The sequence below is a fragment of the Taurulus bubalis genome (genome assembly GCF_910589615.1).
Source record: "Taurulus bubalis genome assembly, chromosome: 21".
Classification (NCBI taxonomy): Eukaryota; Metazoa; Chordata; class Actinopteri; order Perciformes; family Cottidae; genus Taurulus; species Taurulus bubalis.
The window spans coordinates 4,824,740-4,896,828 of record NC_136609.1 but is presented as its reverse complement, the minus strand read 5'-3'; the positions used below and the strand labels follow the sequence as shown (position 1 = coordinate 4,896,828).

At 40.9% G+C, this 72,089-nt stretch overlaps 1 protein-coding gene across 1 annotated transcript; it reads left to right on the top strand.

Annotated features, from left to right (window-relative positions):
• Nucleotides 1-26,381: 26,381 nt before the first annotated feature.
• On the top strand, nt 26,382-71,385 carry pudp (pseudouridine 5'-phosphatase; the record flags this gene model as incomplete). Its single annotated transcript, XM_079236821.1, has 4 exons — nt 26,382-26,439; nt 28,713-28,931; nt 31,861-32,090; nt 69,874-71,385. The coding sequence occupies 4 exons, from the start codon at nt 26,382-26,384 to the stop codon at nt 70,048-70,050; spliced, it is 684 nt and encodes a 227-aa protein (XP_079092947.1). The 3' UTR covers nt 70,051-71,385.
• Between the last annotated feature and the right edge of the window lie 704 nt (nt 71,386-72,089).

Genomic DNA, 72,089 nt, shown 5'->3' with positions numbered 1-72,089 from the left:
ACTCTTATATCTCAGCCTAGTACAACCTAAAAATGCTGAGACTAAACAGTTCAGTTAGCTAGCTAGCTAAATATGTAGCTAGTTCATGAGTAAACAGCCACTCACCTTAGACAGGAGTCAAAGATGCTGGAAGGTGATGCTGTAATGCACTTAACCGAAAGCCAAATAAAAAAGAGCCAATCAGACTTCTTCTATGGGAGGAGCCTAATCGGATTCGTTGTGTTGTCCATTTTTCCCCAGCAACAACAGACTCATTGGGTGAAAGGTCGATCCAAGTTGTATCTCCTCACTCACCAACTTTCTGGGGTCAAAAAACGTGCGCGCACACACACGCGGGCGCACATAGACACACACAGTCAATCGTTTTGTGATAATTCTGTGTGTGTCTAAGTCTAATGTATGATATATAAGAATGTGTGTGAAACGTTTTTTGTAGAGTTTAAAATAGATTTCAGAAATTTCTAAATTTCGGTTAGGGTGTTGTCTGAGATGTGTGTGTTTGTGTGTTAATGGGAGGTTATTAAGGGGTTAAACCCGTATATTCAGGCTTAACGAGAATTATACCGAAGAAAGATAAGGGGTAAAGTACCTGTAGTGGATTTCTATGTTCCTGAACTTGAATAAAAGCCAAGGGGATTGAATAAGTTCAAGGATTTAGAGATTAGTTTATATTTAACATTAATTAGAATAGGAGGAGGGGAGAGGAGCTCTTTGCAGGTGTCTGGGTGAAAGTCTCTGTGGGTGCAGCTCATTTGCATAAGGCGGGAAAACCGTGGGTGTGGCTCATGAGCGTCTGACAGAGGACGTTATTAATGGTCTAAAATGTCTATTTGTGTGCCTTATTGGTAATATTAGGATGTTTAAACCGTGTCTATGAGTCTTAAGCTTGTTTAAGTGTTTAATAAGAGGAAGCATATGGAAGAAAAGAAGTTAAGAGGCGTTTATTTGTGTCTTGAGACCGGTGTAAGTGTAGGTAATGAAGATGGGCCATTATTCGAGGTAGGGCGCAGAATTGAGTAGGGAGGTGTGGTTACACCAAGAAATAATACTATTGTATTTGACAGACAACCATGAATCCCATCCCATCACGAAAATAATGAAATCATGAGAAGCACAAACAGTCAGGATGTCAGCTGACCAACTGACAGTTCCTCCTGCGCGTGTGTGCGTGTGTGTCACCGTTGCCATGGTGTTCACTGAGAGAGAGACAGGAGAGTTGATTTAATGAAAAAACTAACTTTCAAACTAGTGTATTTGACAGACAACCATGGATCCCATCACGAAAATAATGACATCATGAGAAGCACAAGACTTCTGAGAACGTTTCCGTCTACTTAAATATTTGTAAGGATTTATAAATGAGGGCGTAAATTCAGTTTGTAAAGTGCTCACGTTTCCGTCATGAGAGAAAATTGTGGTCCGATTTAACATGGAGGTTAATGGAGCAGTTGGCCGGTCTTCATGTCGCTTTCAGGCTTGCTGACAAAACAGTATACATTTGTTGGATTCCACGACGCATGTGTACCACCGGCACAATATTTCCAACGTTTTCATATATAAATTATGCCTCAAAAGTCAATATTGTGGAGTGAATGGCAAAATACAAATACAAAAAGGTTGTTTAGGACACAGCTCCTCGTGCTCTAGCGATGACATCACAGCTCTAACCTTCCCCACACACACCCATTGTAAACTCTGAAATGGTTCCCACATTTTCCTAAACTTGAACAATAATTACATGAAAACTGTGCTAGCTATCAAAAAATGCCCAATTGGGCAAATAAACTCCAGACTTTTGTCAACGTTTTAAACTTTAAATCATTTCTCTACGATACATTATGGCGAGTCACTGTGGGCACAAAGATGTATGTTTTTTTGCTCTCTTCAGTCCGAAACCCCAGTCAAGTGAATGGGACAATTTCTCGCCGTTTTTCGCACTTTTCGGGAAAATGGCTGGTCGAATCTCTTAGAAAAGTCATAGCTCACGATTCCCGATCGGGCCGCACGTTTTGATGTATTTTTTATGCATGTGCGGGCAACGCTGTGGGAGAAGATACGGTCCAAAGTTTGGCGGAATAAGAAGAATAATAATAAGTAATAATAATAAGCCCGAGCAATAATATGAAGTGCGCTTTGCTATAGGGGTCTATGACCCCTCTAGCTGAAGCCACACTTAACTAGAAAATTTCACAAGAAATTTTGAAAGTGTGGCTACTATTGCCGTAAGTGAGCGGTAGTGAGATGTGTTATTGAGGTAACACATCTCTCAATAACACAATAACCTCAATAACCTCTGCCACCTTCAGAATTATCAGATCAAATGACTTTCTTTGAGAGGGTGAAAAACGTAGTTTTTTACACAATGAAAAAAAAAATCCTTAACCGAAAGCCAAATAAAAAAGAGCCAATCAGACTTCTTCTATGGGAGGAGCCTAATCAGATTCGTTGTGTTGTCCATTTTTCCCCAGCAACAACAGACTCATTGGGTGAAAGGTCGATCCAAGTTGTATCTCCTCACTCACCAACTTTCTGGGGTCAAAAAACGTGCGCGCACACACACGCGGGCGCACATAGACACACACAGTCAATCGTTTTGTGATAATTCTGTGTGTGTGTGTGTCTAAGTCTAATGTATGATATATAAGAATGTGTGTGAAACGTTTTTTGTAGAGTTTAAAATAGAGTGTCTTGGATGTCAGCTGACCAACGTCAGTTGGCTCCTCCTGCGTTTGTATCACCGGTTGTCGTGGTGACAGCCCTGATTGGCTAACTTAAAACAGGTGTGACACTGTCACAGAGCGGGAGACTGAACTGTGGATTTAATGAGAAAACAACCTTTTAAACTATTGTATTTGACAGACAACCGTGAATCCCATTACGAAAATAATGACATCATGAGAAGCATAAGACTTCTGAGAACGTTTCCGTCTACTTAAATATTTGTAAGGATTTATAAATGAGAGCGTAAATTCAGTTTGTAAAGTGCTCACGTTTCCGTCATGAGAGAAAATTGTGGTCCGATTTAACATGGAGGTTAATGGAGCAGTTGGCCGGTCTTCATGTCGCTTTCAGGCTTGCTGACAAAACAGTCAGCAAGCATGTGTACACGACGCATGTGTACCACTGGCACAATATTTCCAACGTTTTCATATATAAATTATGCCTCAAAAGTCAATATTGTGGAGTGAATGGCAAAATACAAATACAAAAAGGTTGTTTAGGACACAGCTCTGTAGTGGATTTCTATGTTCCTGAACTTGAATAAAAGCCAAGGGGATTGAATAAGTTCAAGGATTTAGAGATTAGTTTATATTTAACATTAATTAGAATAGGAGGAGGGGAGAGGAGCTCTTTGCAGGGGTCTGGGTGAAAGTCTCTGTGGGTGCAGCTCATTTGCATAAGGCGGGAAAACCGTGGGTGTGGCTCATGAGCGTCTGACAGAGGACGTTATTAATGGTCTAAAATGTCTATTTGTGTGCCTTATTGGTAATATTAGGATGTTTAAACCGTGTCTATGAGTCTTAAGCTTGTTTAAGTGTTTAATAAGAGGCAGCATATGGAAGAAAAGAAGTTAAGAGGCGTTTATTTGTGTCTTGAGACCGGTGTAAGTGTAGGTAATGAAGATGGGCCATTATTCGAGGTAGGGCGCAGAATTGAGTAGGGAGGTGTGGTTACACCAAGAAATAATACTATTGTATTTGACAGACAACCATGAATCCCATCCCATCACGAAAATAATGAAATCATGAGAAGCACAAACAGTCAGGATGTCAGCTGACCAACTGACAGTTCCTCCTGCGCGTGTGTGCGTGTGTGTCACCGTTGCCATGGTGTTCACTGAGAGAGAGAGACAGGAGAGTTGATTTAATGAAAAAACTAACTTTCAAACTACTGTATTTGACAGACAACCATGGATCCCATCACGAAAATAATGACATCATGAGAAGCACAAGACTTCTGAGAACGTTTCCGTCTACTTAAATATTTGTAAGGATTTATAAATGAGGGCGTAAATTCAGTTTGTAAAGTGCTCACGTTTCCGTCATGAGAGAAAATTGTGGTCCGATTTAACATGGAGGTTAATGGAGCAGTTGGCCGGTCTTCATGTCGCTTTCAGGCTTGCTGACAAAACAGTATACATTTGTTGGATTCCACGACGCATGTGTACCACCGGCACAATATTTCCAACGTTTTCATATATAAATTATGCCTCAAAAGTCAATATTGTGGAGTGAATGGCAAAATACAAATACAAAAAGGTTGTTTAGGACACAGCTCCTCGTGCTCTAGCGATGACATCACAGCTCTAACCTTCCCCACACACACCCATTGTAAACTCTGAAATGGTTCCCACATTTTCCTAAACTTGAACAATAATTACATGAAAACTGTGCTAGCTATCAAAAAATGCCCAATTGGGCAAATAAACTCCAGACTTTTGTCAACGTTTTAAACTTTAAATCATTTCTCTACGATACTTTATGGCGAGTCACTGTGGGCACAAAGATGTATGTTTTTTTGCTCTCTTCAGTCCGAAACCCCAGTCAAGTCAATGGGACAATTTCTCGCCGTTTTTCGCACTTTTCGTGAAAATGGCTGGTCGAATCTCTTAGAAAAGTCATAGCTCACGATTCCCGATCGGGCCGCACGTTTTGATGTATTTTTTACGCATGTGCGGGCAACGCTGTGGGAGAAGATACGGTCCAAAGTTTGGCGGAATAAGAAGAATAATAATAACTAGAAAATTTCACAAGAAATTTTGAAAGTGTGGCTACTACTGCCGTAAGACGTCGCAATATGTATACATTACCGGTAGTGAGATGTGTTATTGAGGTAACACATCTCTCAATAACACAATAACCTCAATAACCTCTGCCACCTTCAGAATTATCAGATCAAATGACTTTCTTTGAGAGGGTAAAAAACGTAGTTTTTTACACAATGAAAAAAAAAAATCCTTAACCGAAAGCCAAATAAAAAAGAGCCAATCAGACTTCTTCTATGGGAGGAGCCTAATCGGATTCGTTGTGTTGTCCATTTTTCCCCAGCAACAACAGACTCATTGGGTGAAAGGTCGATCCAAGTTGTATCTCCTCACTCACCAACTTTCTGGGGTCAAAAAACGTGCGCGCACACACACACGGGCGCACATAGACACACACACAGTCAATCGTTTTGTGATAATTCTGTGTGTGTGTGTGTCTAAGTCTAATGTATGATATATAAGAATGTGTGTGAAACGTTTTTTGTAGAGTTTAAAATAGAGTGTCTTGGATGTCAGCTGACCAACGTCAGTTGGCTCCTCCTGCGTTTGTATCACCGGTTGTCGTGGTGACAGCCCTGATTGGCTAACTTAAAACAGGTGTGACACTGTCACAGAGCAGGAGACTGAACTGTGGATTTAATGAGAAAACAACCTTTCAAACTATTGTATTTGACAGACAACCGTGAATCCCATCACGAAAATAATGACATCATGAGAAGCACAAGACTTCTGAGAACGTTTCCGTCTACTTAAATATTTGTAAGGATTTATAAATGAGAGCGTAAATTCAGTTTGTAAAGTGCTCACGTTTCCGTCATGAGAGAAAATTGTGGTCCGATTTAACATGGAGGTTGATGTAGCAGTTGGCCGGACTTCATGTCGCTTTCAGGCTTGCTGACAAAACAGTATACATTTGTTGGATTCCACGACGCATGTGTACCACCGGCACAATATTTCCAACGTTTTCATATATAAATTATGCCTCAAAAGTCAATATTGTGGAGTGAATGGCAAAATACAAATACAAAAAGGTTGTTTAGGACACAGCTCTGTAGTGGATTTCTATGTTCCTGAACTTGAATAAAAGCCAAGGGGATTGAATAAGTTCAAGGATTTAGAGATTAGTTTATATTTAACATTAATTAGAATAGGAGGAGGGGAGAGGAGCTCTTTGCAGGGGTCTGGGTGAAAGTCTCTGTGGGTGCAGCTCATTTGCATAAGGCGGGAAAATCGTGGGTGTGGCTCATGAGCGTCTGACAGAGGACGTTATTAATGGTCTAAAATGTCTATTTGTGTGCCTTATTGGTAATATTAGGATGTTTAAACCGTGTCTATGAGTCTTACGCTTGTTTAAGTGTTTAATAAGAGGAAGCATATGGAAGAAAAGAAGTTAAGAGGCGTTTATTTGTGTCTTGAGACCGGTGTAAGTGTAGGTAATGAAGATGGGCCATTATTCGAGGTAGGGCGCAGAATTGAGTAGGGAGGTGTGGTTACACCAAGAAATAATACTATTGTATTTGACAGACAACCATGAATCCCATCCCATCACGAAAATAATGAAATCATGAGAAGCACAAACAGTCAGGATGTCAGCTGACCAACTGACAGTTCCTCCTGCGCGTGTGTGCGTGTGTGTCACCGTTGCCATGGTGTTCACTGAGAGAGAGACAGGAGAGTTGATTTAATGAAAAAACTAACTTTCAAACTACTGTATTTGACAGACAACCATGGATCCCATCACGAAAATAATGACATCATGAGAAGCACAAGACTTCTGAGAACGTTTCCGTCTACTTAAATATTTGTAAGGATTTATAAATGAGGGCGTAAATTCAGTTTGTAAAGTGCTCACGTTTCCGTCATGAGAGAAAATTGTGGTCCGATTTAACATGGAGGTTAATGGAGCAGTTGGCCGGTCTTCATGTCGCTTTCAGGCTTGCTGACAAAACAGTATACATTTGTTGGATTCCACGACGCATGTGTACCACCGGCACAATATTTCCAACGTTTTCATATATAAATTATGCCTCAAAAGTCAATATTGTGGAGTGAATGGCAAAATACAAATACAAAAAGGTTGTTTAGGACACAGCTCCTCGTGCTCTAGCGATGACATCACAGCTCTAACCTTCCCCACACACACCCATTGTAAACTCTGAAATGGTTCCCACATTTTCCTAAACTTGAACAATAATTACATGAAAACTGTGCTAGCTATCAAAAAATGCCCAATTGGGCAAATAAACTCCAGACTTTTGTCAACGTTTTAAACTTTAAATCATTTCTCTACGATACATTATGGCGAGTCACTGTGGGCACAAAGATGTATGTTTTTTTGCTCTCTTCAGTCCGAAACCCCAGTCAAGTGAATGGGACAATTTCTCGCCGTTTTTCGCACTTTTCGGGAAAATGGCTGGTCGAATCTCTTAGAAAAGTCATAGCTCACGATTCCCGATCGGGCCGCACGTTTTGATGTATTTTTTACGCATGTGCGGGCAACGCTGTGGGAGAAGATACGGTCCAAAGTTTGGCGGAATAAGAAGAATAATAATAATAATAAGCCCGAGCAATAATATGAAGTGCGCTTTGCTATAGGGGTCTATGACCCCTCTAGCTGAAGCCACACTTAATAATAAGCCCGAGCAATAATATGAAGTGCGCTTTGCTATAGGGGTCTATGACCCCTCTAGCTGAAGCCACACTTAATAATAATAAGCCCGAGCAATAATATGAAGTGCGCTTTGCTATAGGGGTCTATGACCCCTCTAGCTGAAGCCACACTTAATAATAAGCCCGAGCAATAATATGAAGTGCGCTTTGCTATAGGGGTCTATGACCCCTCTAGCTGAAGCCACACTTAATAAGCCCGAGCAATAATATGAAGTGCGCTTTGCTATAGGGGTCTATGACCCCTCTAGCTGAAGCCACACTTAATTAATGGTACTTAATAAAAAAAAAAAAAATTCATATAATGAGTAGTATGCATGGTCCATGATCCAGATAGCCACGATCCATTAAGCAGGAGGAGGTAGAGAGGAGGGGCATCCCAGGAGCAGTGGGAGGAGAAAGCAGGACCATGGCAGCTGGCAGGACCGGCTCCAGGCCAGTTGCATCAGCAGGGCCATGGCAGTAGGCAGGACCGGTTCCAGGCCAGTTATGTGATGTGAGGAGCCAAAAAATGTACCTCTGGTTGAACTGAACATTAACATATCAATGTCTGAGGGGCTGTGGCACATCACATACACACTTATAAGAGCACAAGCAGACAGCTATGAATTAACATGGCATAATTGCTCTTTTCTAATGTATAAAACTTTCACACTGAATGATATTGTCAAACACATGACCATAACTGACAACTGGCTTCTGGATTTACTGTAACATTACCAGATATAACATTGCCAGCAAACTCAACAGCCTTTGAGCCACACAGTATGTTTACATTGCTCAGATATGAATTTGCTGATATGTGATATAACCACAAGTTTGTTTTTAACTTGCAGTATTTTTTTTCTGCGTCAGGCACATTACTTACTGCAATATCTTCACATCAAAATGTGTTTTAACAATTTGAATTGCATGGCAAACAAAAAATATTCTCTTGAGGTTACCTCATGGCTTCTTATGCACAGTTAATTAACACAAAACATTTCTGAAAATCTTCTTCTGCCTGAGATATAAAATATTGAAGAGTGCAGTTTGGTTACATTCAGAATAATAATATGGACCCTGTCTGGTTATTTCTCACTACACAATATCCATAGTGTAATAGTTACTCATCAGTACATTCTCCATCTCCACACGCAACTATGGGTAGGAGTTATATGTACAGGGTAACTCCAATACTGATCCACAGGTGTGTGCAACTGGTCGACGTTGCAGTCCCTCCAAAGCTGTAAACATGACTTCTATTTTTGTGACAAAGATGATAACAGAGCCGGTCACAAATCTCAGCAACCTTCTGAGACCTACTTCATTCAGTCCTCGTACATACTGCTGTAAAAATCCAAGGGCTTGCCTCTCAGCTGGAGTCTCTGGACTTGCTTCAATTAGCTTCAGGACTTTCCTGCAAGTTGTTTTTTGTCTGTATACATGATCTGTATTTTTGCTGTTGTGGTGGTCTTCAGGAGTTGTGCTGCAACTGTTGACATGTTATCAAGAGCATACTTTGGCTGCTGTATTATTTGTGTGTGTGCTACTTGGAGGACTGCTTTTAGGTTGGCTTGTGATGGAACAGATTTCACTCCCAGACGATCCAATGCTAAATGCTGGGGCAAGGCGCAATGGAAAGTATCCCTGATCCAGAAATCCCTTGGCCAATATTCATCCCACAGCTTTCCACTCTTCCTCCTGCCATTTTGGTGACAGGGATGGCACCCTCATTTCCGCCCCCTCTGCTGCAGAATCCAAAAATTCGGTCCAAAAAGGTCTCTGGACACACCATCTGTATCCCTTTCATTAATAGAAGCAAACTTTAAAGGGTACTTCAAAATCGACTCATCTTTGAACTGACAAATCATTTCCTCCAAGAGATTTACTCTGTGAAGTTAAGACTCACATAATGTTGGTCAAAGCCTGCATCAAAATTTGAGTTGTTGTGAGCATGTTGGTCACCATCATGGTCCCCTGACAAAGGGGTGGATGTGGAGGGGGCACCGTTGATGACTTCAACTGGAGTGAAAACTGGGACAGCATCATCCAGCTGAATCTCTGAGGGTGGGTCATTATGTTCATTACCACCGGAATGGACAGCATAGTCAACACAACCTCCTAAAACAGGAGAGGATGTGGACAGGGCAATACTGAAGACTTCATTTGTTGGTGTGAAGACTGGAACAGCGGCATTCAGTTGGACCTCTGAGAGTTGGTCACAGTGTGCACTTGAATGGACAGCATGGTGAATATCATCTGCTAAAACAGGGGAGCTTGTAGTAAAGACAACACTGATAATATCCTCAGTGGAAAAGAAAAGTGGAACAGTGTCATCCTGGCTTGCAGAGGATACACCTACAAGGCCACCAATGATCACCTCTGAATTATCAGACTCAGGTGAGATCAACAACATTTGAGTCTTCAACTGTACCAGATTGTTCTCTTTGTGGTTCATTCAGTCTGGCTGGCTTTTCTTGGTGCTCATCACAATTGGTCCATCTCTGCTGCTTTACTATAGTGACACCACACTTGTCCCTTTTCCTGTCCACTTCTGTGTCAGATGAGTCTACGAAGCATGTTTTGCTTACGTAGAACCGTAAAATCCCAAATTTTGAAAATGTGTACAAACTCACCAACTGTACTGTTCTCATCAAGTTGTGATTCCTTAAAGTCATAAATATCGTGTAGGACGTCTTCCCATTTGCCTTTTGTCGATTCACCACCTGGAAAAAACAGTTATTTGGCATGTGACAAAATGTCTGCTTTGGATACTTTAAGTGTTCTGGTGCCACCACCAGAACGCTTCCTCATTTGTTTTCCCTCATGGATCCACCCCACCCTAACTCAATTTTTCTTGAACTATTAACAGCATTTTTAGAACGACCACAGCTTGTTTTTTTGCTTTCTTTGCAGGCCAGGATTCCTGTTCAGACTCCTCATCTTGACTTGCTGTTGCTGTCCTTAGTTTCTTTCGAAGTTTTTCAAGAAGGGACATCCTTGAACTATTGTCTTTTTGTTTTTCTTTGTCCAGACAGTATCGCCTCAGAGCAAACCTGTCCCCATAAATTGCTATATAGCGTGCAAGGTAGGCATCTTCTATTTCTCTGATAAGCGAGGAGTCAATCTGTGAAGAAACATTAAAAAATATAAGCTAACTTTAAATTAACTGCCAGATAATTTGTACCCGAGTATCAGTATACTGTTATATACTAGCGCTGAACAATTCATTGACATTTAATTGAAATCGCAATATGAACCTCTGCAATTCTCTTAGCATCGTAGAGTAAACATTGTGATTCTGCAGTGATGCCTCCGCCCTCCTCAGAGATGGCTCTGTTTGGTACAGATTCCTGTAAACTCGCATCAGAACCATACATATTTCAATTTAAATGATATTTTTTACACTATCTTCCTCTCTAATTTTACAAATATTACATTTGGAATATATCAGTCAAAATATTTACAATTAGATATATTTTTGTTTAAATTGTGCAGACCTATTCTATTACATACCAAATAACTGCAATCATGACTTTTCCACACTTTTCAAAATTGTCAGTACACAACTTTTACCAGCAATACATATTTAGCCACAGTAAGACACAATGCAATTGTAAAACTACACAGTCCTGGATTAAGTTTTTCATTGTGTCAATGTTTGTAGGCTATAGAAGCCTTTGTAATCATACAGGAGAATTTCGAATGTTCAGTAAAGCCATTTTTTCTAAAACTCCAAATCTTCTCTTCATATTTCAACAACTTCACTTCTAAAGGCTACTAAGAGTAATACACTGACTTTTAGTCCACAGACTGTCAGCTCATAATTCAAAGTTGTCCTAGGAACTTGTTAATGGCTAATAACGCTAATATCTGGGTTCTTGCCATGAAAAGTGGAATTAACCTTAGCTTGTCTTGTTGCATTCGGTCAATGTTTTCCTCTGCAACACCTCACTTTCGAAGAAAATCCCATAAACATTGTCATGCAACATTTGCTCGGCCATTTCCTCGGTTTCCTGGAAATACATATGTTTTGTTGCGTCATCAACAATCGTCAGTCTCCTTGTTAGCTACGCTACCTGTATGCTAGCATAACAACAATAACAACTCAATCATGCATGTCAGCCATGTCAGCTTTTCTGTTGCCACGGTAACGACGTCACATGGCAAAACGTAACAAAGCCACAGTCGTAAATAAACGTTGTAAATAAAGTTTTTAATTTACTCAGACATACCTCTTCGTGGATGTGCAGTTAGTGGTTCTGAGTGAAGCAGTGGCCAGTATGGCACCTTTCGTGATTATGAGATCAGGATGTCGTAATTACGAGAAAAGGGGTCTATTTTTTTTATCCAGTGAATGCAATGCGCTTCCGTAAAGATGCATATTTACGGCTAACTAACCATCAGTTTATTGCAGTATTTCTCAAACTATATGGTGGTATTATAGGTGAGGGGAAATACCTTTTTTTTTTCCAGTAGCGATTCCAGTAGCGATTATTTATAACATATACACAGCGCTGAGACACACCAATACATTTCCTGTAGATTGGTTTCACAATGCCCAGTTTGTTTGATGGTTGCGATTGGATTAGCGGCCGTAAACTGTGGTCAGGTGGACAGGTGGGTAGTGATGTAATTCGGATGGCTGGACATTGTTACTCTATAGTATTTTACAACTATTTCAATTAATTAAGTAATTGTTTTAAACAAATATCTAGATAATGGCTGTTCCAAAATGCATTTTAAGCAGTTAATATATTGTACAATTATTAGCTTATTGTTTCATCTGTAGATATTTATTTCTGCCTGATGCCCCCAAGAGTCTTAACCTCCATTGAGGGGTATCTTAATTGAAAGATTTCACATATAACTTTGTTTCTATTCTCATGCCAAATCTAAAAGCCATGTAAATGCAATGTTTGGATGGGCATTGAATGGGAAAAAAAGTGATAAAAATACCTCACTAGTTGGAACAATGGATAAACAAAAACCTCCTGATTTATAAACAATTATAAATTTCTAGCTATGTTAAAAGTTCTGGGAAAGCATAAAGGTCTTCAACAGAAAACTAAAATGGCATGCAATATACAAAACAAAATGCTGGCATATTTGGCTGCAATGGTTAAAGAAGAAATCATTAAAAAAAAAGGTTTAAAAATAATGCACAGTTTACAGTGATTGAAGATGAAGCTAAAAGGTTCATGAGAGCTTTTTGGAATTTGCAGAGGCAGAAACCCTGAATGCTGCTGGGTTCAAATTATATGTAGTTATTATAAATAAGGTTAAGGAACAAGGCCACACTTCTATCTCCAAAGTAATTGAATTACCCACACCTTGTTAAAGTATGCCACTTGTGCCTCACTAATTCAACCACCTGCGCTGACCTATACATGTGTCTAACCCTTTTCCCTCACGTTTGTCTCAGTTCAATCAGGAGCGACAAGTCAAATGAAGAAAATATAATTGTTTATTATAAACCGATGATGTGTGATGATAAGGTCTTGTCAAGGCCTCTACAGGGAGATTTGCAATCGAGAGGCTTCTGCAGCAGCAAGATGAATGCACTGGTGGTGGTAGCTAATAGAATGATGAGTTGATGAACCTGCTGAACCTGCTGGGCGGTGATGGAAAGATGGAGGGGCACATGTAACAGCAACGTGACCATGCAGAAGGTAGAGAGACAATCATATGAAAAATCATCAAAAATGGGGGCTCTGGGGTTTTGTACCTCCTTGTTCCCTGTGTTTCAAGTAGTTGTATGAACCCCAAATGAGTTCTAATACTTGTGTTATTTTATATGATTTCTTTCAGAATTATTTTGCGGGAAAAATGTTTTTTTTAAAAACACTTTTCCCCCAAAAATGCCTCCTTGAGCGGTCTCCACGTTTTTCGAACTGTATGGTTCAGGGCCTTAACGACAACGACAAGGCACCTTTTTGGAAAGCTTAGGACCTAAGGAATCGGAATCAAAAATCACAATCCAACAAAGCATTGCCATGTTAGGAAGGAGTTTCAGTCAAAAATCGTGTCGTTCGGTTCAAAAATGGAAAAATTACTTATTTTATTGCATAACCAATCTTATAAAATAAGTACATGTTTTAGAAATGTGGGCGGACCAGGAAGGCTTCAGGACTCGGAAGAGTCCGCCGAAAAAAACAACCAGTTTTGTTGTCACTGTCAGGTTGTCTGTTGTGACTCACCTTGTCTCTCGTTTCTCCTGTGATTGCAAGCCCCGCCCTGATTGTGTCCACCTGTGCCTTGTTGCCTGCCTTCCCCCTGTGTATTTAGTCTGTGTCAAATCTGTGTTCTGTGCCAGTTCATCTCAGACTGTACCAGTGAGCCGACCAGCAAGTCCGCAGTGGGTCCCCCCCCCCCCCCCGTGCGTCGACCAGTTCTGTATACCAACAAGTTTTTGCCTACTGATTTTGATACCGCTGCCTGTTACTGATCCTCAGTAAGCACCCTACTACCGCATTTCAAGTCTCCATTTGAGTCCTTCTCCCTGTGATCCCAAGTCCGTAACATAGGCTAACAATATAATTGTGTCGGTGTGCTATTGGATAGAGACCAGCTGATGGGATCAGCTGATGTCATGATTGACAGCCACAAACAATGAAAACTGATGAATTATGAGTGAGCATGTGTAAGAAGAATGACAGATCACACCTGACAGGTTGCTACCGCTACCAGATTTATTAATGAGCCATGTAGACTAGGTCTCACAAACATAACTCATATGTAAAACAAATAATTTATACAATAAACACAGAAACTCTCCACCTGTTATAGGTTCAGTTTATTTTGTATAGCACAAATTTGCCTTTCACTCGGGAAGGAGGGCGGGGGGGGAAGAAGAAACCTTCAGGATCCTTCTCCTTGGTTGGACAGAAGCAATATATGTCATGTGTACAGATTGAGCGTAACGATTAGATAAATCCAGTGCGAGCAGCAGTTGGTGAGGACAGCAGGGGCAGAGATGGCTAACATATGGTTTCTATTTAAACAAAAGTTATTTTGACCTACAGAAGGGAACAACTTTATTTCATACACTTGTATGGGTGAAAACGCACTTTCAGATAGTGCTCATGGCTAACTGGTATGTTTATGTAACTGTCTATTTATTGTCACATCTCTTAAAAGCACTGAAGTTTTGTCAACCAAGCAGGAGGGCATGGAGGAAAGTGAAACAACTTGGGTGCCATTGAGGATAATAACAACTTATTTATTTATCACCTTTTCAAAACAGAGTTTACAAAGTGCTCTACAGAGAAGCAAAGCATGGCTAAAACACCAAATGCAAGTAGCCGAACTTCAATACAAACGAACATAAAGAGACCATAAAGGCAATGAACACAACAAAACCAATAGAAAAACAAACAAAATGGGAGTAACATAAGCATCATTGCGAGCCACATCTCATCAAGCAGGTCTGTGGTTCCACAGTCTTATGGGGCCAGGCCCAGGCAGGCGTTAAAAGTGATCAGTAAAATATTTTAATTAATTCTAAAACGAACAGGGAGCCAGTGGATAGGCCAGGACTGGAGTAATGTGATGTGGTCTGTTAAACCAGTAAGAAGCCTAGCTGCTGTATTCTGAACTAGTTGGAGGTGGACTTTTGGTTTGTCAAAGGAGGGAGTTGCAGTCGAGAGAAAATTGGACAGTATGGTCTGGATATGGTTCTTCTTTGAAGAAAGCAGGACTGGTATATGTTTTGAATCTGATCCAAAGCTTAACTGTGAATCAAACATTACTCCCAAGTTTCCGGCAACAGTCTTTACATTTCACTGACAAACGGCACAAAGCAGGGGCGCAGGGCTGTCAAGAGCAACGAAGCCCGGTGGTTGGGCAGCGCCAATATAATACCAGAAGAGCATGACCGACAAAACAACACTGCAGCATCTTGCATACCTGCAACCGTGGCGGAAGTTGAGCAGACCGGAAGCGGGACACGTGTTTGACGTCAAGGGGGCGCAACGGGAATCCCCACTGCATGTATATGATGCCGCCTACCGTGATTGGCTAGTGATGGCCTTGCAATGAAAGGATGACACCAAGGCCCAGAGAGTGATCAAAGGTCCCTTATTTTACATATGATTAGCAGCAGTTGGTGTGATACTGGGCGGCTGTAGTGGGTCTGTTAGGAAATGATTGTGGTAATAAAAGGTGTACCCGTCCTGTTTTGGAGAGTGGAGTCAGCAGGAGGAGGAGGAGTAGTGGGTGGTGGGGGTGATGTAACATTTCCCACAGTGTCATTTCCTCAGGGCAGAGTCCATGTTCTCAGACAGCATCTGGGTTCCCCTCCTGTTCAGGTGAAGGCCATTGCAATTCAGGTGGAGGGGCCTTGCCCAGAGCAGGTCGTCGTTGTTGTTGTTGTTGTTGTAGGGAAGCCCAGTGGTGGCACAATAGTCCTTCAGCCATGTGTGTAGTGAAAACAGTCTGGACCACCTCTTGATTCCCCTTTTGTCGGTGGGGATGGGGCCTGAGACAATGATCTTGTTACCAGTGTCCAGCTAGGAATTGAGGAGGGCCTGAAAATTTTAATGTGGATGATTATGGTGCTGATGTTGCAATATTTAGTTAGGATGGTCGGGAGTCTGCGCTGACTATAGAGGATGCAGGAAGCATAGGGTCTTCGAGGGGCCGGATGAGGGGTGACTGTCGCGAACCATGGAGCTGCCCGTAACCAGGGTGGAGGTGGTAGAGTCCACGTAAGAAAGCCTAGAGTGAGATGGGGGAGGGTCAGAGAGCTCCGGCCCTCATCTGAAGTCAGTGCTTCAAACTGGTTTGAGAGCTGGAGAGGAGGGTGATGTGATGGATGTTGTCCTTGTGATCTTCTTCAGTGGCGCCAAGGTACCATCTTCCAATAGGGGAGCCATCTAGCATTCCAAACATCATCTTTATTCATGGTTAAAAAGGAGGTTAAACCTAAAAAATTTTTAAAAAAAACCCTGCCGGATAAAAATATTAGCTAAAAACACATCTAAAACGAGCAGCCGGCAGGACACACTCAGCCCCTGCGCACTTAAGCTCCTGGAGCTACACAGCCAGGGCGAGATGGCGGTTAAATTGTCTCCTGCAGTCTGCACCCAGTCTTCAGTTTAGCCCAACTGCAACTAGTGAATTAGTTAGAGCGCCATTTGGATCACTTGCACGTGAAACTGATGGAAAACTCCTACCGCTCTTGATGAGCTCCTCAGGCTGTTGAATCCTGGTCCTTCAGTACTCATGACTGTGTGGCTTGGCAGACTGTATTCCAAATAAGGCATAAGCCTCTGCAAATCTTCCTGATTCACAACAGAAAAGAGCAAAAGAACTGTACAGGGCATGATGCGCTGACACACATCCACGGAGGAACCTCTTCATACAGTGAAATATGTCCAGGTTGATGCTCATGTTTTCACTGAAATGGGATCTTGATGCACAGGTGTTCAGCAGGTTACCAGAAGTGGCCTTGGCAACGATGGAATCAGTCGTTCGCCAAGAATCCAAGTTCAGATGCTCTCCTACACACAAATCTGCCACTTTAAGTGCTGCACAGCAATCCCTAAAAGAAAATATAGTATAGCCATGAATGTAAAAGCAGCCATATCAACTACCACATTTAGTCCGGTGTATAATGGTCATGACAATAAGATGATTCTTAATCATTCGGCTAAATGAATGCTATGGGATTTTCTTTAATCAAACTTGAAATATGAAAAGCAATATCATTTGTGACTATGACTCATTCGGGTCCCCGATGATGGTATAATTTACCTGTCTACCCACAGGTATTGTGCCTGCAATCCTGCAGCTAGTCCTCCGTACATGGGCTTCTGTCTCACACTGAACCATCACCCATGAAAGAATGACTGTTTTGTCAGCATATCACTTCTTCCTACACAGCCTGGATCACAACAGGTAGTAATGTCCAGTGACACCAACAATCACACAAGGTCTACCAACAACTGCAGAGGCAACTCGAGGCCGGGCACAACCTTCAATACATGGCAGAGTGTCGTTGTTCCTCATTCTGGCCATTTAGGTTATCATTATCTGGCTTCCATATGAAAAAGGGATGGAGCTGAAATTACTTTGGGAGAAGGAAGATCAGAGATGCTGTTGGGAAACGGCACAATTACACCATCTTCATGGACACTCTGATGCTGTGAACAGTTCCAGTGGCTGACATCATGGTCGTAGCCAGGAAGCGACAGCGAATGGCCTTGGTAGTGGCTCACCTAGTCGGACAAGAATAAAGACATCGCAAATTCGTATTTGGGTGGGACTTGATTTAATATTTTTGACACACACACACACACACACACACACACACACACATAACCAACTCCAACATTAAAATACTAACTTTGATCTTTCTGTGCAGTTGGCAGTGGACCAGGCTCTGTAGACCTTGTAGGATCAGGACCCTATAGAGCAGTGCAAAGCATTTTTGGTTGGAAAAAAAGCAGTAATGCACAGCGCTGAGCCATCAGTGTCTGTTGGCACAGGAAGAACGGGGTAAGGGAACAAACACTTGGATAACGCAGAACAGGAATCATGTACTGTTGAGTGAGTTGATGGAAGGTTGCTGGGTTGACTGGTGAGGTGAATTGTCAGGAGAGAGCCGGGAGGAGACGAGGTCTCTGCCACAGCTATTCCACACATGGCAAACGGGGACGAACAGGAGGCATGGCCTGGCAGTGATAAAACAGTTTAACATTATTACATAAAGAATATACTTAACTCATACACAGTTTGTTTGAATAGGTTAATATCCAGTTGCCGGTCATTACGATTTAACCTAGACAGGGAAAGCAACATGGCACACAAGGTTCAAGGTTTTTTTTTTTTTTATTTGCCATTTGTGCATAGACCAACAGTCCAGACACATTGGACTTCTTGTGCAGGGCTATGTGAGAGTCAACCGTTTAGGAAAGGGAAAAACTTAATATAATAAGAAAGAATAAAATATAAAAACTCTATACATAAGTGGTAATATGTACACTTTTAGATACACTTTAAAAAAACAAGTTCTCAACAAAGGAGAGGGCAAATGTTAAATAACAGTAATAAATAGGCTAGTCCTTCACTTCAAATGCATGCATTCAGGTGTTACTAACACAGCAGTTTCACATGCATTTTCTTTTCATCCACATAAGAAAACCAAGACCGATACATACCCTGATCATGACTGGGCTCAATTCCTAGTCACAAGGACAATAAGTAGAACACCAACATGAGACGGAATGCTTTAAGTCATGCTTTTCATGTGGGATAAGAATTCATGGTCCCAGTGTCGGTCAACGGCAGGACATTTTTGGTTAAAAAGAATTTTGTTCCCAAAGCCATGTTGTCTGGCCGATGATGCAAAAACGTCTGTAAACAAATATCATATGCTGAATAGAATACACGATTAATAGCAAATCGGCTGAACTGTAAATTATTTTGAATCTTCAGTGGTAGAAACAAATAAATAAGACACCAAACGTTTACTCACAGCTCTGCACATGTTGCTTGGAAGGAAAGGTACTCGGCATCACTCACTCCAGCTCTTTGTCTTCATTCATCACTGGTGCAAACGGACAATAATTATACTTTCATTAAATGCATATCTTCTTGTATTTGGGCTAGTGTGACTTAAATCACCACTCAAATGATGGAAGTGTATTCCCTTCTGTGTGTATGACGGTGTGTAAATCTTTCTGACAAAACAAATAAGACACAAGACTCACCCGTGGCTTCAGCAGGAGCATGTGAGGTTTGCATCATCATAGAGAAGCCAGTGGGTGAATGCAGGTTCTTCTGGAACTGTACTTGGAGCGTGTGCATCTTTGTCCCTGGAGCACAGCTTTTCTTTAGAATAAAGGATACATAGCCATCATCCCTGCTGTCCAAATCTCACCAGCTGTTTGCACAAGAGCCAAAACCAGTGTTTTTTTTGTTTTTTACAGTCCTTTGTGTTTTTGCAAGACAGTACTCCATAGTATGGTCTGCTTCTCCAAATTCACAGGTGGTTGGGCTAGTCTTATGACTTTATTTATTTGATGTGGACATCAGTGACATGATATTCATAACATACATCTATGCACAAAAGAGATGCACTGTGTTGAGTCTCTATAGCAAAACGCTCATTTACAACACTTGTCCACGGGAGGCTTTTTTTATATAATAGACTTAAAAAATGCATACAAAGTAAACGTGTGTGTGTGTGTGTGTGTGTGTGTACTTTTTTTTTTTTTTTCTCAACCATAATTTAAGACCTTGTAAATAACCCCATGGAAGGTTTATTGTTTTTGGTTGATTGCCTGCTTTGTATTTACCTTATTGGTTCTTGACGCTTGCCTAGATGATATTGTATTGTTTGAAGAATGTATAGAGGCTTTATGCTACTTTCTCTCTAATAGATAAACCAGACTTTTATTTTGAAGAGGTAAAAAGGAAGCGCAGATTTGTTTTATGCTTGAATGTGAGCTTGACGGTACAGCTACGGATCTTGTTACGGACGGATGCGCTTTTATACATTTAAAAAGTGTAATGGACCTGTATGAGGCTAAAGCTCTTACGGTGGTGATAATTTACAATTTTAATGGATGTAATTTGACCCAAAGAAAGAAATAAAGGAGTAATTTCACGCCACTTGTTACCACCTGGCTCAGGGCTGGCAACAAAAGGGGAGTCCACACATTGATCTCCAACAGAAAACCCCTGTTTATTGTCAGGTCGAAACAATTCATGCAATCAAAGCAGGGCAAGGCTGAGGCAGAGAGAAAGACACTTAGAGGAAATGGTTACGGGCAGCGGTAAATTGAAGACTGTGACGTGGTAAAAGTAGCAAGAAGACATAGGAAGGCGAACGAAAATGGAGGGAAACGATGCTACTCTGCGCAGCAATGATAAAGCGTAAGGGTAATTCATGAATACAAGGAAATGCTAGAAACGGAACAAAGTGCTGTTAGACAAGAACTAAAAGTCTTTGCAAAACAAACAGAAGATTCTTGCTGAACTTTTAAGTGATGAAGATGATGTTGTTAGATGTCCTGATCGGGCACGAGTTCCCACTGAAAAGATGCTAGCATACCGTAAAGAGCAGAGCAAACGGGCAAGGAGACTTATTAGCCTTTATGAACAGTGGAAAGCCCAAGCTCGTCAAACATGTCAAGAATTCAAATCTGAACTAACAAAGTCGCTTGGCATCCTTCGCAGACAATTTGGAATTGAGGATAGTGTATGAAAAACTCAGAGGGTGCGGTCCGCCCGATACTGAGCTAAGGCGTAAAGTTGATGCTTGTACAGCAGTAACGAGTGACATTATCAAAATCTTGAACGAGAGACTGATTAGCGGAAATGGAGAATATGATGCAGACCATGAAGGACGGTGCTTGCGTGTGCTACTTGAGCGAGACTATGCCCGGTCCATGTATGGCTCCTCTGCTTCAGCACTGACTGGCAGTCATTGCTCCATGCACTCGGGTGTTCCAGCGGCGGAGTTAGCTGCTAAGGATGGTGAATATAAGATGCTAACGGAGGAAAAGAGACGAAAGGGGAAGAACACAGGAGGGAATTAGAAAAACACAAGGCCGAATTGGAACGATTACAAGCTGAAAAAGACTTAAAGGCTGCCCAAGCCAGACTTTAATCATATGACAGAAGTCTGATGCCCAGTCATTTCAGGACCCGATACGCTCCCTTCCTCCTGCAACAACGTATCCTGCCTAGCACAAGCTGTCCAGGACAGCATTGCTATTAACAGACTTCCAATGCCAGAGCCCACAGTGTTTAATGGCAATCCAATTGACTTTGTTGAGTGGAAAGCTTAATTTATGTCCCTTTCTGGATAGGAAGAACATTCCCACTACCGATAAGCTCAAGAGATATGTAGCTCAGCTCACAAATGTCTAGAAGGGGCATTCTATCGTAGTGACAGAGACGCTTACAGTGACGCGTGGAACAAGCTCAGAGGTATGGTCAGCCGTTTATCATTCAATAGGCCTTTAGAGAAAAGTTATCCAACTGGTCAAAAATAGTCTAAAGATGCTGAAGATTTCTCAAATGCCTGTCTGCAGGCCATGCCCCATGTAAAAGGCTTAAACGATTGTGAGCAAAATCAGAAGTTGATGCGGAAACTGCCAGAGTGGCTAGCCTTACGATGGAACCGGCACGTGACACTACGTCTCACGGGGGGAAAGGATTTCCCTAGCTTCAAGGACTTTGCCAAGTTCATGTCTGTGGAGGCCGAAACCACCTGCAATCCGATCACCTCTTTCCTCGCTCTCCATTCAGCTGAATCCTGTCAAGACAAGTGGAGCACAAGGGAAAGCAAAAGAAACAAAGCCAGCGCCTTCAACACACAAACGGTGGTGGAAAATAATAAGCAGACAACAACAAAGGAATTGCATGCTATGCCAGTATATCGGTCACCAGCTTTGCAAATGTCAGTTCATGAAAAAACTGGAATACAAGAGGACGTACGTCAAAGATAACAAATGTCTAAAACCCGGTCACAGCGCAAAGGAGTGCCGGCATTGCCACACGTGTGACTAATGCAAAGGACGACATCCCACATGTCTTCACGATGTCTGCTACGGAAAAGGTAAAAACAAAGAATGGGCAAAAAGGGAAAATTCAGCGCAACGCAGTGAAACGGAACCAACATCTGCTCTGTCCCTCAATGTCACCAGCCAATCACACACTTTTTTTGTTTGCTGGTTTCAGTGGGTAATGTGGTGTCAAGTGAAAACCTGTGTTTTTTTGCAGCATAAATGGGTGGATAGGTCTTTAGGGATTTCCTGAGTGTTCATTGGTAGTTTTCACACATGTCGACGGACACCTGAATCGACAAATCATGGTGAAGGCGGAGCTTGACACAGACTCCAACATCTGTGAACTCTCGTTACAGGCACACAGAGGGGGGCGGAAACTGCAGAGTTTAGCTGATCTAACAGCGGATTCTTTTTTTTCTGTTAGGCAAAATATATGAACCGTGCCTTTTTCAAACTTTGCAAAATACAATTATAGTCCTGTACTCTTACTTCCTTGTAAAGATCAAAATACTAAACTGCTTCAGAAACTCCCTCCTCCTGTAATCAACCTTCTAATTGAAAATGGAGATGCTTCCAAATTACCATTATCATTAGTGAGGGAGAGCCACTTCATAAACACTTCAGTCTCAAGTGCGTACACCCTCCCTCTGAGTAATTTGGTCCAAGACAGAAAAATAACATCACATCCTCAGCTTCAAAATGTGTTTTAGCAGTTTATAAATAGGTTGTTCATGAGGCGAAAAGTGTGTGCAACATACAGACCATGTTGACAGCATGCAACAGCACTGATCAAATCACTGTGAAAAATACAGAGACAAAACCAAAGTTTAGATGACATTCATAGCATGTTGTCCACCAATCAGAGGAAAAGGCTCCCGACGGCTGTGCCTACGGTGTGCGAATGTTGGTGTGAATGCTTAGATAGGTTCTGATGGGCAGGTGGCATCTTGCATGGTAGACATGCCATCGGTGTTTAAATGGGTGTGAATGAGTGAATGATGAAAAGTAGTGTAAAAGCGCTTTGAGTGGTCAGAAGACTAAAAAAGCTCTACAAGTCAATTTTTTTTTCACATTTTAGAAGAAAGAAAAAACTGCCATGTTCAATACCTGGGTGCTAAAACTGGAACACCTAAATGGAATAGAGCCAGTGTTTATGTCACATACTTTTCCGCCTTCTCTCCAACATAAAGCACTCTGTTTGTGGTGCTCAAAGCGCAGAAAACCCAACTGCAATGTCTCTTTTCAGAAATCATGACCCGGTTACTCAAGATAATCCACATACCTTGTTAAATGGCACTAAAGATAAGAGGGAAAACATCTATTTTTCATTTGGGGGTGAACTGTCGCTTCAAGGTCTCTGGGATACAGTTTTAATGGAACCTGCAAGGCAATCAAAAAAACTCTGTTCAGCCAGATGTAATGGCATTCTCTCTGTTTTGTAGTGAAATGTCATGTCTTTCGCTGGGGGCTCAAGGACAGCAGGCTGTACTACTCTGCTTGACTTCAGTCCTCAGGGTGAACAGTATTGATCCTAGTTGCTGAATTAGCATTTCATATCACCTTCCCTCATTTAAAATGGTGATTGCTGATATCTCACCCAGGACAAATGGTTAGCTTGGGAATTACAGCTGAGGGTGATGGCAATCAGCCACATAGAGTTAACGAGCTTATCATCACAATGTAAATAGCAGTGTATGTGTGTGTTGATTGCTTTAGAGCCCATCCCTCCTGTGGCAGTGTCACGGTTAGTAATCAAAGGATAAAGTGGAGGAGAATTACAAATGACTATCGTCTGTGGATGTCAGTGTCGACTTTAAATGATGATCATCCTTGGCTGTTTGTCATACTGTAAGAAGACTGGATTTATCAATTAGGTCCTCAGCTAGTGTAGTAATAACTCAGAATGCTGTTATTGATCCCTCTGTACAAAATGAAAGTGAATTAATTTACCGAGCACATCTGCTGGTCGAGTCCATCTACATTCTAACTGAGAACAGTAATGACAGGAGCTTTATGAATGGATATAATTAGTAACGTTTTACCAATAAAGGCTTTGGAGGGCTGATGTTGATGGCTAATATTGTTTTACCCATACAATTTTATTCCCTAAATAACCCATGTTGGGCTGTACATAGCAGTATCAAATCAAAGAGTCCGACTGCATTGAGGCATGCAGTGGAATTGCTGTTTTCCTTTCGAAGGATGGCTCATTGAAGTTTGCCCATCCAGTCTACATGTGAAGTCTATCTTCTCAGTTAGTGTTGGACAGTTGCGGAATGCAACTTAGTACATTTACTTAAGTACATGTACTTCAAGGTTTTCTTTTCATGTCACTCCTTACTTCTCCTCTGTCAGCTAGACGTAAAATTAAATTTCTGCGATGTATTATCGTGAAGCTATGACTATTAGAAACTTGGAGAGCGTCACACTCTGTCCTCGCGGAGGAAGAGTTAAAGGGTTTCTGACTCAACCCTTCCTTCAGATAACGTAAAATGCAAAAGAGCCAGAGTAAAGTTTGTCCGTTCTTGGCTGCATTATGAAATGTAGAAATGGCTTTTTCCAAGCTAGTGAAAACGCTACGATTCTTAGTTTCAGTTTATACACGGATTAAAACATGGATATGAATAATATAGTTTGTTTCTGCAGATGAATCCCTCTTAATGTTACACACAGTAACCTTTTACACCCCAAGCTATTTTTTAGGCCCTTTCCTCAAAGGTCATACCCAAACTAAAAAGGGTGGATCTGTGCAACCACTAGAGCTATTTGAATAATTTGGGTGTTATAATAAAAGGCAACACATGTGAGATTTTGTTCAGATTTGTAAATATCAGTATATATGTTGCTGGTTCAGAGTAAATGAAGGTACACAGCAAAAATGAAAAAGTTTCAGGTTTGCCAAAAAAAAAAAGAAGCACTTTCAGGATGATTACTTCTTGTCACACCACGGTGAGGGCTGTCTTGTCTTGGGTTTTTGTCTCGTAACTTCCTGTTTTATTTTGAAGCCTGACTCTACTCTCGTTTCAGGTCACTTGCCCTTCCTCATGTGTCACTGGTCTGATTGTCTCCCCTGATCCCTGAGTGGTTCCACCTGTTCCCCATTACCCTCATGTGCTTATAGTCTGCGTCTTCCCTCTGTCCTGTGCCAAAGTGTTTTTCTTTGTCCATGCACCAAAGCCCGCGTCCACAGTCGTAGTTAGATTTTTCCCGAAAGTTTTTGTGCGTAAGTTTTTTTTTTTTTTTTTCCCTGTTTTTCTTCCCTCCTTCGGGAGCTCTTTATGTTTGACGGATTAGTGAGAGTTGTTTTTGGATCAAAGGAAACAATAAAGTGCGCCGGTACGAATATCCCCTGCATCTGGGTCCTCCTTTTAGACCAGGCCTGACACTTCTTTGGACTGGGGCAGAAGTAAGGTCTAAGCCTCTCCCAAATTATTGCACAATATGTGAACATTCTCTCTGCAAAGTTTGACTTTGATGAAGTGACACAGAACAAATGTAGCGTTTAGTACAGAGTTTAGGTGAGGTTTCCAAAATGGGAATTTGGACCCATTTTGGCACCATCTGTGACGTTTGAAATTTCTCGTGTACCAAACCAAAAGGAAAAAAACACAAATGTTGAATCCAGATTTAATTTTGATCATAACAGTAAAAAAACTAACTGTAAAACAGTCCAAAAATACATTGTAAAAAACAATATATAACAGTCCCAAAACACACTGTAAAAAAACGGTACAAACTATTTACTGAGCTGATGCTCTTTCATCCCCCTGCTCTGGAGAGTTTCAGGTTTACCTTGTGAGGTTCAAACTCTCAACAATCCAAGTGTGAACTCTGTAGTCTTAAAAAGTGAAAAAATGACCCTTGTAAAAATCAAGTTCATTAGGAAAGCTGTAGGACGCTTGTGTAGCCGCCCCAATATACTATGTTTTGCATTAGTCCTTGTTTCCCTGAATTTTTATAACTGAGTTGGAGAAGAATCCAAGGATCATTTATTGGCATTTTGAAGCACAGGATCGCACAATGAAATGCAGTTGTAGCCCATTGGCTCCACAGGAAAAACGTGACAAAACAAAAGCAGTGGCGCATTATTGTAGGGGATTGTAAAAATGTGCACCGGGGAATGTAAACGGCATCAACAAACCAATTCTCTAATATTATGACCCACATCTTAACATTTAAAAAATCAACATGGTAAATGTTGTGTTTGAGGCTGCGTACACACATACAGATACAAATTAGTAAGCAGTCTCTGGCCTCTCATGAAGCTCTCGTTTTGTCGGTGTTGATGTAATTTACATCCTCTGCTCCAACTGGCACAGTACTGTCGTGCAGTGATTAGCACTGTCACAAGCTTCTGGGGTTAAACCTGCCAGCCATAAGGAAAAATATTCCATTACTTTGACTGTTTGAGCACTCTGACCTGCAGCTTGATCTGGGACGCCATGATGGCGCCGGGTCTCTGTGAAGATGTGGGCACTGCAGTCATTGGCCTCCCGTTGCTGGGTTAGCATGAAGTTTTATTTCATCCATCTTATTTTTCTGCAACCAGACATTAGCCAGGGGTTGGCTGGTGAAAAAGCCTTAAGTTCTAGCTGGGTTAGCTTTGGTCCGGCTGGTCTGACTGGGTGATCAAAAGATGTCTTTGGCAGTAATCGTCTCAAGGTCCACTGGCCTTTAACCAATCCCCAATCACCTGCAGTATTTTAACAAAATCTTGGTCGTAGACGGTATTTTAACACTGAAAACCTCTGTACCTCACAGAGTGGGAGGAACACAGAGTTTGCAAGGGTCCAGTAAATAATGTTTTGCAGAGTCTCGTACAGAATACATAGTATCGCATCATTGTGAACAAAGCTAGACAGGAAATATGAAAAAGAACAATGTTCATATCCAGATCTCAGTTTAATTAGACAGCAAACAAAAGGTTTTGGATGTGAACATCTCACAGTCTAATTGTAGCAGTGTCTCTGCAGTACTCCAGAGGGAGATGTGAAAACTAACCGTGTTTCTGGCTGTGATTTTTACCGCTCCACTATTTATATCTACAGACACGCTGTTTCAGTCAGACGGCAAAGAGTCGCTCCGGGCTAGCTTCAGAGCAATATCCTGCTACTTCTTCAAGAATGTCATCTTTTTGTTGTGCTGATTTGTGGGATTGGAAGAACCATCATTCGTCTGCACTCATGATCATTCTGGAACTAAATAATAATAGTCTATTTTTGTTGTTGTATAATATTTACAGAAAACAATGTTTCATGAGCAAATGGTACATTTCCTGAGTAAGACATATGGTTCGTGATCCCACTCAGTGTTCCATGCTCAGTCTGGGCAATTCCCTAATTTAGCTCCCCGTCCCCCAATTAGACCTGGAATCCATAAACTCATTAGATTATTCAGGTTACAGGGTTCTCTCATTCCCCCTGACATTTCACACTAACAAGACAAACTCTGTTTACTTGGAGCTTCCAATTATTCAGAAAAATATGTCACTGCTACTAACAATGCAGTGAACAGCCTTTGTCTGTAATTTGCAGTGGCCCATCTCTGTGACACACAGAATGAAGATGTACACTGAATATTATTTTTAGAAAAAACATTTATTCCGCATGTAGAAGAGCATAATTTATAGACCTGTCCTGAGAACTTGTATGTCTTGCAAACCAGTTAATTGGTCACGGTTAGTGCAACTAAATCCGTGACTATGAAGACTATGAATGTATGGAATGAAAGGATTGACTTTTAAGGAGAAGAGTCAAACAAAAATATGCAATCATGGGAGATTTAAGATCCAGTGTCGCTAGTTCAGCCAGATGGAATAAAATATCTGTCTGTTCAAGGTGGCACTGATCATGTGTTTCATGTTTGTGAACTGCCCTGAGTATAAAAGAGCCAAATGTTTTATTCTCTTGTCCCTGACTGTATAATCAAGGCTTAAATATATCCACGTTGATTTTTCAAATGGAGATTAAAATCTTCATGAAGGCATTTGGCTTGCGATGTTACATTGTGGAGTTTGCAAAGCAAACTGGTATAAATCCTCCGGAATGGATTTTGACCTGGAAAAAATAGATTGGACGCTGGAATTCAGTCAGAACTACATTTCCCAGAGACCACTGCGCTGGGACGGCTAGAAAGCAACGCGGAACTAAGCTCACGAGTCAAACATGTCTGCTTCTGGGAGCGCCTACAAGCCCGTGAGCCATGTCATTTTCGATATGGATGGACTATTATTAGGTGTTGAAACGTGCTACGTGTGTTTATGTCTTATGGTGTTTCTCATTTTACACGAGGAGGTGCACCTCCGCTGAAGCTCTGTAGACGCAGATATTCGCTTGAGTCCGTAATGGTGCCCCGCTGCCATGCCGAACTGCATAGAAAAAAGCATGAAGTTCATGATTTCTTTGCACACGGCCAAAAACAAAGAATCACATCGGACATTATGACTAAATGTGCCTTTTTAAATGAACTACGGGGAAATTCGGCTATTATATAATATATCTTTATGTGGAACAACAAGTGTTACGTCCCCTGTAAACTTCTACAGTTGACAGGGGGACGTTAATGTTTGACGTCTTAGTAGGAAATAACCTTTTAAGAGACTCTATGTGTTTCCTTTAAATAGGCTGCAGTTTGAGGACACAGCCAACTCTTATAGTGTCTGGCACAATTAATTTGTATCTATTTTAGAAAATGAACAGTGTCCCAACTGTTATTCACCTGCAATCTTAAATGACACGTGATTGAAAAGGTAATTGTTTTGTATTTTCTCATTTCAGACACAGAGCGACTGTACACTGTGTCCTTCACGGAAGTCTGTGACCGCTTCGGAAAGCAGTACACCTGGGACCTGAAGGCGTCGGTGATGGGGAAGAGGGCTCTGGACGGTGCACAAATGATCCGGGACGCTCTGGAGCTCCCCTTGACAGCCGAGGAACTCCTCACTGAAACCAGACTGATACAGGACCGGATCTTCCCCTCTGCCAAACTCCTGCCCGGTATGCCTCATTCAACATATACACCTCGGTGACATATTATAGGACTCTCCAAATAATACTGAAATACACAACAGGGAAACGCTGTTGATTTGTTTTTACGCTCAATAGTGGCCGGATGAGCTCTTGTAATTTGTATTCCTACTAGTGCTGCTATTGTATGCAATGTTACTTCAGTGTTTTGACCTGGTATTCAGAAGGCCTGCTTGGGGTCCCGGGCTCAAGGTCTCATTTATTGTCATTGTACACTCAGGGTTCTTACGGTCATGGAAAACCTTGAAAAGTCATGGAATTTTAAAATGTTTTTTTCCAGGCCTGGAAATACTTTATGTTAACTCGGGTGCACACAATGTGTGTACATATTAATACTGACCCCAGTGTTGTACGGAAACTAAAATAGAAAAAGGGACATTGAGTCAAATTGAGTGATTGATTTATTTATATATATATGTGTGTGTGTATGTATGTGTGTGTATATATATATGTGTGTATGTAACATTGCACAGGATTTTCAAATGTGATGTTGCACTATGTTGGAAGAAGTAAGCGCTAATATAGGTATTGTCGTGTTGATGTTGAGACGTCGTATACATGTCGGTAATAATGGCAGAAAGTTCTGAAGAGAAACTAATAGAACTTAGTCTCGCGCTCACACAGCAGTAGAGTTATGGCCTGGCTTTCAGTACGCTCACCTTGCAGTGGCTTTGTCTCGGTCTACTTAGTTACTGAACACATTTAAGCTGAAGAGCACCTTTCATGGCTGCCTTTGGAATGGGACGGCCCTGTCGACCCGTTGTAACATGTTTAGTCTTGATATGTGGACTAAATTGTATTAAGAATTGTGGTGCAGCTGCGATATAGAACAGCAATGCTTGCTGGGTAAGAGAGCTGTTCATGTTCTCTTACCTAACAGAAAAGTGAAAGGAGTGAGTTTTTTTTATTTTTTTTTATTACATTTTTATCGTCGTCGTCCTTGAAGCTGGAGATAAACATTCTCCCACTGCTCTGCTCTCTGGTTCCATTGGATTCAAAATAAAATAATGAAATCTTCACAAACTCACCAAGACCTCGCAGTTCCTGTGAGGAATTGTTTGTGTCACATGATGTGAAAACAAATATTAAATTCATGGAACCAAATCCTATTTTTTTTATATTGGAAGTTTGTGTCACCTCTCACCAATTGCTTATTCATGTAAATATTTTTTGCTGAATGTTTTACAGTAATCAAATAAATAATAATAATTAGAACAAACAAGTAACCTTTTGTTTTCAAAAACTAGTTTTCAATTTCTTTCAATCAAATTTGGACGCTCTATCGTATTCATATTTCTATCACATCTAGAAGTTATTTAGTCATGCATGAAAATGAAGTGCCAAAGATCTCTAAAAAATAGCTTCAGATGAGTTTGATCTTTTTATTTTTATTTTTTTGACTAATATTTCCCCCAAAAATATTATTTAAATTTCCATGCAACATGTTTATATTCATTGCATATATATTCACAATTTAAAGATGTTTCATTATTCAATTTGAATTTAACAATCTTTTGAAAATAGCTAATGTTTCATACTGGCTGTATTATGTTCAGTGGTTTATTTCATTGGTAGATATTTGTACTAAATGAACTTCAAGGTTTTCTATCTCTGTGGATCCTGATTTTCATTGGGTTCAGGAAATTTGCAAGTTACAATTTGTAACGGCGTGGTGTGTTGCATACTAGATGTCATATGTACAGAATGATGACATCTATTGATTGCACTTCTGTCCATCCGGGGAGAGGAATCATCCTCTGTTTCTCTCTCGAGGTCTATTCCTTTTTTCTCCCTGTGAAAGTTTTTTTCGATGTGATTTTCAGCTATACAAAATAAACTGAATTGAATCTTGTTCGCCGTGTCGGGACAACATATTACTCTTAGCTCAAAACGCATATTGTTTTGCTATTTTAAACTTTTCTCCTCGAATTTCTGATTTCATCAACTAGTAGCATTAGAAAACAATAACCTGACTTAATCCTAGCTGAAACAGGTTTGGGGCGAATAATTGCAAAATGGATTGCAACCTACCTAGAAAAAAAAAAATAAATATATATATATATATATATATATATATATATATATATATATATATATATATATATATATATATATATATATATATATATATTTTAGTACAATAATAACTAACTTAAGCAGTTCAAAGTGATTAAATATGTAATGCTTCTCTGGCTTTGTCCATACTGATTTGCAAAACTAACTAACTTGATTTTTTTTTTTTTTTTATAATTCAATTGTTTTTATATATGCAATGAATTAATACTTTTTTTTTTTTTTTTTTTCAGCTCTGAAGCTTGATTTATGGAACAATTAATTTTTTTATTCAGGACTAAATGTCATGTAACTATTACTACTACAAAGAATCAAAACTTTGATTGAACTAGTGGAGATATTCATTATTTCTTCAGGTAAATGTATACATATGTATTAACTTAATTGATTACTATATGTATACTATATGCTAATGATCATTCGGATGATCCAGTGTAAATTAAGCAATTGGAGGAGAGCTTTTAGGATTAATGGACGAGGATGCTTTTACGGCGACTCTCTGGCCCCATCTAGGGGTGGGTTTAGGTACGTCGTGACCGCGATCTCGCGAATCGGGACGCAGGGCCCCCACACACTGCTTACCCCGGCTGTGGGCGTTTGGGTACCAATCTAAAAACGCTCCCCCTCCAACCCTAACCTAGATCCTAGGCCTTAATTTTGTAAGGTCACGTAAATTTTAGTTTTCAGATAATTTACAATTTAAAGGCAATCCATGAAATGACCTCTTGGTGAGTTGGTATGGAATGGCTCTGAACATGGATTCTTCGCCTCGTGTTGTCATGTTGGTCTAACCTTGAGTCTCATCTTGCAACTTGTGAACCACTAGGTGTGGAGAAACTGGTGCTCCATCTCCAGAAGCACAATATCCCCATCGCAGTGGCCACCAGCTCCGCCGGCGCCACGTTCAAGTTGAAGACGAGCCAACACAGAGACTTCTTCGGCCGTTTCGACCACATTGTTGTGGGCGACGATCCCGAGGTGAAGAACAGCAAACCTCAACCCGACTCCTTCCTGGTCTGTGCCAGCAGATTCAACCCTCCGGCTTCTCCAGAGAAGGTACGTTCTCCAGGTTACACATCTACCTCATTTCAAGTCTTGTTTGTTTCTCTACAAATAGGCTCTGCTTGTTAAATCCACTTTGCCAGTGTTCTTTGAAGCGTAGTGATATTTAAATGCAGTAAAATGCGTTTAGAGTCAGTGGAACACTGACTGGAGGTATCTAGATGCAGATTTGGTCGAGACAGTTCAAAGTGAGGTGAAGATAATTCAGCTTGAAATCTTTTAGGAAAGTGTGATTGCATCAAGTTTTACAACACATTGTCGTTAGTGGTTTGTGGCTGATAACCAAATCATTCCAGCTTAGTGTGTTTGAATGTTAGCCTCAGGCTCTTACTAGCAGTGCAACGCGTTTTTGATCAGTGTGCATAATGGAATGTGACTGCATCAGAAAATAGTGTCCCATTTGCCCTTGTTCAGACACCGCTGTTTGTTCTTTGCCACCTAGAGTGTTGATTGTAGCAGAGAAATACAAACTGCCACCCACAGAGCAGTGAGGGAATATTTGACTTTTTATTGGATCTGTGGTCTCTCTGGCAACTTGTACCCTTCATACTGTAAAAGCATCACAGACCAGATATGACTCACAAGGAGTGTGTGTGTGTGTGTGTGTGTGTATGAGAAATGTGCACACTTGTCGAACACCCTGTCTGCCAGTGGATCGGATGTGTTTTCTCACTCGCACGTCTCAAACAGCAGATTTTCTGTCTTAATAATGTACGTAGATGTCTTCACCGACTCTGGGCAGCTCCAGTTCACAGGCGTAACCGCGACTTGAAGTGTTTATTCAGGCATTTAGTTTACTGAGCAAACTGTTTACGCTGGTATTGTGTCACTTAATTTGGTTTTCATGTGAGAAAGTAACCATTTAAATTCCCAATATGTAGTCAGTTTATTCAAAAACTGTGGCTTCGTGGTAGATCCTTCAATCAGAGGATCGGCGGTTCGATCCCCAGCTCCGCTACATGTCGAAATATCTCCCGCAAGCTGTGTATGAAAGGGTATGAATGGTTATTTACGGTCCTGACCTCATCAGTTTGTGATTGGGTGTGAATGGGTGAATGATTACATGTAGTGTTGAAGCGCTTTGAGTGGTCGGAAGACTTGAAAAGTGCTCTAAAAGTACAGTTCATTTACCAATAAATTGTTTTCAGAGATGTGAGAGCTGCATCTGTTTTGCAGGATACATCCCGTAAATGTCAATTAAGTTTTAATAAAGTGACCATTTAGATTCCCAATATGTGAGCAGTCTATCCAAATAACCCGGCAGGCCTTTAGAAGGCAGTATGCAGAACATACTGACAGAAGAGTAGTGAGCGAGGAGTCGGCAATGGCAATATCAAATGGACGGATTGTGCCAATCCCATTTCAAAGCTTTTCACCTACCCCTCGAAGTTGTTGATGCAGTTTACGGCTAACAGACACAACAATCCATTTCATGATGGTATGGCAGTGCTAAATTAGATTCTGTTGTATTTATTGCTGTTTGGGAAACACAAATATCTTTAACACAAAACATTTCACAAAAAAGCTATATTTTACAAAACACTACATTTGATCAAACACTTCAACCCCACAGAAAACGCAACAGTTCAAATAACATAACACAAAACACTTCACATACACAATTCAAGTAGCACAGCAGCAATAAATATAATACTGCAACATTTAGGAAAACAATCGGTCTTTCTTGTACCTGATTGGACAGAATTGTTTTCTAACTTGTTACTTTTGGGGTTTTCAGAATCAGAAACTGTTTATTGTACGTTACACACATGTGTTTTGTCCAATATTGTTGTGCTATATAATTGAAGTCAATCGCAGACACCAGCTTTACCACATATTCTACCTTTTTAGAGGTTTCTAATGGCCAGTTTTTGTGAAAGGTGTTCATTCACCTCTGTTTATTACTGAGGTCACAGTTAGTGGTGTTGTTATACTGGACTGCGTTCTATTGAAAATCTTCTTATTTGATGTTTTTAAATGGGATGTCCAAAACCATATGAACACCTCTAATGCAGCCCTATTCCTCACCACATTAATACCTCTCAAGTAAGGTGTTGATGAGCAGGATGTCTACCTGATACAGTGGCATCTCAGTATCTGCATTGTTTTTAATTGACTTAAATCATTTATTAATTTCCTCTGGCTCCGATCCCGATGGTATTTTGCAGACTGGATAAAAATCATGGATGGATGATCGGATCAGCAGCCTGTAGATGAGATGTTGAACTATGTCAACAGTGTGTCAAACAATAAGTCCAACATCTAGTTGTACTCAGCTGCCTGTTCGTCAGCCAAGGTCTGTTTTTTATTTGCAGCTAATGTGTTCCATTTGAACTCATGCAGGCCTGAAGTCAGCCGCTCTCTGCTCTGACAGACACTCACAAGTGAGGATGGTTCACAGCTGTTTAAGATATATTCAGACTCTCTGGAAGCCTTTCGCAGTGTTAAGTCGGTCTAAAATAGCTGCCAAATATCTCTTAAAAACACCAAATAACAGTGGGAGGTCTGACCTATTTTCATCAAAGTAGATTGTGTGTGTGTGTGTGTGTGTGTAACAAAATATAAGTATTATGCTTATTTGAACAAGTCTGCAAGTGATCATTGTTCAGTATACAACTTGCTAATGAATATGTAATTCAATGATATGCTTGGCTTTGCTAATATGATTTTATTGTGTTAGAATCTTTTTTGTAGTATCTCTAGGAATATGCTTTGTGATGCACGCTGTCACCTAGTTATCACCTTCGCTCATGATTTATAGACTTTTTTTAAATTTTTTTTTTAAAGATTAATTGTAAGGAGCTGCAGTGAAACTGGAGCATCCAAATCTCAAATCTATTCCAGGAGATAGAAAACCTGTTGACAAAGCTGTTGTCGCTGATCATAGAGATTACAGCTGAAATGATGGAAAGGGACTTTAAAGCTTGGATAAATGTCACGGACTAGAAAGAAACGGTTACATGATGTAATTACAAGCGGCTGCTGTGCTGGCAAAGTCATGGGAGCTGTAGTTTTTGGAAGCTAAGAAACGGCATGAATCTTCAATTGTCTTGCAATACTCTGGTCTTTCTGAAGAAGTAAAGCACGTTCCAGTCAAATAAATACTCAACGACACTAATTTACAAAACCTGGAGGCTTTTTAAAAAAACTATCGAAAAAGAAAAGCCATACCACAAATACATCCACAAGATACACAGAAGTTACCCGACTGACCTTCAGCCTACCAATCAAATGGTGGTTTACATCCACACGGCGATGGGGACGGGATTAGATTTGTTTGCAGTTTAAAGTGCGGCCCGAGAGGCAACTCATCATAACCATGAAATATCGCCATGGGAACTGATAGATGCCCTGCTCATTAAGCTTTTATATAACATGCTCTCCATGTAAATACAGTGTCCACCATTAAATATGTGCTAGATCATAGGTTGTTCTTCTGGACTAAAGACATTCTCCATGTTTATGTATTTTCTTATATTCACTTTTTTTTAAAGGGAAGTATTATGTAACGTGATACCTGTGTTTTTTTTGCCCTTTACAGTTCACATGGCTAAGGTAAATGTATATTCCACAAATCTTCCCATTTCCATGCAGCAATGAATATTCCGATTAACGTAAAACAACCTGATGAAGCATCCTCATCACAACAACATTTTCTGCTGTGTTTGACGGTTCCATGCCCTAACATGTCTCTTATAATGTCAAACTATGGAAAAGTGGAATGGCAGATGCTGCTTGTGCATTTTGCTTCTTTGCGTCAAAATGTGTATTTTCAAGGTTTTCCAGCGGTGGAGGATTTGTTGTACAGTGTGAACACAGCCTCCCTCTTTCCTTCCTTCAACCACGTCTTGAAAATGCCAGCGTTGTTTTTTTGCATATCCAAAAACGTTGGGAGTTTTAAATTTAATTTAATTCTCAAAATAATTTGGCCCAAAAGTTAAAAAGTTGAAAACTTCTTCAAATCTCACCTTTGCGGGCAAATTGTTTTGGTTCTCGAAATGGGTTTACCAAAGTTTTGGGTACGAGAGTAGTGTAATATGATGATGTGTGCAATTGATAAATCAGCTGAACAAACTTACTTACTAATTTAATTTATATGAAAACACTTTACAATATTTACATGATGTGTCATGGCAGTTATCAATCCTCTGTTTCAGTTTTATACTCCATTTTAAAAACAAATGAAAGATATTCATTACTGACAGTACATTTGGTCAAACTAAGTTATTGACTTTAGCAAGTGACGAATAATTGAAAATGTTATTGAGCATTGCAGTGTCCAGTCACCATTTCTTCTTTTGGGCCAGTAATCATAACAAATAGGCCTGCCCATAACTTTGCCATTGTAGAGCTCTTCAGGATATTTAGGTATCATGAACAGCAGTGTAAACAATGCAATGTCACTACCACTCAAAGCAACTCTCAAGAGGCCTCGATGGCTTCCAGTGACTGTAGCTGTCGCATCACACATCGCTACACTGAGCAGTGTCAGTGTCACATTACGGGAGACATGTTTCTCCATGTTCAGTTGAATATGCCAGGAAAGAAACCATGACAACCCACAGCTGCCCACCACAAGACCTCACGCTATCTTTTCCTTTTATACATTAGCTTTCGTGCCGTTTCTGAGAATTAGTATTATCCAGAGTGCATCCAGATAAATTTCTATGATGGACATTACAAGATTATAAATGGGTTGTTCAGTTGTTGCTGTGAGGATTCAGAGCTGGTCTTTTCTTTTTAAATGGGCTTATTCAGCGTTTCTTCTGTCAGAGTGCTTGAAACCAGACCATTGCCTTTTCTTGTCCCTTTCTAAGTGTTGCCTTCAAATACTTTCCCAATGATTGAATTGGCAAACTTGCCCTTGAACACAAATTAACTAAGCAAAAAGATGAATAACATTTTTTTTTTTTTTTTTATAAAATAAAAGTATGTACTTTCATATGAAGCGTTGCTTATTAACAGCTGCCCACTCGCATTACTCATTGCATTCAACATTAGTTTCAAGTTCTTTAATGTCGTATGCACAACAATTACAGAGAAGCAGTCATTGGCAATGAAGATCTTAGGCTCCCTTCAACAATGCTCATTAAATATGCATAAAAAAAAATCATGCAAGCACAAAAAAAAAATTAAAGCTGCTCGCAGCTGTGACTGGGCCCTCGCTTCAAGCACGTCGGGGACGCCGGCGGGTCGCCGGCTCTCCCGGCCTCGAACAGCCGCCTGGCAGGTGAAGGTTCTCGGACGGATGAGCCGGCGACCCTTCGGCTTACCCCGACGTGCTTGAAGCGAGGGCCCAGTCACAGCTGCGAGCAGCTTTAATTTAGAGTGTGTGTGTGTATATGTATGTATGTATGTATGTATATATATAAAATCCCAAGCACCTCTTTTCCCTGCGCATTGGTCGTGAATAATAATAATACTTAGCATTTCAATAGGTCCTCGACTCTGACTACGTCAGTGCTCGGGCCCTAATAATCCAAGACAGACACCATCACAATAATTTAACTTCTGCACTATGTGGTGAGCCCTGGGCCCAATCCAAGTGTCCCCTAAAGCTTAAGCCCTGAACCATCAGGGACTTAACTGACGTCACCTGGTAAATGGCGGAGTGTGTCCTTTAGCAAAGCTACCAGCTTGGGTTAATGCTTTGAGGATTTACACACATCTACCCTGGACTTACAGGGAGTCCCAAACTATACGTAGAATGTGTTCAGATCATCTGGAAGAGATGCAGACATTACCTCAGCACTGCTGGTTTTCCTCGTGTAGTCTGTAATAGTTATTAGTCCTCAGTAGAACTTCAGTGATGCATTTGCTGACTCAGACAATGAACAAATCTATGTATGTAGGTTCAAATGTTATCTTGAAAAACATGCCCCTCCGTTGTGCCGAAGCTGTGACATAAAGCCGAGTCTGCGTGTGAAAGATATTAACCGAATGTTCAGGACATTTCTTTTTCTATTCGCTTGTGTTCACAAGCTCTCGAACTGTCCACATGGAGGAACAAATAATGAACAAAGAAATTCCCATCAGGCAGTGTGATGGCATATGACTGTGTGAAGGGTACACGCAAACAAACACTGATACTGAGTTTCTAGGATAGAAATGATGTACCTGAAGCGACAGTAGAGGGGCTGGAACACCATCAGGTAACAGAGCAGTCTAGCTGGAATGACATGGAGTACCTTGTTAACCGTGTCACACCCTCGGCATGCCCTACTAGTGCCATTTACTTTGATGGACCCTTAAAAACTCAAGCACATAAATGGCGAGGTGCTTGTAAAGTAGTGTTCTTATGGTTAGGATGGCCTATGAGCGACAAGAAGGTCATGGAAGATAAATATACACATTTCTGTTCATGTTCTCTATTGTTTTATAGAAACACAATACTTACATTTGTATTGCATTGTACTTTGTCCACAAGTTAGCCCTGTTGAACAATTTATTTAGCCAGTGTGGAGATATTTTATGTCTCCTGCATGTTAGTGGAAACATTGTATGTAATATTATAGCAACTTATGAGCAGTCTCAACACAATTTATTTAATTGTTTAACAACGACTATGGCGCTACCTCAGGGAGAATAACTCGTAGGCAACACTGGAATAAACAAAAAGGTGGTTTTATTAACCAAAGAACAGAACAATAACTACTTCCTCAAAATTGTGGCAGCGGTAGGATTAGGGTTGGGTACCGAGAACCTGGTGCCAGTATGGCACCGGTTCCAACACGTCCGGTACCTACCGGACCGAAAAGCAACGCAGATTTTGGTGCTTCCTTCCGGTGCCTGAGCCGATTTAAATACTTTTTTTTTTACACTACTCTGTAAAGTTGTACGGTATATAGATACTAAAAGGGTAGCGCGGTACCCGCACGCTAAAAACGATTATTAAAATAGCGCGGATCAGAGCGCACTCGCTGCTCTGCTCTCTGTCTGCCTGCATGCAGAGCGGGGCTCGAGGGGGCGGGGCTTCCAGCGCTCACACACACACAGTGCGCGCACACAGAGATCGCTGGAGGCACGAGCTTTTGAACGTCCGTCCTCGGCTTGATGGAACAAATCTCTCCAGTTGATATTAATGATGACGTGTAGTCCAGTAAAGCAGCAGTTTTAGGATCCAACAGTGTCTGAGTTCTGTTGCACACGGTCCCATCAGGCCACCTGATTGGACTGGTGTCTGTTCTTTTTTTAAATATATATTTTTATAGTTTGAAGTTAAAAGGTTTGAAGCTGTAGTTTGAAGTGTGTTTTGTATGTACTTATTTATTTATATCTATAGTATACTTTAAACGGTTAATAATATTGTTCAATTTGAAGAAAAAAAATTGCCTTGGCAATAAAAAAGTATCGGTTTAGGCACCGGTATCGGTTTAGCACCGGTATCGGAAAAAACCCAAACGATGCCCATCCCTAGGTAGGATGCAACCAGACTCGGTAAACACTACGACACTGACACGATTGTAACAGTACGAAAAGGTGACCATTTCCACGACACTACACTGGCAATGACGCTGGACCAGCAACAGCACCAACACACACCGCTCTCTCTCCGCTGTGGGCCCACGGGGGCGTCTTATGCGTAACCTGTAAAGTACCGATAGCAGAACCGTTAACTTATCAATACTCCAGGTTATTACTCATTTAGAACCTGTTTACTTTTTGAACCGGGTTTCGGGGGCATATCACTCGAAGGCTGGGGAACATGCGTTTTTTTTACAACCATGTTTTAGTCCAGATTCCAAAATAGTACATTACACATTATCTTACTTTGCAGAGTACATGTTTTTCTGTAAAACATGTTTTCATTTAATGAAATGAGCTGAAGTTCTTAAATGTGTCGGTGTTCATCAACGTTTCACCACAAAGAACATGACTATAAGAAATGGTGTGGCATTAATAGCATTATTAAAGGCATTATCTGAACAACCATATGATGTTGACCTGATGTTTATAATCAGCGCTGTAGACACAATTCAGTTAAAACTAAAGTTCCACATTTTAGTACCCAGCCTTAGGTAAAGCGTCATGTGGTTGCTAATCGGCCTTTGTTCCAAATACAATAATTCAGAAGTTCATCATTCAGCAGGTCTAAAAAGTGAGAGCGAACCTATATCACATTTTAACTATAAAACCCTGCCTTTACAAATAGCTTCTGGATGATATAAAAACCAAGGTGCGTTCAAAGAAGTCCTTCAAAAAGTGAGCAATCGTGGCTTCCTCAGACCGCGTTTTGATATTTACAGCCTAATTTAACAGGGACATTCGAGGCATCCAATTGATATATTCTCGCTAACTCCTCTTCTCTCATTTGAAAGGCTTTTTGCTGCATATAGGTCCGCCGGTTCCACGGCACACCTGATTTTTTTTATTTTTTTTTAATCTGGAGCCAGCCACGGTTAGGGCTGTCATTTTTCTTGATGAGATATGAAACCGAGGCTCAGAGGGGGAATCGACAGTGTTCAGTGGAATAACGAATGATGATGCGTCACTACCTGGCTCCCGCTCCGTGACAGAGGAGGGAAGCAGAGGAGAGCAGACAGAGGCACAGCTAGAGGGCGGGGATGGAGAGGAGGAGGTGAACAGCAGAAGCAGCCGTATGGTAATAGCATGCATCCAATTGTCAGCTCTTCCTGCCCTAATCTCAACTCAGAGACTAAAAACAAGCTGGTGTTTTTCCCATCAGTGAGACACGAGAAACCGGCAGAAAGGAGTGTCACACATTCAAGTCAACAGAGGGAGAACTAGACTCTGTAATGAAAGGATTTTATAAAAAATGTGGACGTGTCACAATTTTAATTTGGAAAATGCACAAAGATGAAAAACGCAAGTAAAACATCACGTTTTTAATATGTATGCAAAAATAATAAATACTGCATTATCTGCAAGGCTGTAATCATTATACATAAAAAACAAACAGGTCACACATGTGGCTCAGTGGTAGATCAAAGTCGTGCTTCAATCAGAGGATTGGCGGTTCGATCCCCGGCTCCACTCGTCCATGTCGATGTATCTTTGGGCAAGATACTTAACTTAACACTTAACCATCTGGCTAGCTAGTGTTATTCACCAACTGCTTCTCTTCTTACTGCCAGATAATACCTGTTAAACGCACAAGCCGAGAACACGGATCAGAGTCTTTTTTCAGTCTGTCCCAAATGTTGTTATAGTTAGAGTTTGCAACGTGTTAGCCGGAGACGGCTACACTTCTGCTAAGGGGAGACACCAGGAGTGACAACAAAGCATGGTGTTCATTTAGTAAGTTGCGTCCATTTAGAGTTGAGTAGACCAGCGGCCCACAACCTTTTTTGCGCCACGAGCCGGTTTCGTGTTAGACAATACTTTCGCGCACCGGCCTTTACGGTGTGGGCGATAAATATGACGTAGTAAAATGATACGATAAAAACATATATGAAGTGCATAAAAATACAACTCACCATTACGCCGAATTAGAGGAAGCCCTGAGCTTGTTTCTCCGCAACGAGCCGGTTCCATCTCGGTGATGGGAGACAAGGACACCCAACGTGTGTTCTTTGTCGTCTACTCCGTAACTTAAAACCTGCTTCACAAAGACAGCATGTTGGAAATGGAAGCAGGGCTTTTTTGGCGATCTCAGGATATTCTGCCTTGATTTTAATACAGAACACCAGCAGAGTTGTAGTCTGAAACAGACTTAAGTTTAATTTTTGGGGGGACGTAACACGTGACCTCTTGACACGTGTCAAAAGGCGGATGTATCCGGCCATTTTTCAAAATAAAACACATTTCTGACCTTGATAATCAATAAATAAAAAAATTCCATTCTTTATGTGCTGCCCGGTACCAAGGGACCCATGGACTGCTGAAATAGACCACAAAGCAATGCATTCTTTAGGGCGGGTCCCTTCCGTTTATTGGTTGCAAAAAACAAGATGGCGACGGCCAAATGGCCAATCTCGAGGCTTCAAAACTGCAGTCCGAAAACCAATGGGTGACGCTGAAGTGATGCAACATCGAAAGAATTACAATTTTAGAATGATATTTTGAAAATGTCCCCTGCAGCAAAGCAAGTATATATTACAAATTTGATTGAATGTGATAATCAGTATGCCAGGGGCAATGCCTCGGTGTGAACACTTCCATGGCCTCACGGGTGAGTAATATGGTGTCGATGCTGCTGTCTGAGCTGACCAAAAGGGAAAGAAAAAGCGCTGCTCTCTTTTCCATGGAGAGAAAAGGACATTTTTTACAAGTCCAAAGTAACAGTGTTGATGAGACAGGAGATTTTTTCCCAAGATATGCTCAACAGCCTGAATAAGATTAATGAAACATGAAAGTGAGCTGGTTCATGCACACACTGATAGGGAGGCAGAGATAACTAGTTCTTCCTCTGCCATTAATCATACAAGGCATTACACCTGGGGCAGGCTTTATAATCCAGATATTCAAATCAGGTACGATTAGGACATGAACTTTTCTATCTGAACATTAAATTGGCCCATTACTGCACTGACATAGCTCACCAGATTCACCCCTTACCTTCATCAAATACACACCAGCCAAAATAGATTCTCAAATCTCTGAATTGAGGTTTTTATGTGAAAATGTTAAATTTAAGTAAATGTTAATGGTTGAAGTCACTATAAATGTGAAGTGCTCATTGATCGTTACTGCACTTCACAGAGATCACACTCCATCTGTACCTTTGCTGCGAATGTTGGTTGTTTTGCCGACTCGAGACAGCCGTGTGAAGTCCCTTCTGTCTGAGAGTCCTCTCACTTCACTCCACTGGTAGACAGCTGGATTATTAGAGAAAGAAGCATATCTGCTATGTCAGATGTGTCAAAGACGGACGATTGGGAAAAACTCTGGCTGGAGCACCTCTTGTGTAGACGCACCATGAGAAAGCAAAGGTTCCTCCATGTCTGTACCTCCCATGCTAGCATGTTGAAAGGCCCCTGCCACACCAGTTCTACCAAAACCTATGTGGTCCTGGCTAGACACAGTGGAGTTTTCCTCTCTACCTCTTTCCCACAGAATCACACTGGCTGCCAATGCTTCCTCCATGTTTGTGCCTCCAAGTAGTGATGGCGAGATGAAGCTTCCTGAAGCATTGAAGCTTTCCATCCAATTGGTTCGCTCATGTACCGGAGCTTCATGGCGCTTCATCTGCTCTACTGCGCCAAGTGGACAATACATGTAAAACAGGCAGTGATCATAACGACACCATGGCTTTGGTGTGTGAAGCTTTAAATTGAATAAATTATGTTTGTGACGCCAATCAATTATTAACTTATTAATATTGTGTCTATCTTTATGATATATTGGCGGGGTCTAAATCAAAACTCGAAACAAATTGGGAGAGGGTTGTGATGTGACTGTGGGTCAGTGGTTAGAATATCCGACTTTCAGTCAGAGGATCGGTGTTTCGAGCCTCGGCTCCGCTAGTTCATGTTGATGTGTCCAATTTTAAAAAAAAATAAGAACTTTTCCACAGTGCTGGGCTCTTTGAGACTATTTTGCTTGCTTTATAAAACACCCTTTCACAGGCACACATGAAGCTGGGTAGAGAGAGGAAGGGGGGAAATCCATTGAGTTTCTCTGCCTCCTATATTTCAAATCGCACGGCAAACCCACGAACCATTTTCTGAATCAGTCACGTGTTACGGCCGGCTCGCGAGGCTTCGAACGTCACCACATGCGTCATGGACACAAGCCTCGATACGCACTTCACCAAAATCTACCTGGATTACTCGACACGCGCATCGAAGCCTCGACACGAAAGGATACATCACTACCTCCAAGGCAATTACCAGTGGATACCAGTAGTCTCATCCTGGTTCTCACAAGAAGCAGAGGACACATTTAGTACTGTTCCTCAGTATGCCTTGCACTTGACGCAGCGATTGGTCAACAACGTTCACACATTTTGTTCTTGACAAAAGGGAAGTTCTCAATCATGTCAGTGTGAGCTTCAGTCTGGATTCAGTCTGTACTTCGGAGATCAGAAGATGAGAAAGTTATCTTCCAATCGGAATATCGACGGTTTGATCTCCATCCATGTTGACGTGTCCTTAGGCAAGACACTTGACCCTTAACTCAACTATGCCATCAGGGTTTGAATGGACATGAATGTGCTTTTGGTTTAGTATGAATGTATGTATGCAACGTATCCTCATACAACAGTTTGTATGATATCTTACGAAAAGTTAGTATTCATTTTTAGTGCATTTTCTTACAAAAGCCAGCAGCATTTGTCAATTCCCGCTTGTTTACATGCTTACTGTCTTCACAGGAAACTCAGGTTGAGGCAACACAACTACTTGGTTAGGTTTTCAGAGTACATCTTCAAACACTTATTACGGTTGAGGAAAAGATGGTTGTTTGGGTTTAATTAACTATAGAAGTGGCGTTACTGAAGTTACGTGACAAACATCAACGTTGACTTGTTTTACATGGGGAACGGCTGGAACATCGCTGTTTGTAGACCCTGTGTGTACTTTAGCGGTCTTTATCATTCCTCGTTAATGATTTCATAGATAACCTACAAAATAATGTTGTGGATATGTAGGAATTACGGCACATTATTTTTCATAACCTTTGCTCTAAATGCTGGGTGAGACCAGCTTGGTGTATGAACGGGTGGATGATGACATCAAGTGTAAAGCGCTGTTGAGTGGTCGGAAAACTGAAAAGGAGCTACACAAATGCACGGCCATCCATTTACCATGTTAGCAGAAGTAATTTCTAATAGTATATAAAGTTTTACCAGCTTGCCAAGTCCCTATGTGGCTCTTTGTTTTTCTACCTTAGAAATATTTGATGCCTGTTTTCTCTTACTTTAGTCTTTCATTCTGTTTTCTCTTCCCAGCTGGACTAATGTCACACGCCTTAATAAATCATCAGTGAAAACAATTGCAGCTGAATAAAAACTTATGTAAAACCACAGAGCTCAGTTCTGCCCTGTCTTGGCATCTCTTGATATGCTTCTTTGTTCTTTTTTCACTTCTCCTTTCAACTACCCAGATCTTCTTCTGTTCACATCAAACACAGACAACACTTCAAATGAATTACACTCTGTTTATGAGAGAATGTGTCTAAGGAAACTCCAACCAACTATACACAGATTCTTCTCTGATGTATTCAAGGTCTTGTGGTTTAACCTGTAAAGACCTGGCCTATGTCATTATCATAACACTTTTTCAAACCGCATAGTTTGGTGGAAGAGAAGTGAATTAAGGAAAGCTTTCACTGAGAAATGAGAGCGAGTAACAAAAGATTCTCACAAAGGGGGATGAAGTCAGTGAATTCCCTTTTGGCCACGGGAGCTTTGAATTTGCAGATAATGATGCTGCAACGACACGGCAACTATGAATCAGGACCTGCCCCTCCCCCACATACTTTTATTGGGTTTCACACCTCAGAAACTATCAGGGGTTTACAAGGATTCACATAATAAAGAGTCAACGCTCTAATCCAATAGGAGGAAAAAGAACTTCTACAACTTCTGCAAGCTGCAGTTTGTGCGGACCTCCATCCATTCATTTTTCACTTGGTCTGTTTCATTTTTCTCCACTGTGATGCTTGATTGTGCCGCATGGCCAAGGTTACTGTTGTGATAGTGAAGCTGTGAGAGAACGCTCAAAAACAGTCCGGTTTCAGGCGGAGAGGCTCACTCTTTATCTTCTCTCTAAAATGTTCAAGATGGGAAGCTTTTGGAATAAACTCTGGCAAAATATTATGGGTCAGTGGCTGGTTTAAAGTGCCGTGATGGCCAAGTTGATTTAAAACTACAGAGCCCACTCTGCAGCCCTCCGATTCCTCCTATCTAGTTTAGCACACAACTTCCTTAACTTGCATGTAGATACACAGCTCTGTCCCTCTCCCCGGTTTGTGTTTTCCTCGCTGGATACTTAATCATGACAGACTTCTAAATGTGTGGGTTAAGCCTGCTGCAGGGTCCTCCTCAGATCACAAGCAAAGCAAAGGGAAGCAGGGTGGCTATGAGATTTGCAGACACTCGTCTTGGCTCGATGGTGATTTTTTAAAAACATTTTATTAAGTCCACAGGCTTTTCTTTGAGCCAATTGCAATCTCTTGACACTCAGCACAGCAGTAACTTATCTCCTAATGAAAACGCGCTCGGTAATAGCTGCCTCCGTTGTGAATGCATCGTGTGAGCTAGTAAACATGTCAAGCTGTGTTTCTTTCTCTGCGGTTCCACAAAGAGCCTTTTGAAGTGAACGTCATACTATTCGGCTCCAAACAACTTAGATTTAACTGAAGATAGCTTCTTCGATTGATTCATTCCGATTGCAACAAAGAAATGTACGGGTAATCTTCAGAAACATTTCTATTCTCCTGCACTAATAATGTCTAGTGATGTCATCCATGCTCAAATACAGTGGAATATAATAGGATCTTCTTACACAATGTCAAATTGAAGAAAAGTTGGAATTGTGGGTGGGCTTCCTTGAGTCTTGTGAGTTTGTGGATGAGGACATTGACTTAATCCAAAACACCTCTCCGATGCGCAGAAGTAGAACTCTCACCTGGATTAGTGACTAATGTAGCATGATGCAAATTGGCCAAATACTTGTAGGTCATACTTCCTGTATAAAAAGCAATATTTCAAGTTGAAGCCCACATCTAATAGACAGCATTATACTTCTTGTTTGACAAAAACACTGGGATTTAAATGATGGAAGCTAGCAAAGCATTCATAGTATTGGTTCTTTCCCTCAGGGTGTGTGGACGTTTCTTGGCAGCCATCTCTGGCCAATACTGCTGCTGTTCTTCTTACATTCAGATCTCTGTAAAGCTGGACTGTTGTGATGACTGGTTGACATTGATCATTGTGTGTTTGTCATAAGGACTTTTGATTCAGGGGAACGCTAGAAGCACCGACTAACCCTGATTATTTTTGACATGTTATTCAACCTGCCCTGGCCTGTGGGTAATATCTTAATCCTCATAGAGGTCAGTGGCTACTTGATTCGTCAAGTTATCAGTGTGGTTATAATATGGTCAGTATTCCATAATAGGCATGTGTAGCATTTTCCTCCCAACATCTTTCTGTGTGCTGTTAACCCAACCGGACAGAATTCGGCCTTTAGCAGGGAAAGACCTCAGAACCTTTAGCCTGCATGTGTGACCTTTCACATCATATGCTAACACGCACACATAACATGCACACTTATTAGGGGTGCAACGGATAATAAAACTCACATTTTGGATCTTATCACGTGGAGTCACGGATCACATTTTGGGTCAGTAAAAAAAAAAAAGGGAGCAAAATGTAACTTTTAGAAATCCCCGACCAAGCTTATTTCAACCTCTCTGAAGTCGGTGTAAACATCAAACGTTCTAAATGTTATCGATTTTATTTATAATTTGTTGCCCGCCCAATACTCATTTTTACTGAACGGAGCCTGAACGCATCATAATGGAACTGAATGGCACCTCCGTACGTTTCTGCTCTCCACAACACGAGATGAGGAAATGTTCCACATCCCTCGCTCATGCTGCCCCGAGCATCAGGATCATTTAGAAGATGCAGTGTGCAATTTGTCAGCGTCACTTATTTAATGGCCGATGCACACACACACGCACACGCACACACACACACACACACACACACACACACACACACACGCATGATGCTCATTCAAGTCGCCTTTTATCTTGTATGTCACGTGTGTTTAACGCATCAGCTTGCTAACATCATTCATTCATTCGTCATACCGGCCGGTATTCTGGGAAGCGCCTTTTGAGGCATGTTATATACCTTTTTTATTTATGTAGATTACACAAATGTCTCAATGTATTTGAGAACTGTTGCTAGACAACACATACATTATGTTGAAAAGGGTTTCAGCAGCTGAATCGGTTGCTTCTCAGCTCGAGGACAGGAAACTCTTTGAAGCTTTCAGTAGTGCAAACAGAGTGATGTTTCTACTACGGTGTCTTCAGGAAAAAATAAAGACAACATATTAACGCATGAATGTATTGTTAACCTAAAACCAAACGCCGACCTCCGGTGCTGAAAAATGAAGCCAATGTGGAAGTGCTTAAACCTGCAGTTACACAAAGGATCACTTGAGGCTGGCTCCAAATGAGAGTCATAGACTCCTATGTTAAAATGCTCAATTCTACTGCAGAAATAAAAACTTTACAGCCTGGTACATACAACAGTGTTATTCTCATCCAGGAGGGATGCCCCCTAAAACCTGGTTTTAAAAAGGAACAGGTTCTAACTGTGTGAAAACACGGAGTATTAATGCGGTCGGGAGTCAACAGTTCTGCCATTGGTACTTTAGAAGTTAGAGAGTGTGATCTCAGCAGCGTCTCAAACCTCCTCTCTCCGTCTCTTTGTCTTTGTACGAGGGGCGGAGTTGAGTTTAAGATCCAAAGTGTGGCTACATTTAGATGCTGAGAACTTTCGTTATCACAAATCCAATAAAACCCTCACAAGTAAGGGAGGTAACACCCAGTTTACCACAACATGTGACCAACAAGCAGAACATCAATCTGCAGAAATGTTTGGCAAGCAGCCGCCCATGCTTATCCACTGTTGGCAATGCCATTCAGAGATTGATAATAAGAATAGGTTCATTAATTAAAGCTAGTCATTTAACTAATTGTTTTGCTGCGAATGTATTATAAATAATTTAGAACGTCTTGTATTACTGCTTAAGAAAAACTATTTGCGTACGTACAAAAATAATAAAGCAATGTAAAAAAAAAATCTTGCAATATATTGCATATCATGGAGACTTTGTCCATATTTTAAAACGATCTACGCCTACAACAGGTATGCGGTTGTCATTTGGGAACTGGTTGAACAGGATTTAAAATCCTTTGGGTAATAGATGGTGGAAGTTGCCAGAGCCAATGCACCATAATCACATCAATATATCTTGGTTACAAAAATAAAATACAAATACTTCATCTATCATGTGTAACCAATTAGAGTAGTGTTCACTGTTCAGTTAGGCGAATCTGGTCTGTGTTAGAGTAGGGTCGTCCTTCAATCAGAGGATCGGCGGTTCGATCCCTGGCTCCGCTAGCTCATGTGGATGTGTCCTTGGGCAAGGCATTTAATGGCAAATTGCTCCCATAGCCGTTCCTACGGTGTATGCATGTTAGATGCTCCTGATGAGCAGGTGGCACGTTGCATGGTAGCTTCTGCCATCAGTGTATGAATGGATGAATTAAACAATAACAGTCTGTTTAAAAGTCAGAACCCCCTTAAAGCAGCCGGCCCAGACTCTGTCCCTCCCTCCACCTGGAGGCATTGTCCTGACCAGCTGTCACAAGTACAGTCCATTTGTCTAACATTGAAAATTAGTTAGGAGGAAATCTGGGTCGTTGAGGTCACTGTTGTGCGGCATACTAAAATCAGTGACTTTATGAATTCAATTCTGCACCGAAATATTCAATACTTTCCCCAAATGTTATCTGCAAGCTGCTACTCCAAAGTCCACTGAAAACTGGTGAACAGACTTGAAGACAGGCTCCAGATATGGAACTACAGAATGGGATGACAGACCAATCGCTGCCAATAGCCAACATTTGCAACCAAATAATCCAATTCACAGCAAACAGTGTCTTTCTCTTCGTTTTTTCCCTGAGCATCATTTGTATCCGTGTCAAACTGCCACTGAGCATGACTTTGTATTTGCAGACAATGAGACATCAATGATGTTTTCTGTGCAGCAAATACCTATTAAATGGTTTCTCTGGTGAACATTCCCACCCTGACAGATTTGTTCCATCGCCATGTGAAGGTTGTTAGGCAGACACTGTCAGACATGAAGTTGACACATTGCCTTCACCTTTGTGTCACATGCTGCAAAGTCTCTTAATTGGAAAAGCCACATGTCAACCAGGGAAGATCAGTCTTTTGATGATACAATTTATTGGAAATGCTTCTATTCTAGATCGTTCTTTGTTTAATTCTTGACACAAGGAATTCAAACCTACACTGAAAAAAAAAAGTTCTTAAGTGGAGATGGATTGATTTTTACATTCATTTAGATTTGACATCTTTCTACTCGTTGCTCCCTCTGCGCAGAGCGATGCCCTTGTATTATAAAGTAATATGTTTATAAATCTTAAGAGCTTTTTCTGTGTGGGAAGAGCTGCTTGTCCTTCTACTTTATATAAAGTATTTCTTTTTCTTTTTTTACCGACTGTGAAATTGGACTTTTCTGTGACGATGAATTGAGTCAAAAAGGTTTTACCAACGTATAGATGAGGCCTGTTGGTGAAACTGATATGCTAAAAAAAAAAACTAACAACGGTAAAATACGTTGTTATAGTGTCATATAGGTACTGGCATTCTCTTCTGAGCCCTATTTGTTAGCCTGTATTTGACATCTTTTCAAATTGTCACCATTAAAAGAATGCCAAACGAGTAATTAGCATTTCATATTTTCAGGAATGCTTTTGAAAGCTTTTCAGTGGAATTATGTGATATTTCCATACATGGATATTTCCTTGCAAAAGTGCAGTGTGCAAAATGATTCAGCCCCCCTGAGTCAATACATTGTGGAACTGCCTTTTGCTGCAATTACAGCTGCAAGTCTTTTAGGGTATGTCTCTACCAGCTGTGCACATCTAGAGACGGAGATTTTTGCCACAGATTCTCGATGGGATTTAGGTCTGGACTTTGACTGGGCCATTCTAACACATGAATATGTTTTGTTTTAAACCATTCCATTGTAGCCCTGGCTTTATGTTTAGGGTCGTTGTCCTGCTAGACACCCCAGTCTCAAGTCTTTTGCAGACTCCAACAGGTTTTCTTCCAAGATTGCCCTGTATTTGGCTCCATCCATCTTCCCATCAACTCTGACCAACTTCCCTGTCCTTGCTGAAGAGAACCACACCGAGAGCATCATGCTACCACCACCATGTTTGACAGTGGGGATGGTGTGTTCAGGGTGATGTGCTGTATAATGCCGTGTTCATACCGGACGCGTTGCGAATTTGCGGCGCAACCAGATTACATGTAAAGTCAATCCAGACGCGCCGCCCCGCGAATAGACGTTTTTTTTCCACGGGGCGGCGAGATAGACGCGTTTAAGGCGGCTGGTGTGAACACTCTCGTTTCACTCATGCGAGTAAACTGTCACGGCGCGATAATTTGCGCCCAGTCCGGTGTGAACACGGCACTAGGTTTCCGCCACACATAACGTTTTGCATTTAGGCCAAAAAGTTCAATTTTGGTCTCATCTGATTAGAGCACCTTCTTCCACATGTTTGCTGTGTCTCCCACATGGTTTCTGGCAAACTGCAAACGGGACTTCTTATGGTTTTCTTTTAACAATGGCTTTCTTCTTGCCACTCTTCCATAAAGGCCAGATTTGTGGAGTGCACGCCCAATAGTTGTCCTGTGGACAGATTCCCCCACCTGAGCTGTGGATCTCTGCAGTTCGTCCAGAGTCACCATGGGCCTCTTGGCTGCATCTTTTGTCAGTGCTCTCCTTGTTCGGCCCGTAAGTTTAGGTGGACGACCGTGTCTTGGTAGGTTTGCAGTTGTGCCATACTCTTTCCATTTCCGGATAATGGATTGAACAGTGCTCCGTGACATGTTCAATGCTTGGGAAATCTTTTTATAGCCTAACTTCTCCACAACTTTATCTCTGACCTGTCTGGTGTGTTCCTTGGACTTCATGGTCCTGTTTGCTCCCCGATATTCTCTTAACAAGCCTCTGAGGCCGTCACAGAACAGCTTTATTTGTACTGAGATTAGATTACACACAGGTGGACTCTATTTAGTCATTCGGTCAACATTCAATCATTCAGCAGTCATCAGGCAACTTCTGAAGGCAATTGGTTGCACTCGGAGAAAAGGGGGCTGAATAATTTTGCACGCTGCACTTTTCAGTTTTTTATTTGTGAAAAAAATGTAAAATCATGTATAATTTTCTTTGTTCACAAGTGTGTGACACTTTGTGTTGGTCTTTCAAATAAAATTCCAATAAAATATATTTATGTTTGTCGTGTGTAATGTGACAAAATGTGGAAACGTTCAAGGGGTATGAATACTTTTGCAAGCCACTGTAGGTGCAGCTATAGCTATATAGCTGTGATTGTCCACTTTCATTAGAATGCTGGCTCATCTCTTTACATCAAACATTACATCTGACCCCACAGGGTGACATCCCATGTCTGAAGAAAGGGTTTTTCTGATATATAGCAGTAGGGCTGTGCGGTATACTAGTTTCAAATTTCCATACGGTATGAATTTTTCATATACCATCATACCTTTTGTCACTCTTCGGCAGGCAGCAACATTTATTTTTCATCGCTGAGGGTGCAGCGGTCGGAGCTACTTACGAGTCATGGTTAGAACTTTATAACAACAATTAATAACCTACTTAATAACCAATTAATAACCTGTAGAACACCACGACAACAGTTTGTGACACAAACAATTTCTAACACTTATAATTGTACATTTATAATAGTACACCGCCAAACTGCATGCTGGGTAAAGCTTGCCCACTATCACAACAACTCTGTCGTAACTCCGGTCTGTCTCTTCCTGTTTTTTTTCACCTACATTCCCCTGGGTCCTGAGTCCCTCCATGTTTAGCTTTCTAACACCCTATATGTACCAACGTACAAACAGCTCTCACCACTCTAACAGCTGTCCAGTTGGCCGTCAGTCTTTTTTGGCGTCAATGAACGAATGTGTTTACTCTGAAAAACCGTCAGAATCTTACAAAATACCGTGATATGGATTTTGGGCCATACAGCTCAGCTCTATGTAGCAGGACAACGCTCATTGTAGAGGCGCCCATATTTTTCACAAGTTTTGTCCACATGCATGCCACTGTGAGGCACAGTTTACAGCTCTGGCCTCACCACAGCCCCCAATCCCCTCTGTCTTGTCCCGTTCAGCAGTGCTGACTCGGGGACACTGTGAATCCTGGCTCTGATGAATCTTGCATGTGTTTGGGTGGTGGCCCGAGGACGGGTTGTAAATCTTCCCTGGCACCTTTAGAAGAGGGGAGGGGTGTTTCTTCACAGTTCCAGCCAGAGGGGCCGGTGGAAGTCGGAAGACCAGCATGCACTGCTGGAAACCAACAGAGAAAGCTTCATCTGAAACTTTGTTGGGTGACACTGACAGACGGTACACCTCTCTGCAGAAAGAGTGTGAAACAGCTGCTGTGTCCCTTCCTCCTTTTATTTCTAACAAGGCTTTGTATTCCTTCCACCCCAGCAAATAAGTACTTTATTAAAGAGAAGGACTTTATTAAAGAGTGGTATTTAAAGGCTCAACTGAAGTTAAGTGGGGGTGTTGAGGGTGATTCAGCACCTAATGTTGTTCCTTTCTTTCTGTGGGCCTATTGGTAAACTTCAATGGAAGTGAAAACGATCTGGCAACTGGTAGATGTACTGACAGGCTCAATGGTAAAATGAGGGGTGAGCAGGATGAGTCTGAGGGCACCTGGTGGACAGGCAATGGCAATAAAGCTTAACAAATAAGTGGGCATCTAATATTTTCTGTCAGTCGACTATTTGATTACAACACTTAGCATTTGTATCGAAATGATTCTGTCCAGCTTAAATAATGCGTTCCTAGTAATGAAGTAGTCAGTCACTTACAGTGTTCATTTTGGCTCTTTTCATAGATGACAATGTATGGAAAAACATTTTACGGAAGGCTAATTAAGTGTGGCTTCAGCTGCAGGGGTCATAGAACCCTGCAGCAAAGCGCACTTCATGTTCTCCTGCGGGCTTAATTAGTTGGAATGCTTCAGCAGTCCAACTATTGTTATTGTCTTCTTTAATCAACTTATTATTCTATTTCTTCCGTACGTATTTTGCACCTTATCTCCTCCTTCATATATACAGCTACAGAAACCATTCAAATATTAAAATATTCAGCTACTTAAGGACACTCCTGCTATGACTCTTCATATTTTTAACTATTAAACTTTTTGAATTATTAAGCTTTTTATGAATGGAAGCGGATGGGGAAAATCTTCAAATCCTCTTGAACTTCAAACGCTTACAGGTTCTGCATACGTTCAGCTAAAGACACCATTTAAACTTTTAAAATGTTCACACAACCTTCAGCTATTATTCTATAATTTCAGAATTTTTATATCTTCTATAATTTTTTATCTGTCAGCGTTTTCATTTCATGCTTTTTTTCCCACCATTTCTGCCTTTAACATGGGTGTGTATTGCGCCGCTTAGAGTGCGTGATGTCACAGCTTGAGTGTAGTTCCCCTGGAGGATTAGTTAGATTTTTTTTTTTTGCTTTTTGCCATCTCCTCCACAATACTAAGTCTTTGGGCATAATTTATACATCAAAACGTAGGAAATCTTGTCTTACTTTGTAAACTTGGGTCGATTTGAATCCAACAGATTCAGACGTGTTGAAATCAGACGATATGTGAGAGGTGGCCTCCTCCTTCTTCCATGCACTGAAAAATGCACTGAAACCTATGGGGATCATACAACTCAGTCTCTCAATCATGTCACAGGTGTTTTCAGTTTGAACTAATCACCGCTTAACACTCATTCTTGTTTTAACGTCATTGTGGGGACACACACACACAGAGAAACCAAGTGAAGGCTGTTGGTGGAGAGAGGAAGTGAATTTGATCACTACAGGGCTCTCAAGTTTTTAAGACGGGTGAGAGTGACATATCTTCCCTGCCGCCGCGCCCTCGCCAATGCCGTATGCCCACAGACCAGCTCCCCTCCTCCCCATATTATTATTAGCTTTATTTTCATTGGTTGCTGGATTACATTTCACCCAGATACAACAGATACGTTTTTCTGATTGGCTATTCGTGTAGCCCATTTCTTTTTTTTGATTGGCTGATGAGTGGCACCTCGCGGCAGAACTCCAGGGGATTCGGGGGAGACGTGCTTGATTCCTCCATGGTGAGGGCAGCGCGACCAGGTCATGTCTGTGCGCTGCGGCACATTAAATAGCCTAGAGTTTTTTTTCAGCGTGAGAAATACGATGTGTGGCGGGATTGCGTGACTTAAGACCGAAATGCGTGACAGTCACGCTCAATGCGTGACACTTGAAAGCCCTGTCACTAGCATGAAGTTTGCTATGCTCACTGACTGTGTGTCTATGTCCACGTGTGTATGTGCGTGCGTGCGCGTGCGTGTGAACGGCCGCGTGCGTGCACGTGGTAATACGGTCACGCGCACTGTCGTGTGTGTGTGTGTGTGTGTGTGTGTGTGTGTGTGTGTGTGTGTGTGTGTGTGTGTGAGAGTGAACCTCAGTGAAGCTGTTGCTCCCACGTCTATTTAAACTCCAGAAAAATATCAAGGATATCAGTGCGATTGTCTCCTCCTCTCCTCTCTGTTGAATGTACTATAATGGTGATTTGAGCATGTTTTTGCCTCGAAATTTGGGGTTTACCAGATGCTTTTGTACACAATCTGCACACACATTGGAGTGTGTGACTTGGAGATATTCATGCAGATATTCAGTCAAAGGCATTGTAAAGCCTCCTGTCTGTCTGTCTTCCCTTTCAAAATAAAAGCCCCATGAATTAACTGTATCATAACATAAAGCTCATGAGGATTTTTGTATTAAATACTTAATGCGCAGACTAATACTTTGACTACTGCTGCTAATATTTGGACTATTTACTACTTCTACTCATACTACTGTTATTTTAACTACTACTTCTACTACTACTACTGTTACTTCAACTACTAGTTCTACTCATACTACTGTTATTTCAACAACTACTTCTACTCATACTACCGTTATTTCAACTACTACTTCTACTGTTACTTCAACTACTACTACTTCTACTCATACTACTGTTATTTCAACTACTACTACTCAACTACTACTACTCATACTACCGTTATTTCAACTACTACTACTACTGTAATTTCAAATACTACTACAACTACTACTTCTACTACTGTTATTTATACTACTACTACTACGACTATAACTACTACTTCTGCCACTACAACTACTGCTTTCACTCATGCTACTGTTATTTCTGCTACTACAACTACTACTTTTAATTTATCTCTTGGATTATTTAGATGTTGCAGTTTTGCTTCCAACTTTTCCATTTAAACATTAAGAATGTTCAGCAGTTCAGTTCAACGCTTTTGGGCTTCAACACTTTTCAGCAGGTAGTTTATCTTTTCAGCTATTTTAAGCTATATTCAGCTATTTTCAGCTAAATTCAGCTGTATTCAGCTATATTCAGCTATTTTCAGCTGTATTCAGCTATTGTCAGCTATATTCAGCTATATTTTCAAATATTTAAGCTTTAAGCTTCAGCTTTTTGCATTCCAACGCATTTTCAGCAGGAAATGCAATTTCTAGGTATTATTATTATTAAGCCCGAGCAATACTAATGTGTGTATATATATGTGTATATATGTGTGTGTGTGTGTGTGTGTGTGTATATATATATATATATATATATATATATATATATATATATATATATATATATATATATATATATATATATAAAAAATGTACCTCAATAACACATCTCACTACCGGTAATGTGTATATATATTGCGACGTCTTACGGCAGTAGTAGCCACACTTTCAAAATTTCTTGTGAAATTTTCTAGTTTACTTTACTCCCATGATACTTTGCCTGAGGGTAACCCGTCTGCTCTCCTGCTGGCTACATGACGCTGGTGCTGCGTGCTCATTGAAATCCTGGCGAGAAAAAGCAAGTAATGTTCTCTGAATGAACGAATAGCGCACAAGGAAAGCATTTGTGGTAGAAGCCGCCATTGTCAAGTGGATTTAGAATGTCTGGCTACCTGATGCCCCCAAAGGGAAACTTTGACAATCGACCCCACACTGGGGCAGCGCCACCATGGCTCACCAGCTGGGCGAGTAAAGAGCCCCTGTAAAGGGGCGGTGGCCTAAAATCATCAGAGCAGAATAATTGTTTGTTAGCCTGATAGCTAAGCTGTTGTACTCATATTATAAACATTCAAATGTAAATTAGATTCAATTAAATGTATGTTGTATCGCCCAAAATCACAAATTACAAAATCTGTACACATACAACATCCTCTGTCCCGGGATCTCACATCGGTTCAGGAAAAACTCATCTATTGTACACAGGAGTGCAATATGTCATGTGTACAGAATGAACAACATAACTGAGTTGCAACACATTCAATGCATATGACTGCATTATTCAGGAGAGAGGAGCTCAGTGTATCCTAAGATGTGCCTCAGCAGTCTAGGCCTATAGCAGCATATCTAGGGGCTGGACCAGGGCAAACCTGAACCATCCCTAACTATAAACCTGAACCAGCCCTAACTATGAGCCTGAAACAGCCCTAACTATAAGCTATCAAAGAGGAAAGTCTTAAATCTACTCTTAAATGAAGTGACTGTCTGCCTCCCCGGACTGAAAGTAGAAGCTGGTTCGACAGAAGAGGAGCTCAATAACTGCATGCTCTGCCTCCCATCCTACTTGTTAAGACAATTAGATGGTAATTTAATAGGAAAAGAAAACACACAAAGAAATTATTTCTATTAATCTTCCGCTTGTTGCTGATCAATTTGACCTGAACAGACATGATCACTAGAAACGGTTCTCACTGTATTTAAGTTTTCTTTTTGGGATTACTGTGTCGCCTTAACATGCAGGTTGCCCCATTTATTTTGGTCTGGATGTGTTTTATAAATAATCCAGCTTTAGACAAAGCAAGGGTGTGACTTTTGTTTGTGAAATAAACATTAAAAACTCTAAACCCTCAGCTCTAATGTTCGACCTTCAGTCGACAGCAAAAGGTTTTTCCCTCATTTCTTCCCGTTGACATCAGTGAGTGTACCTGTGCTCTGAATTCAGTTTATTTATGTTGCCATGAAAAGCTGGTTAAACTCTTTTTTTCCCTCCTAAAAGGCTGGTAAAGTGAGTTTCAGGGGATTTACCTTGTTACACTTTCATGAGGCCTTGTTGCTCCGTGTGGCGGTTTAACAAGCAGAGCACCTCTCTGTGTGAGCCACCGTGGGGAAATGGATTTGAGCCATCGTCAGCAGCGGTGTCCTTCTGCCATCACTTGAGGTAGAATGTGTTCACTTAACTGTACTCAGTTTATGACCGTAACCGTTGGATATATCTGTCTACCAAATGGGCTAGATATGTTTTTACAGTTGATCCCATTTACACTTCAAGTCTCTCATATCTAAATACAATTCAGATGTGATGCTTGATATTCACAGTTCTGATTATAATCCGCCTCACCTTTTTTTCCACCTCTCTCCACACACAGGTTATTAAATAGGTGCACTCAACTGGTATTAGACAAACCCTTTTGAATGATCAAGAGCTGCTACTCTTAATTAATTAGTTGTCAATTGATTATCTATTTGATAATCAATTAATGGATTTGAGTCAAAGGTTGAGTTAAAGGATTATTGTCTGATTACAGCTCCTAAAATATGAATATTTTTATCCTTTATGATTTAAAACTAGGGTTGGGTACCGAGAACCGGTGCCAATATGGCACTGGTTCCAACACGTCCGGTACCTACCGGACCGAAAAGCAACGCAGATTTCGGTGCTTCCTTCCGGTGCCTGAGCCGATTTAAATACTTTTTTTTTTACACTACTCTGTGAAGTTGCACGGTATATAGATACTAAAAAGGTAGCGCGGTACCCGTACGTTAAAAACGATTATTAAAATAGCGCGGATCAGAGCGCACTCGCTGCTCTGCTCTCTGTCTGCCTGCATGCAGAGCGGGGCTCGAGGGGGCGGGGCTTCCAGCGCTCACACACACACAGTGCGCGCACACAGAGATCGCTGGAGACACGAGCACGAGCTTTTCAACGTCCATCCTCGGCTTGCTGGAACAAATCTCTCCAGTTGATATTAATGGTGACGTGTAGTCCAGTAAAGCAGCAGTTTGTAGAATCCAACAGTGTCTGAGTTCTGTTGCACCAGTCCAAATCAGGCAACCTGATGCTTGTGTCTGTTCTTTTGAAATATATATTGTTTATAGTTTGAAGTTGAAAGGTTTGAAGCTGTAGTTTGAAGTCAAGTACATTTTGTATGTATTTATTTATATTTCTAGTATACTTTAAACAGTTAATATATTGTTCAATTTGAAGAAAAAAAATTGCCATGGCATTAAAAAAGTATCGGTTTAGGCACCGGTATCGTTTTTAAAAATATCGGTTTCGCACCGGTATCGGAAAAAACCCAAACGATTCCCATCCCTACTTAAAACTAACTAAGGTACATTTAAGCGTTGCTAGCACAGCTGTTGATCGAGACTGGTTAACCGATGTGACATCACATTACAACAAGGATGAATGCTGCTGGTAGAAATGGGGATACGACACGCAGCCAAATGATACCGTGGGAAAATAAAAAGATGAAACAAGATTATAGAACTGTTAGAAAAATCTTACTCAACACCGGTTTGTAAAATCATTCAATCAGGACATTTATTCTTGGCAAAGAAGGAGCAGACTGCTCTCCGAACGAGCAGAGAGTGACCTCTTAAATACATAAAACACACAATCACAGAAGCTTGCACTGATCATGAACCTTCCTCACTTCATCCCATAGATGTGTTGTTAAGCCTTGAGAACAACAATGATGTGTTTTGTCATCAGTCCGGAACATCCAGATATAGCAGATCTCTTGACTGACCTTTGTGTAAGGGAAGTTCACACCGGAAACATCATATAATTAGAGAAAATCAACTTTTTCTCAATAAGTACATTAGGAATCAAATACAGTGGAACAGACTGAATAACTGCAAAGTGGTGTGCTGCACTTGACACTCTTTTGAGCCACTGACTGGTTTGAACCAGCTAACTATCTAATTACTGTCTGTAATCCACTCAAGCATCAATCCACTGAGCTACCACACATCTGTGTATGTTTTCATCCATTTCAAGCACATTGGAAGCAGATTAAAGGGTCATTTCAGAATCTTATTGGGTAATTACCCGTTTGAATTGCTCCCAATCAAGGGAATTAGTAAGGGCTCTATTGTGCGCACTCTGTTTCCGCCATCATTGTTCAACATCCTCCAGTTTGAAGCTTAGTGACATCATAGAAGTCAATTAGGGTTGAAAGAGACTCATGGAGGCGTCTTTGTTCTACCTGAGTTCTAGAGTTGAGGCGAACAAAGGTCTGAGTGGCTTTCTCTGAGATTTGGTTTTCTGTGGCTTCTTTTCAGCTTTCCACTCATTGTACGGCTGTTTCCTCGATTCACACTGAAGTGCTCTTTTCAACCTAAATTAAAGCTGTGTTTTCACTCCATATTGAATTCACTATTTAGTAAACAAAAGGGAAACTAAGAGGCATTTCAAATCCAGGTGAAAGAGCAATGTATTCATGCTAAATAGATATAAAAGCGTAGTATGCAATTAAACAGATGTAATATTGTTTATTACTATTTATTATTATTGGATGAATATAACACCATGGCTTTGGTGTGTCAAGATGAATGAAATACAGACTTTGATTTCCTCATGTATTACATTGTGGAAAAACAGGAAGTGTGGAAATCGTTTTTCATGGATTCCGTTTGTATTTGCCTCTTCTGCATGGTGAGGGTTTATTTTAAAGACATTTTAAAGGTTTACGTAAACCACATTTTACACCATGTCAAGGCCTCACATGTGTGTATACAGTGTAAAGGGGTCGGCTACATTAAATGAAACGTATTTATAACCATGAGTGTAACGCAAGTCCTTCAGTGCCTCATCCTCTAAACACCACAAGGTGGCGTAACACTCAAGACAGAAGTCTCACATCAACTTGCTACTTCAGGCTGCGACCGGCCGCACACACGACTTCTCATTTGTTCGTGAAAATATTGATACTAATTTGTAGTGATGGCGAGATGAAGCTTCCTGAAGCATTGACGCTTTCCATCCAATTGGTTCACTCATGGGCCGAAGCTTCATGGGGCTTCATTTGCTCTACTGCGCCACCAAGTGGACAATACATGTAAAACAGGCCGTGATCATAACGACGCCATGGCTTTGGTGTGTGAAACATTAAATGAATGATGTTTGTGACGACAATATATCAATTGTTAACTTATTAATATTGTGTCTGTCTTTATGATATAATGGCGGGGTCAAAAGTGAAAATGGAAACAAATTAGAGAGTGGGTTGTGATGTGACTGTGGGTCAGTGGTTAGCATATCTGTCTTCTAGTCAGAGGATCAGTGGTTCGAGCCTCAGCTCTGCTAGTCCATGTTGATGTGTCTGTTTTATTCATTTTTATAAAAATAAGAACTTTTCCACAGTGCTGGGCTTTTTGAGACAATTTCACTTCTTTATAAAACACCCTTTCACAGGCACAGATGAAGCTGGGTACAGAGAGGAAGGGGGGAAATACATTGAGTTTCGCTGCCTCTTATATTTCAAATCGCACGGCAAACCCACAAACCATTTTCTGAATCAGTCACGTGGTACGGCCGGCTCGCGAGGCTTCGAACGTCACCACATACGTCATCGACACAAGCCTCGATACGCGCTTCACCAAAATCTACCTGGATTACTCGACACGAAAAGACACATCACTACTGATTTGAGACTGATGGCTGGATAGCTAGCTAGTGTTGTTAAACATGCTGTCGATACATATTTACTATTTGTCAGGCATTGACTTTAAATCTTGTGAGCATAACACAGGGTTCTTACGGAAAAACCAGGAAAAGTCATGGAAATTTAAAATGGTTATTTCCAGGCCTGGAAAAGTCCTTGGGGAAAAAATTAAATCTCCAAAGTGTTGTAAAAGTCATGGAAATGTGTTCTATTCATGTGTTCATTTTTGGCTGAGTTTAAAATAATTAATATGCTTTTAAAAGAAAGACGCTCAAAATATAAGCAGGCATACATACAGCGGAGCTGCCAACTTTTCAAAAACCTTGGAGTGAGATTTTGTCGGGGGTGACCAAAATTTTGTCGCGCACGCAGCCACACACGTTGGTGCATTTAGCTCCACCAATTTGCCTGGATGGACACATGAAATAAAATGATACTGGCTATTGTAACACTCCAAAGTAGGTATAGTTTGCTAGATGAATATGCTTAACTCTGGGCTAGTATCAGATGATACGTATAACTACAGAGCCTTAAGGAATAAACATCAGCAGAGAAAGACCACACAATAAAGAAACTGGAATCAGAGGGTAGAATTAGTATGAACTGTATTGTAGAACAGAATATATGATGGGGTGTGAACATCAGTGGTATCAGTAGTGTTGCATGCTGTGTGTGTGTGTGTGTGGGGGGGGGGGGATGTTGAAGGTGCATAACAAAACAATAAGTTAAGTAACAGAACCTAAACTAACTCTGCCGGCCCAGGTGCAGTCACATGGTAATACAAACAATATCAGTATACTCCTTTTAAAGGTTTACGTGTTGGTGCCATGCTGTCGAATCACACTCAAAAGCGGCTTCGTCTGCGAGCGAGTGACGCAAGATCCCCTTAGTACCAGGCCACACAGAAAGAATGAAAAAAATAATAATAATCGAAAAATATGTTTTAAAAATATGTTTTTATTTTGAAGAATGACCGGATACATCGGTCTGTCCGTCTGAGCCTCTTGACACATGTCAAGAGCCTACGTGATAACGTTACCGCGGAAATGAAACTTAAATGTACGTTTCAACTCTGCTGGAGTGCCGGTGTTCTGGATTAAATTAATGGCATAATATTCTGAAAACCTGCAAGCAACATCCAAACCATGAATGTGAATATAGATCGCGATCAGTAGTGTTGCATGCTGGATGTGTAGGGACGCGAGGACTACTATAAATGTCAGTCAGTGATCATCAACATCATGTATTTCAGTAAATTTAACGTTTTCTCTGAGCCATAGAATATAGTCGTGGCCGGCGATCTCAGAGGCAGGGCCGCTTGATGACGGAGGTGGGCCGGCCCAATGGCGTCGGCCTACCGGGGATTTCCCCGGTGTCCCCTATGGCCAGTCCGCCCCTACTTTGGGGTAAATAGGATGTCTATGCAGCGAATAGGTTTACAGATGCGCTCCTTATCGCCATCTATCGTCGGGGAGTTTGAAAAGGAACGAACGCGCTTCGGCCCAATATCAGAAATTTTTTTTTGCCGTGAGAAATTGGTTGTGTGGCGTGAGTGTGTGGGAAAACATGCAAAAGCGTGTGTCACACGCCGAAACCGTGAGAGTTGGTAGCTTTGCATACAGGCATCTATACAAATGTTTATTCTTTTAATCAAACTATTGTCTCATTCATTTGTGTCTTTTAAGGTTTACTGTATGCTTTGTATTCTCATTGGTAGTTTAAATACTACATTTTCTCACTTTTTCATGTTTACACCCAGATTTCACCAGAAGTTTGGTCATGGAAATTTGGTTTAAAGTCATGGAATCCATTGGTCAGAATGTGTATGAACCCTGGTAACATTACCTTAACGGAGCGGACTAGAAATATCTCCCGTTGTCTCGGGTCCGTCCTATTTACTGGAGCAGTGAACAACGTTTGCATTGCATAAGAACCTTTAGGGATGGTAACAATTAATACAGGTGTCATCAAACCATGGTTACCAGGGAAATGAGTGAATGGCTTGTGAAAAAAACCCTTATATTCTGGTTTCAAAACACATACAAATATAAATGTACAGTCTTCCTTTTTTATTTTCTTTGGCGAGTGGCCATGGTAGAAGCGAGATAACGTCTGCTGCTGCCTAGCAACAGGCAGCTTTATCTTTTGTGAGGCGAGTGAGAGACGCTGTGTGCGTTTAGGTTCGAGGAGAAGCAGCGGAACGTCATCCATTTATTTTTCAGAAGCTGGAAGTTTAGTTCGGATTCCGATCTTTCCTCTCAGTGCTGCTCAAATGTGCCACAATATTTGCTGTGATGACATCATGGAAAGGTTTACGATTGGTGAAAGCAGCTTCTCGCGCTCTGTATTGATACAAAAGCTCAGAGGAAGGTGAAGGTCATGCAGGTCTAAATATGAGAACGTAATTAATGTGGATGGCAGGTGGATGAGGAGCACATTGACTGTGTGCTTGTGTGACTTCTACTGTATTGCTAAGCAATACATACAAGTAAGGAAACAGACAGCAAATGTAACAATATAGATTAATATGCATTTAAAAATTTAGGGCATTTTGAGGTAGTTGCAGCCTGAAGACAAAGCTCACTGAGATAAATATATTAGGTACAGTTACAAACAAATAGTCAAATAATGAATATATTATACTAATGCCCCCTTCATGATGGTATGTGGTACTTTTAATAATTAGGATCCATGGTAAACATGAACTCATAGTTCTATTAATTAAAGCTGCTTTGGCAAAAATTGTTTTCTTTAACCTGCATCTGCTCTTTTTTTAAATCCTTACTTAAAACAAACATAAAACAATGACCTGAAGTCATCACAAACAAATTGATTGACAAAGTCATGAAATATGAATGCTAGAATAAAGCACCTGTAAGGTATTAAAAAGGATAGCTCTGGGGTGTGCGGATGAGGGCTTTGACTCGATGTCAAACTCTGTTTAAATGATTAATTTCTGCGGTCCCTCGTCTCCCTGCAGCGCTGCGATGGAAGCAGACGACGCGCTGTCACTCAGGAGAACCGGGCCGAGGCTGCATGAGGCACCGTCTCCGTCTGGATACGCTTTATACAGATAGATTTGTGATTTTAGCATGAATTAAAAAGCCAAAATACCATTAAATCCAGCTTCTGATCTACGTAAGTCCCCATTATAGGAATAGTCAGGCCTGAAATGATAAAGTTACAAGATTTTTTCAGCACTTTCTAACGTTTAGTATACTGCTTACATTGCACATTGTACATTTTCAGAATGATGTCACACACTGCTGCCTTCATTAAAGATATAAATAAAAAAACAATCTGATATTTATTTGAAGCGAGCGTTGCTTCTCAGCAGCTAAAGGTGAATATTAGTTTGTCCATACTTTATCTGATGCATCTCATTGATGTAGTGACATCTGACAGATACACTTCTGTTATTCACGATACAGAAGCAACTAAATAAATAATTTGTAAGCAACCCAATTAGCTTTGATGATTCATATTTGAATTTCTGTTTTCAGGCCACTCAATGAGCTCTGTTAAGGTTCGTGGAAAATGTTGGTTGTTATTGGAAGGAACGATTCAATTAAATTGTTTCAGTTTGTATTGCGATGTTATCTTAGGGTAGTTTTCATATAGAGCAGGTCTGAAACGTTCTCTTTGGTTCAGACTCTGTGAATAATACATTCTACATTCTCACCACAAAGAATCTGAGCGACCCAACAACAACAACAGACCTGGAGCAGAACCTGAGTGTGTGTGGAACATTGACTGACACAGGTTAAGGTCCGGTAACAAAGTCCCACACTTACCGTCGTTGTATTATTACATTTGCCCATATTCTTGAATGAGACCTTTGGCTTGCAACTCCTATTAATACTACTTTAACGATACATGTTGTACATTCATTTCTTTCATTGCACCTTGAAGGGATGCACAAGTGTGTGCATGGGTGTGTCTGCACTAGTGGCATCCGACTGGACCCATCTGCATTTTATATATATATATATATATATTGTTTGCTCATTAAGACTCTATGCTCAAGGACCTCTCGTGGTTATACTGAGTCACAAGTTTTCTTGCATCATTGAGTACTGTCCCCTTCCTCCTCTTACCAAGCCTACCTCGTCTTCTGACGGCCAAATATTTTCCTTTGTTCTGATCAAAAACTGACATTCATGAAAAAGATTGATCTTAACCGGAGCATCTGCAGATTCATTCCATACCTAATGTGATCCCCTAAAGTTAGGCAAGAACTAATCTGTATAAATTCCTGTTTTTGTTACCTTGACTCTCAGGGAGCTGGGAGGGACAACTGAGTGAGATTCAACTCTTATTTGTTTGGAAGGTGAGATGGAGACACACCTGGCGGAAATCTGTTCACAATCATTTTTCTTTATAGAAAAATAAAGCATTTTTAAATCTACTGTTTTAAAACATATTTAGCTTTTTACAACCTTCCTATTCCACATGTGCCCTCTATTGTCAGTCAGTTGTCGTGTTCTTTTACTTCCACTTTTCAGTCAAAAATCCTGCAGTGAAGGGCATTGTACTACAGAACAATTATACAGTGAAGTGTTTTTTTCATGGCCGTTCTCCCTCAGATGCCTCCTAGTGGTCATCCCCAGTGTTACAATTGACACGCAGACGTCTGTAAGTGCCCTCCTGATGGTGATGAGGTCATATTACGTTTACTGTTTCCCATTTATGGAAGCTGTATGCAATATTTTTTCAAGCCATCTGAAAATAGAATGCCTGAAAAAATGCACATCATTTGACAGGATAGATGCCAAGTGAAAATCATCCCGTAGAGCCTCCTTTATTTGGTATCCAACTGTCTGAAACCATAACGCAACAAATGTTTCTCCTGCCACCTCACAAGGCAAGAATGGGCTGTTTATATTTTAAATTTACACAACATATTTAGGATAATAATTTAGCATCAACAGCATTTCTAATCTTGAAAGCTATTTTTGTTATGCAGGAGTAGAGGGAATCTTTATCTGACAAACCTGCTATTTGAATCAAAATGCTTTAATAATCCGGGCTGCTCTGATTGCAAATCAAGTATTCCCAAGAATACCAAGTGCATGTCTTCTTCAATATAATTAAATAATACGGCAACAGAGAAACACGTTCCGAGTTATATTAGATTTATCTTCTAGCATCAAACAACCCCCATGACGATGTCAGGCCGAACAGAGATGGCAATATTTCTCCAGTAATAGAACTTTTGCTCCATTCCTTTGTCCGTCAGAGAGACTGGAGGGAAATAAAGTAGGTATTTTAGAAACCTAAAAGATTTGGGACTGGAGCCCCAGAAACCGGAGAAGCAGAGAGGCCAAAGAAAATGAGAAACGTCTGTCTATTGATTTTGCAGTTGTTGCACTTTCAACTCTAAAAGCAGTCGTAGAACACGAGGCCCGGTCACTTCACTGTGGAACAGAGCCGGTCCTCTCCGTCCTCTCTCCCGCTCAGGGTCTTGAATAGTTGGTGTTAACAATTCCTCCTCACCCTCAGAGTACCGAGCCTCGGCTCCTTCCCTCTTCCTGTCTGCACACTCTGCTGTGTGTGATTATTGGACACTGAAAAATGATTAACCTCCTGGTGACGGTTCAGCCGTAATAATTCACTGCAGCTGTTGGAATGTCCTTGTCGAACATGTACACAGATAAGTATTTCAAATGCCAATTAGTCGCCGTGTTCTTCATGTTTGGGCTCGGCGTGCCGCAGTGACACGGCTCTGCCTCGTACACGACAACCTTTTCCAGAGACTGTAACCGCCGGGATTCACTGCACAGCGACTCGTTTAAGAAGGTGCTTCACACAGAAGTCAAAGAAAATCGTCTCTAAGAGGATGAATGTAACTTCCCTGCGGAGAAAATCACAAATTCTCACCATAATCCCGTATTTTTCCATATTCCAGACATTAATCCGCATTGGTTGGAAACCACATGCAGTCGTGCAACTGCGAGAACTTTAGGGAAATTTTGTGCAGTTTTCTTTTATTTTTTCAGTAACTGATGTATATTTAGATTGTATGGGCCCAGTAGGAGAGGGAAAAGGTAGACCACAATGCTTTTGGAGCATATTTTCAAATAAATGCATTTAACCGTTTCCCGCTGCACACTACTGTCCAATGTAGTAATTGAATGAATGAATGAATATATACTTTATTAATCCCCAAGGGGACATTTTTTGTCATCAGTAGCGCCTTGCAACTTGAAGATAAAATATATAAAGAAGCAACAGGGATGAAAGATATATACAAAATTAAAATAAAGTAATATATATATATATATATATATATATATATATTTAAAAATACACAATAGAATAGAATACCGTAATTCAACAGTAGCAGGAGTTTGTAGTAGTACGATGTTTTGTTGATGTGTTTCGCTGCTTGGGAAAAGTCCAGTGAGTCGCGCGTTAGCCGCTCACTGAGCGAAGGCTAATTAGCGTTACTCACTGCACTATTTGTCTTCACGTTTCGGCTCATAAACCCAACTGGAGACAAATGATGGTGTAATGATATCTTTTGGAACTGTGAATGGAGTAATCCTCGTGACGCCTGTCCTGGCTTCACAAGGTGCATTTAACGTGATTTATTTCCCCGTGTTCGCTCGAGAGAGTCGGCGCTTGAGTGTCGAGTCAAACGCTCCCAGTTGTTTCCTGGTTGTGAGTGTGAGACGCCCTCGTGTGTTTGGTCGTGCTGCAGAGTGGAGTCGTTAACTCACTCTGGGATTCAGAGTGACGGCAGTATTGATGATGAATATTCCCTCTGCTGGTTGCACCATGATTCTTGTTGTGTCTGGAATCATTATGGACTAGCTTTACGTTGAGTGGACACGATGCGTCAGTGCTCTTCATCCAGCACATTTCCTCCTCTTCACTGCTGTCACCGGCAGTGGAACTTGTTTTGAGACCAATACGCTTCTGTGAGATCACACAACACACCGGCTCTCCAGGTAGAATACAGTGGACAAAAGGACGGATGGTTATTACAACACTGGAATGCACTGAACTCTGTGTGTCAATACCAGGCAGGGACAATGAAAGGCAACAACGTGGGTGCACGAATTCTCTCTTTTATATTTTTATTTCTAGCATTATTTGTATTGAATGTTAAACTACGGTATACACATTTCATTTATCTTTACAAAACAAAAAGCAAAGTTCAACACTCCTTATTTTTCACAGCAGCCACAGTGATTTCACAGAACAATGTAGTGAAGATTTTAATTGTCGATGATGGAGAGTAAACATTTTTTTAAAACAATATGTAATGTTTTTTTCTCTCTTTATTTATGAATAAAGCAAAAGAAACAAATACCATTTTTATAGAATCAGAACCAAGGTATGTATTGAGTTGGACATTTCTAAGTACGTCTGTAATGTCACAGTTTCTAAATGACCTTAAAACATATTTTTGGCACTTCTGAACTAATATTTTAGCTTGCGGGGCAATATTGATGCCAATATGCCAGATCATCCGAGACCGTACGGGACCGTCTCTTTCACTGTGTGGGAGCCGGTTTTCTAAGGTTCCCATAGAAAAGCTCAGGGAAACGTCTGTTCTTTATCAGATGCAGAAGTTAACCAGAGCACAGACAAACATTTACCTGGTTTCTTTATCAAATGTAATCAACATTATAGATTGGCTTACCTTGACTTTTTCTTTCGAGAACCTTATTAATTTAAAATGAATAAATGAAACAAAAATGAAAGCTGTATCTTTCCACAATCACCGTTGGGCGATAGACACAAATAATAATTCAGTGAGAAAAGTTTTGAGATGGAGCGCTGAGTTGTTAATGTCTTAAAATCATCTCTGACACAGTATAAACAAAACTGAGCATCATTGCATATTAACCTGGATTTTGTATATACATATATACATACTGTATATGTAAATATGTATGTGTGTGTATACAGGTGTGGCTCAGGTCAGATCATCAGATCTTCAATGCGGTGACTGAGAACATAAACAAAGCTAAAGTCTTGGCCGACAGGGAGCATCATTGTTCTAATTGCAGATTAAATGGATATTCCACCTGGCAGAGGAAAGCTGCACTGCTCTGAGGAATATAAAGTTCATCACATTAAAAATAGAAATGCTGCTCCATTTCCAATGTGTTTGTTTTTGCTCTCAGCTGTGTGGCTCCTGCAGGGGTTAAAGCCTTGAGCCCTAATGGGCTTATAGGATAACATCACTGTTTCCCTCTCGTCTGTCCTGGCTCAGTGCTTGGTGTTTGAAGACTCTCCCCTTGGCGTGAAGGCAGCGCTGGCCGCCGGGATGCAGGTGGTGATGATTCCTGACGACAACCTGGACCCCAGCTTCACCCGGGAGACCACGCTGCGACTCGGGAGCATGGAGAAGTTTGAGCCGCAGCTTTTTGACCTGCCGGCCTTCGACTGAGCCAAAACCTTAAAGCACACGCTATACAAAGGGAACGATGATGATGATGATGATGATGGAGCGAGATGGATGCCCTGCATACATGTGTGTGGACATGTCAATTACATGTTGTGACCTCTCATCTGACAGAAAACAGACAATGGACGAACCCTTGTAGCTCGGTCATGTCTCCCCCTTTAAAGGCTTTCTTTAGATGTCACACATTCTTGATTACTAAACATTTGTGTTTACACACATTTAGATATTTGCCTCCTACATGTCTGCCACCATCCTGATACGAGGGAAGTGGAAAGCAATTAATTTCTGCTCCCCAACATATTAAAAATTGTTCTGAAACCAGTTCTTTTTTCTTTTTTTCCCCATTCTTTTTTTATTGGTAGTAGAGGCATCAATCAGACATTTACAGATGTTATTCAGACAATTGACTTTTTTGATGATGCTCATTAGTTCTACACATATAGAACAAGGGGTGAAAAACAGAATAAACAAAAAGAAACAAAAAGAAAAACAATGTACAACTAAGGAGTGATCTGTTCTCTATTGTACATGCATTGATGTATGAAAATAAATCAGGTCTATGGGGTGTTACGTATGTAACCCATTTTTCCTAATATCCCATTTTTTTTCCCCCAGTCTGTGGTTGACAGATGCTGTTATCTTCTCCATGTTGTAAAGTCCATCCATGTATTCAGAGTGGGACTCTTTCTGAAACCAGTTCTATCTCATGTGTGTATGTATATATATTCTGTGTTGGATGTCAATCAAAAGACAGTTTCTGGTCCAAGCAGGAAGCTCCTGAACAAACACTGATGAGTCAGCTCTGTCTATGAGACTCTTCCTGTTCCACAATGTGTTTAAGCGGTCTTATTGAAATGCCAAAGACTCTCCTCATTGTAATCCTGTCCTCACCCTTTCATCTCCGCTCATGTCGGCCTCAACACTTAGTGCATTCACGTGCTCTCGTCAAGCAGGCTTATAGGAGGCCAAGGCCCGCTGGAGGAACAGCAGCTCCCTCAGGCTGCTGAAATAGGATTTCACTGCACTTCCATTCCACGGCTTCCTGGCCTTTCATCCTCAAGGAGGGGGTAGTCTCTGGTTTTCACTGTGTCGTTCCATTTCCCCCTCTCCTGGCCTAAAACATGGTTTGTGTGTGTGTCTCACCACAGACTGATTGTAGTGTTAGAGTGGATGACTTTTCATTTAGATTAAAATCACAGGCTGCCTGAAGATAACGCTGCGTTGGATACTAAAAGGACTTCATCCACATGGTGTACCAGCATCTTTTCAGATGTTTTCATTATCAAATAAAGAAATCCATAACAATAATAATTCTGCAATTTTTGTTTTTAATTCATTTTCATCTTGACTTTGATTTCAAATTGAAGTAGGCTGAGGGTTATTTTCTGATACTGTCTGTATTGTCAGATGTACTGTGTGTAGAAGTGGTGTACTGTGTGTAGAAGTGGTCACTGGCTCAATATCAAAGACCCGGATTTTACAGAAAAGGGTGAGATGAAAGAAAAATAACCTGAAGTTATTATTCCATCTGTGTAGTAGTCCGTGTCAAAAAGGATTTGTGGTAAATAAAAGTAGAGATGAAAGCTGTAGCCATCCACAGCTATTAAAATGTTTATGATGACTTCCAAAAGAGGTCCATGGTTGTGGTCGTTGTTCTTCTTCTTGGGAGGACCGTCTCATCTGCTGTGTGCAATGCACATCAATTGAATCACATCATGCGTGTCAATGTCCAGCCAAAGCCTGAAGGAGGCTTCAGCAGTCTGGGGGACAATTCAAGCGGCATCTTCCAATGTTATGCTCGTATCTGTAGACGGTTTCCTCCTGTGTTTGATGACCTCAACACACACTGGACGAGTTACGATATTTCAACACCAGTTTATAAGTCTGTGATAAGACCAGAGAGGGTCAAAAATGAAGGCATATGTACTAGTTGGACATTATTTTAAAGAGTTAAAGTTAAGAGCTCAACGCAAACAGCACGTTCTCACTCCAACACGTCAGATCCCGAGGCCTGGTCAGTG